Source organism: Narcine bancroftii, chromosome 13 (genome assembly GCF_036971445.1).
Source record: "Narcine bancroftii isolate sNarBan1 chromosome 13, sNarBan1.hap1, whole genome shotgun sequence".
Classification (NCBI taxonomy): domain Eukaryota; kingdom Metazoa; phylum Chordata; class Chondrichthyes; order Torpediniformes; family Narcinidae; genus Narcine; species Narcine bancroftii.
The window spans coordinates 79,030,769-79,102,857 of record NC_091481.1 but is presented as its reverse complement, the minus strand read 5'-3'; the positions used below and the strand labels follow the sequence as shown (position 1 = coordinate 79,102,857).

General features: G+C 45.4%; 1 protein-coding gene across 1 annotated transcript; it reads left to right on the top strand.

Annotated features, from left to right (window-relative positions):
- The first annotated feature begins 21,667 nt into the window (after positions 1 to 21,667).
- Positions 21,668 to 64,745, top strand: LOC138748659 (actinia tenebrosa protease inhibitors-like). The gene is made up of 10 exons (XM_069909211.1): positions 21,668 to 22,131; positions 42,909 to 43,079; positions 44,743 to 44,796; positions 47,086 to 47,211; positions 51,078 to 51,134; positions 53,845 to 54,015; positions 57,985 to 58,035; positions 58,423 to 58,593; positions 61,142 to 61,210; positions 62,605 to 64,745. Exons 1-10 carry the CDS (start codon positions 21,753 to 21,755, stop codon positions 62,757 to 62,759), a joined length of 1,404 nt encoding a protein of 467 aa, XP_069765312.1. The 5' UTR covers positions 21,668 to 21,752; the 3' UTR covers positions 62,760 to 64,745.
- The last annotated feature ends 7,344 nt before the right edge of the window (positions 64,746 to 72,089 follow it).

Below are 72,089 nucleotides of genomic sequence, written 5' to 3'. Positions count from 1 at the left end.
CGGGATATAAGCCTGCGCTGGCCTCCCAAAGCCTCACTCAGAGTTACTGCAGCTACAGTCAGCCTGGCTCTGTGGAAGTCTTCGTGGATTAAAGCCTGTTGTACAGTCTTTACCTTGTGTGTGTCTGATTCTGGCTAATAGTGCACCACACCCAGACGGTCTCCGGTTTCTTCCCACCATTTGAAACGTACCAGGAGTAGGTTAATTGGGTGTGAATTGGGCAGCACAGACTTGCGGGCCAAAATGGTCTGCTGTCTAAATCAAATTATAAATTCTCCTAATCCAGTGGTTCTCAACCTTTTCGGACTAAGGCCCACCTGGCTTCTGGCCTGTGGTAATCCACTGTTGTATGTTGTATTGTAACTAACATCAACCACACGAGAGAGTCCAAGTTAAACACTAGTTTTAATAAATTAATATATACAGCTAGATCTTGCCTCTGTGCAAGCCGAGGTCAGAATGGAGGAGCCTAGCTCCGATCGGCTTTATATACAAGGTCATCAGGTGGTGGCCCCTGGTGACCCATTGGCCGGCCTCTTCTCCCACAGAGGATACACCAGACTCGTCATCGCTTACCCACCAGCACAGCACCGATGAGCATATACAGGCACCCTACTCCGCCCAGGACCTCGTCACTGCACCACAGTCAACTACAACGGTCCCAACGAATGATCAGGTAACTTGAGAGACTTAATTTGTGACTTTATGAGCACCACTTCACCCCGCTGGAATCTTTTCAAAACTGAGGGGTGAATGTGGTAAACCACTGTCTGGTCAGGCTGTATCTGTGGCCCCTCCCACAGGCGCCTGTATAAAGATGACTGATCCACAGGCCCCTTCTCAGTGGAGGACGGTCGAGCAGTGTGGACGCACTTTGTTCTTTAGGGAATAAAAGCCTATTAGTTTCTCAACCTCAGTCTTTGAATAATCGATAGTGTATCATGGCCTAAAGCAGGGGTGTCAAACTCAAATTCACAGAGGGCCAAAATTAAAAACTTGGACTAAGTCGAGGGCTGAACTAAATATTTATTGAAAATTTTCAACAACATATGCATGTTTTCTCTTCTTTCAACATATGTAATGTTAAACTTTTTCTTATTAAAATAAATGTTTAATAATAGTTTTGGATAAACTCTTTCCAGAAGCATTAAATGAGAAATAAAATATTCAATAAATAATATTTCTCTATAGAGGATTTGTCAAATGTTGCTAGTGTGCTGTCGAATAGTAAAATCTGAGGGCTATTGAGAATGTGGGAGAATAACATGATTCCTGAAACAATCAAATGGGTGACTGATTGTGGGCATGAACTCTAGCAGGGTTATTTGCCATGCCCTTTTTCCATTGGTACAGATATCCTTGGATTGACACACTTTTCAAGTTTTATGCCTAATGAGCTTGTATCCAGGTGCAGGACCATTTTTAACCAGGAATATATTTATCACTGTGACATAAAACTATTGGAAGATCGTTTTATCCTGAGATTAAAATTCATAATATTTACTCAGGCCTGTGTGCGGGAGGGCGGGGTTTGCGGGCGATCGAGTTGGACAACGACAGTGCGGGGGCATCGGCTCTCGCTGCAGGGCGGCATCTCAGCGGATCAGCGGCCCCGTCACCGTGAGTTGCGGGTCGGCCTGCGGCAGGGAGGGGGAGTGGGCAACGGTCCTGGTGAGGTCAGGCCCCCCCCTGAGTTTCTGCCGGACCCCCCTTGACCTGCTGAGTTTCTCCCGGACCCCCCTTGACCTGCTGAGTTTCTCCCAGACCTCCCTTGACCTGCTGAGTTTCTCCCGGATCCCCCTTTGACCCGCTGAGTTTCTCCCGGACCCCCCTTGACCTGCTGAGTTTCTCCCGGACCCCCTCCCCTTGACATTCTGAGTTTCTCCCGGACCCCTCCCCCTTGACCTGCTGAGTTTATCTCGGACCCCCCTTTGACCTGCTGAGTTTTTCCCGGATCCCCCTTTGACCTGCTGAGTTTCTCCCGGATCCCCCTTTGACCTGCTGAGTTTATCCCAGACCCCCCTTGACCTGCTGAGTTTCTCCTGGACCTCCCTTGACCTGCTGAGTTTCTCCCGGACCCCCCTTGACCTGCTGAGTTTCTCCCGGACCTCCCTTGACCTGCTAAGTTTCTCCCGGACCCCCCTTGACCTGCTGAGTTTCTCCCGGACCTCCCTTGACCTGCTGAGTTTCTCCCGGACCCCCCTTGACCTGCTGAGTTTCTCCCGGACCTCCCTTGACCTGCTAAGTTTCTCCCGGACCCCCCTTGACCTGCTGAGTTTCTCCTGGATCCCCCTTTGACCTGCTGAGTTTCTCCCGGACCCCCTTGACCTGCTGAGTTTCTCCCGGACCTCCCTTGACCTGCTGAGTTTCTCCCGGACCCCCCTTGACCTGCTGAGTGTCTCCCAGACCCCCTCCCCTTGACCTTCTGAGTTTCTCCCGGACCCCTCCCCCTTGACCTGCTGAGTTTATCCCGGACCCCCCTTTGACCTGCTGAGTTTTTCCCAGATCCCCCTTTGACCTGCTGAGTTTCTCCCGAATCCCCCTTTGACCTGCTGAGTTTCTCCCGGACCCCCCTTGACCTGCTGAGTTTCTCCCGGATCCCCCTTTGACCTGCTGAATTTCTCCCAGACCCCCCTTGACCTGCTGAGTTTCTCCCGGACCCCCTCCCCTTGACCTTCTGAGTTTCTCCCGGACCCCTCCCCCTTGACCTGCTGAGTTTATCTCGGACCCCCCTTTCACCTGCTGAGTTTCTCCCGGACCTCCCTTGACCTGCTAAGTTTCTCCCGGACCCCCCTTGACCTGCTGAGTGTCTCCCAGACCCCCTCCCCTTGACCTTCTGAGTTTCTCCCGGTCCCCTCCCCCTTGACCTGCTGAGTTTATCCCGGACCCCCCTTTGACCTGCTGAGTTTTTCCCAGATCCCCCTTTGACCTGCTGAGTTTCTCCCGGATCCCCCTTTGACCTGCTGAGTTTCTCCCGGACCCCCCTTGACCTGCTGAGTTTCTCCCGGATCCCCCTTTGACCTGCTGAATTTCTTCCAGACCCCCCTTGACCTGCTGAGTTTCTCCCGGACCCCCTCCCCTTGACCTTCGGAGTTTCTCCCGGACCCCTCCCCCTTGACCTGCTGAGTTTATCTCGGACCCCCCCTTTGACCTGCTGAGTTTTTCCCGGATCCTCCTTTGACCTGCTGAGTTTCTCCCGGATCCCCCTTTGACCTGCTGAGTTTCTCCCGGACCCCCCTTGACCTGCTGAGTTTCTCCCGGATCCCCCTTTGACCTGCTGAGTTTCTCCCGGACCCCCCTTGACCTGTTGAGTTTCTCCCGGATCCCCTTTTCTTTCCGTGCCGGTGTCCCAGGACCTTTCCAGGGCAGTCTCCGCGCTCAGGACCGCGCTGGGATCCCGGTCAGTGGTGGAGGAGCAGGTGAGCGCGGCTAATCACGATCCAGCCCACGCCACTCCCGAGATTGGCGGGGGGTTCCACCCTACCTGCCTGACCAGCCTCGCTCTCCACGTGTACTCCAGGCACCCGCCGCTGGTCCGGTGGAAAGGCGCAGGGCGGCCGGCGTCCGGCGCCCCCATCGCCCGGCGGGGAGCCCCAATCTTCCCTCCGGCGTCACGACTCCATCTGCAGCTCCAAGAAACGCTGTGCCACTGGGGTTCCGGGCACTGGGAAGCGGCCTTGGCTTCCCCTGACACCAGCCAGGCTGCACTGCGGTGGGGTGGTGGGTGTGGGGACACGACAGCATGTTTATAAAACCACCCACCACTACTTTTCAAGGACCAAGATTTTTCTCTCTCTCTCTCACCCTGGGACACAGCGGTTACTGTGCATGCGCTATACTGGCGCGGCGGCCAGCGGGCCACCTCTAATACATTTTTGATATGATCTTGGGGGCCAAATATAATTACATCGGGCCAGAGTTTGACATGTGTGGCCTAAAGTATAATGACCCACTAATGGCAATGACTGAACAATATTTTAAAATTAAAGTTATCTAATTTAAAATATTTTATTTAACATTTTAAAGACCCACATGGAATCACGCCATGGACCACTGGATGAGATTCATGGATTTTAAGTCAAGGAAGGTTATGACTCCCATCTTACAAAGGCAGGCTAGAAACACATTCCCCCGCCCCCCCCCCCCCCTAACATTGCCCACTCTTTGATCCACACACTTTCACCCTTTTGCCCTGAAGCAGCCACTCTATTCCATAACCCCAAACTATACACCATTGTGTCCCCCCACCTCCACACACCCAGTATCCCATTCATATCCTCCATCACTGTACCTGTCCCACACACTCTCCTCTTTCTCCCCCACTCACACACATCGTACCCAGTTAATACTCACTGTACTCTGTCCCCCTGCTGCCTTGCAGGTTTTGCCTCTTCAGGCAAAGGCGAGGAGAAGGTAACTCTGACTTCAAATCCCCGGGCTCAGCTCGCCCAGCCGTCAGTACCTGAAAGGGCCCCAGCTATGGGCAAACAGCAGCAGGGGCTGGCAGCTGCTACAGAGTGCGGGAAACAGTTTCCCTAGCGGTCTACACGGTGGGCGAAGGATCCGTGAGGACAACGGCCAGTGAGCACGGTCTTGGAACAGACCCACTGCGGGGAAATCCCGCGTCACTCTGGCCATCGTGCCCCGCACTCCGCCAGGCCCAGTGGCGTGGGACCCAGAGGGAGGCGTTTGTCCTGGGCAAGCACTCGCCTCCAAGTCCTTGCCCCGGTGCACGGTGCCTACAGCTCCATAGGAAACAGAACCAAAGTTCTGGGAGGGCAGAAGGGCTACAAGGCACCGTGTTCATCTTCGCTTGTGAAGGGATGGGCCATGCATGAATGAACTCTGTCCCCCAGCAACACCTATTGTCAAGTCAAGTTCAAGTTTATTGCTATTTAGACGTGATGGAGTAGTGGCCGGACGGTGAACTCCAGCCCTCTCCAGAAAAGTCGGGAAAAACAAGAGAAAATACAAAGGCACAGAAATACAAGTTAAAGAAAAGTGAATATAAAGGTGGAAAGAAGATGGAGACAAAAGGAGAAAAATCAAAATCAACGGAAAGAAGAGAGGAAGAGAAGACAACGGAGGAAAAAGGTGAAGGCCTTACCTGTCCGAAGAGGCCCGCTGTGGAGAGAAGACCCCACTACCTCAGGTCGGTAGAAAGAGAACTACAACAATGGCTCACAGAGCCGAGTAAAAGTGCGCAACCGCGCATGCGCGAGGAGTCGCGCATGCGCGATACGCATACAAAAAAACACACCGACGGGAGGGGGGACCAGCTGGGGAGTCGATCTCCACAGCCGGCAACGACAGCTGCAGAACACCTGCAGCAAGAAGAGACCACAGAAGACAATAGAAACAAGAAAGAAGAGGAGGAAAGGGCACCAAAGAAACAACAGATGGTCAACCTAGAGGAAGAAGAAGAGGAAGAGGAAGAGTACAGGGAAATAGAAGAAGAAAAGATAGGCAAGGTAAAGGAGGTACTTGCTCTTGTTAGAGGATACATGGAGTCATTTAAAGAATGGCAAACACAGGAATTCAATGATTTAAGAACAAGAATAAACAACACAGAAAAGAAAATAAATAAAATGGATATGACCTTAACAGAAATGGGGAAAAAAATGGACAAGATGGAAGAACGGGCAATAGCAGCAGAAATGGAGGTAGAAGACTTAAAAAAGAAATTGGAGGAATCTAATAAAAAAACTAAAGAGACACAAGAATTACTAGCCCAAAAAATAGATATAATGGAAAATTATAACAGAAGAAATAACATAAAGATAGTGGGCCTTAAGGAAGATGTAGAAGGCAAGAATATGAGGGAGTTTATAAAAGAATGGATCCCTAAGGCCCTAGGATGTCCAGAACTACAGCAAGAAATGGAAATAGAAAGAGCACATAGAGCATTGGCCCCTAAACCACAACCACAACAAAAACCAAGATCTATTGTAGTAAAATTCCTAAGATATACTACAAGAGAAAAGGTGCTGGAGAAGACAATGGAAAAAGTAAGAGAGGGCAACAAACCACTGGAGTATAAAGGGCAAAAAATCTTCATTTATCCAGATATAAGCTTTGAACTCCTAAAGAAGAGAAAAGAGTTCAATGCAGCAAAAGCGATTTTATGGAAGAAAGGATATAAATTTACACTGAAGCATCCTGCGGTATTGAAAATATTTATTCCAGGACAACAAAACAGACTATTCTCGGATCCAGAAGAAGCACGAAAATTTGCAGAACAATTACAAAAATAGACTGAGGGATGAAGACGGGTAATGAGAGCAAAAATTATCACGATTGATATGTATGTGGGTAAAGACAAAAATAGACTGAGGGATGAAGACGGGTAAGGAGGGTAAAAATGACCACGATTGATATGTATGCGGGTAAAGAGGTATAAGAGTGAATAGAGACAACGGGCATATGTGAAAGTATCTGTAATTAGAGGAAAACATAGAAAGTATAGACAAGAATTAATAAGGGAAGGTAATGGAATAGAGAGAATAAGGAGGGAACTAAAAGAGTGACCTTTGTGACATATAAAAAACAAAATCTTTTCTGGGGGGGGCTGGGTGGGGGGAAAAGAGCGGTCACTGCAAAATCAGTTGACGCTTGCGAGTGGATTCGCAAATCCAAATGGAGAGGGGAGATGTGGTTGTCCGACAAGGGATAAAGGGCAACTCAGGAGGGGAAGGGGAGATTGGGGATAAAGAAGATAGAAATAGGAGAATAAGGAAAATGTTGGATGTTGTAGGAATGTTGTCTGGTAAAGAGTTGAAAATAAGAAAACAGAAATGGAAAAGGAGGAAAGGTAATGATGGAAAAACGGAAAGAGAAGATAAACAAAATATAAAATGGCTACGCTGAACTATATGACTCTAAATATTAATGGAATACATAACCAAATTAAAAGGAAGAAACTACTAAATTTACTGAAAAAGGAAAAAATAGATATAGCATTTGTCCAAGAAACACATTTAACTGAATTGGAGCACAAGAAATTAAAGAGAGATTGGGTAGGACATGTAACAGCAGCATCGTATAATTCAAAAGCAAGAGGAGTGGCTATATTAATTAGCAAAAATGTGCCATTTAAAATAGAAGAGGAAATAATAGATCCAGCAGGGAGATATGTTATGATAAAATGTCAGATATATACAGAGCTTTGGAATCTACTTAATATATATTCACCTAACGAAGAAGATCAAAAGTTTATGCAAGATATCTTTTTGAAGGTAGCTAATACGCAAGGGAACATACTAATAGGAGGGGATTTCAATCTGAATTTGGATCCAAATATGGATAAAACGGGGAAAAAAATTAACAGGAAGAACAAAGTAACCAAATTTATAATTAAATCAATGCAAGAAATGAAACTTGTGGACATATGGAGGAAACAAAACCCAAAAGAAAAGGAATACTCATACTACTCGACTAGACATAAAACATACTCAAGGATAGACCTATTCCTGTTATCAGCCCACATACAAGGGAGAGTTAGGAAAACGGAATATAAAGCTAGACTATTATCGGACCACTCACCCCTGTTATTGGCAATAGAGCTAGAAGACATCCCTCCAAGAATGTATAGATGGAGATTAAACCCCATGCTACTTAAAAGACAGGATTTTAGAGAATTTATTGAAAAACAATTAAAAATGTACTTTGAAGTAAATACGGAATCAGTGGAAGATAAGTTTATACTATGGGACGCAATGAAAGCATTCATTAGAGGGCAAATAATAAGTTATGCAACCAAGATGAAGAAGGACTATAATCAGGAAACAGAGCAGTTGGAAAGGGAAATAATAAACATAGAAAAAAAATTAGCAATAAAGGAAGATACAACCAAAAGAAGAGAATTGGCGGATAAAAAAATAAAATATGAAACATTACAAACATATAAGGTGGAGAAGAATATAATGAAGACAAAACAGAAATATTATGAACTAGGGGAAAAAACACACAAAATCCTAGCATGGCAGCTTAAGACAGAGCAAACTAAGAAAATGGTATTGGCAACAAGGAAAAAAGACAAACAAATTACATATAATCCAAAAGAAATTAAGGAAAACTTCAGAGAATTCTATGAACAATTATACCGAACCGAAAACGAAGGGAAAGAAGGGAAAATAGATGAATTTTTGACTAAAATTGAACTACCAAAACTACAAATAGAGGAACAAAATAAATTAACAGAACCATTTGGAACAGTAGAAATACAAGAGATAATAAAAAATTTACCAAATAATAAGACACCAGGAGAGGATGGACTCCCAATAGAATTCTACAAAACATTTAAAGACCTAATAATACCGCCCCTCCTGGATGTAATCAACCAGATTGATGAGACACAAAACTTACCAGATTCATGTAAAACAGCAATAATTACAGTGATACTAAAACAAGGGAAAGATCCACTCTCACCAGCGTCATATAGACCAATATCTTTGCTGAACACAGATTATAAGATAATAGCTAAACTATTAGCGAACAGATTAGCAGAACAGGTACCGAAAATGGTAAATTTAGACCAAACTGGATTTATCAAAAAAAGACGCACAACAGACAATATTTGTAAATTTATTAACTTAATTCATGCAGTAGAAGGAAATAAAGCACCGGCAGTAGCAGTTGCTTTAGACGCAGAGAAGGCCTTCGACAGAGTAGAATGGAATTACTTGTTCAAAGTATTGCAAAAATTCAGTTTACCGGAGAAGTATATTAATTGGATTAAAGCATTATATAAGGGACCGTTAGCGAAAGTGACAGTAAATGGACATGTATCAAAGCAATTTAACTTAAGCAGGTCAACGCGGCAGGGATGCCCACTATCACCATTATTGTTTGCGCTAGCTATAGAACCACTAGCAGAATCGATAAGAAGAGATAATAATATAAAAGGAATAAAAATAAAAGACAGGGAATATAAAATCAGTCTGTTTGCGGATGATGTGATAGTGTACTTAACAGAACCAGAACTATCAATAAAAGAACTATATAAGAAATTGAAGGAATATGGAGAAGTGTCGGGATACAAGATAAACGTAAATAAAAGTGAAGCAATGCCTATGAATAATGCGGATTTCTCAAAATTTAAGGAGGAATCCCCATTCAGATGGCAAACGCAGGCAATAAGATACCTAGGTGTGCAAATAAACAAAAATCTAGGCCAATTATATAAACTCAATTACAATCCACTAATGAAAAAATTACAGGACGATTTAGAGCATTGGAAAGAGCTACCACTAACACTGATAGGAAGGATAAACTGTATTAAAATGAACATTTTTCCAAGGATACTATACTTATTTCAGGCATTGCCAATACAACTGACAGAAAAATTCTTCAAAGAGTTAAAGAAAATAATAAGGAGATTTTTATGGAGAGGGGGGAAACCGAGGATAGCACTAGACAAATTAACAGAATGGTATAAACAAGGAGGCTTACAATTGCCAAACTTCAAAAATTATTATAGAGCCGCACAATTAAGGTACCTATCAGATTTTTATCAAACAAGGGAAAAACCAGACTGGACGAGACTAGAATTAGATAAAATAGGGGAAAAGATACCTGAACACATATTATATAAATGGGACGAAAAATTGGTACAACATAGAACTTCTCCAGTATTACACCATCTCCTCAATATATGGAAGAAGATTCATGTAGAAAGAAATAAAATAAATTACCAAATACCAAAACTAATATTGACGCAAAATAAGCTACTCCCTTTTACAATAGACAACCTTGCCTTTAGAAAATGGGAAAAAAAAGGGATTAAAAGAATAGAAAATTGTTTTTCAGGAAGTAGATTCTTATCCTTTGAACAAATGAGAGATAAGTACAATATAACGGGAGATACAGCGCTGGCATATTACCAACTGAGATCCTACTTGAAAGATAAATTAGGAAGCAACTTGAGTTTACCAGAGGGAAGTAACCTTGAATATGTGATTACAGATACAATGTTAATCAAAAGATTTATAAAAAATATGTATATTAAACTGCAAGAAAAGGAAAATGAGGAAACAAATGGTAAAACTAAACAAAAATGGGAACAAGATTTAAATATAAAGATAAAAAAGGAAACATGGGAGAAGTTATGCTCTGGAACGATGAGAAATACAATAAATACGAGGCTGCGTATGATACAATATAATTGGTTACACAGACTATACATTACACCGCAAAAGTTAAATAAATGGGACCCAACAGTATCTGATAGATGTTTTCGATGTAAAAAAGAAAGGGGAACAACAATTCATGCAATCTGGACATGTGAGAGAGTAGAAAAATTTTGGGATGATCTCAATCAGATATTAAATAAAATAACAGAAAACAATATACCAAAGAATCCAGAGATCTTTCTCCTAAGTAACATAAAAAATAAAGAATTTGGAATTGACTTGGAGGATGCACAAAAAAGATTTGTTAAGATAGCCCTAGCTGTAGCAAAAAAATGTATTATGTCAACCTGGAAATTGGAAGATAATTTGAAAATACAACAATGGTATATAGAAATGAATAAATGTATTCCATTAGAAAAAATAACATATAGTTTAAGAAATAATATTGAAATATTCGAACAAGTATGGGAGCCTTACATTAAATACAATAGCGAAAACCTACCGGGAACAAACATTACCTAAGTTGATGGAAGGAGAAGAGAAGAAAAAAATGGACTCAGTAGAATTTCTGGTGTATTTTTGTTGAATGACAACATTGTCTAACTGAATTAATGCAACCTAGATTGTATAACTAAAATGGATGAGAGGGGGGAGGGATGGGGGGGTGGCTTGGGAGGAGGGAGGGGGGAGGGAGAAAAAGTCACTGTAAATGTGTGGAAAAGAAAAAGTGTATATCATGGCTATTGTGATTTATGGTGTGAAAAATAAAAAATTAAAAAAAAAAAAAAAGTTTATTGCTATTTACTATAATCAGGAAACAGAGCAGTTGGAAAGGGAAATAATAAACATAGAAAAAAAATTAGCAATGAAGGAAGATACAACTAAAAGAAGAGAATTGGCGGATAAAAAAATAAAATATGAAACATTACAAACACATAAGGTAGAGAAGAATATAATGAAGACAAAACAGAAATATTATGAACTAGGTGAAAAAACACACAAAATCCTAGCATGGCAGCTTAAGACAGAGCAAACTAAGAAAATGGTATTGGCAACAAGGAAAAAAGACAAACAAATTACATATAATCCAAAAGAAATTAAGGAAAACTTTAGAGAATTCTATGAACAATTATACCGAACTGAAAACGAAGGGAAAGAAGGGAAAATAGATGAATTTTTGACTAAAATTGAACTACCAAAACTACAAATAGAGGAACAAAATAAATTAACAGAACCATTTGGAACAGTAGAAATACAAGAGATAATAAAAAAATTACCAAATAATAAGACACCAGGAGAGGATGGATTTCCAATAGAATTCTACAAAACATTTAAAGACTTATTAATACCACCCCTCCTGGATGTAATCAACCAGATTGATGAGACACAAAACTTACCAGATTCATGTAAAACAGCAATAATTACAGTAATACTAAAACAAGGGAAAGATCCACTCTCACCAGCGTCATATAGACCAATATCTTTGCTAAACACAGATTATAAGATAATAGCTAAACTATTAGCAAACAGATTAGCAGAACAGGTACCGAAAATGGTAAATTTAGACCAAACTGGATTTATCAAAAAAAGACGCACAACAGACAATATTTGTAAATTTATTAACTTAATTCATGCAGTAGAAGGAAATAAAGCACCTACAGTAGCAGTTGCTTTAGACGCAGAGAAGGCCTTCGACAGAGTAGAATGGAATTATTTGTTCAAAGTATTGCAAAAATTCAGTTTACCGGAGAAGTATATTAATTGGATTAAAGCATTATATAAGGGACCGTTAGCGAAAGTGACAGTAAATGGACATGTATCAAAGCAATTTAACTTAAGCAGGTCAACGCGGCAGGGATGCCCACTATCACCGTTATTGTTTGCGCTAGCTATAGAACCACTAGCAGAATTGATAAGAATAGATAATAGTATAAAAGGAATAAAAATAAAAGACAGGGAATATAAAATCAGTCTATTTGCGGATGATGTTATAGTGTACTTAACAGAACCAGAACTATCAATAAAAGAATTATATAAGAAATTGAAGGAATATGGAGAAGTGTCGGGTTACAAGATAAACGTAAATAAAAGTGAAGCAATGCCTATGAATAATGCAGATTTCTCAAAATTTAAGAAGGAATCTCCATTCAGATGGCAAATGCAGGCAATAAGATACCTAGGTGTACAAATAAACAAAAATCTAGGCCAATTATATAATCTCAATTACAATCCACTAATGAAAAAATTACAGGATGATTTAGAGCATTGGAAAGATCTACCACTAACACTGATAGGAAGGATAAACTGTATTAAAATGAACATTTTTCCAAGGATACTGTACTTATTTCAGGCATTGCCAATACAACTGACAGAAAAATTCTTCAAAGAGCTAAAGAAAATAATAAGGAGATTTTTATGGAGAGGGGGGAAACCGAGGATAGCACTAGATAAATTAACAGAATGGTATAAACAAGGAGGCTTACAATTGCCAAACTTCAAAAATTATTATAGAGCCGCACAATTAAGGTACCTATCAGATTTTTATCAAACAAGGGAAAAACCAGACTGGACGAGATTAGAATTAGATAAAATAGGGGAAAAGATACCTGAACACATATTATATAAATGGGACGAAAAATTGGTACAACATAGAACTTCTCCAGTATTACATCATCTCCACAATATTTGGAAGAAGATTCATGTAGAAAGAAATAAAACAAATTATCAATTACCAAAACTAATATTGACGCAAAATAAGCTACTCCCTTTTACAATAGACAACCTTTCCTTTAGAAAATGGGAAAAAAAAGGGATTAAAAGAATAGAAAATTGTTTTTCAGGAAGTAGATTCTTACCCTTTGAACAAATAAGAGATAAGTACAATATAACTGGAGATACAGCGCTGGGATATTACCAACTGAGATCCTACTTGAAAGATAAATTAGGAAGCAATTTGAGTTTACCAGAGGGAAGTAACCTTGAATATGTGATTACAGATACAATGTTAATCAAAAGATTTATAACAAATATGTATATTAAACTGCAAGAAAAGGAGAATGAGGAAACAAATGGTAAAACTAAACAAAAATGGGAACAAGATTTAAATATAAAGATAAAAAAGGAAACATGGGAGAAATTATGTTCTGGAACGATGAGAAATACAATAAATACGAGGCTACGTATGATACAATATAATTGGTTACACAGGCTATACATTACACCGCAAAAGTTAAATAAATGGGACCCAACAGTACCTGATAGATGTTTTCGATGTAAAAAAGAAAGGGGAACAACAATTCATGCAATCTGGACATGTGAGAAAGTAGAAAAATTTTGGGATGATCTCAATCAGATATTAAATAAAATAACAGAAAACAATATACCAAAGAATCCAGAGATCTTTCTCCTGGGTAACATAAAAAACAAAGAATTTGGAATTGATTTGGAGGATGCACAAAAAAGATTTGTTAAGATAGCCCTAGCCGTAGCAAAAAAATGTATTATGTCAACCTGGAAATTGGAAGATAATTTGAAAATACAACAATGGTATATAGAAATGAATAAATGTATTCCATTAGAAAAAATAACATATAGTTTAAGAAATAATATTGAAATATTCGAACAAGTATGGGAGCCTTACATTAAATACAATAGCGAAAACCTACCGGGAACAAACATTACCTAAGTTGATGGAAGGAGAAGGAAAGAAAAGAATGGACTCAGTAGAATTTCTGGCGTATTTTTGTTGAATGACAACATTGTCTGACTGGCTTAATGCAACCTAGATTGTATACCTAAAATGGATGAGGGGGGGGTGGGGGGGGTGGCTTGGGAGGAGGGAGGGGGGGAGAAAAAGTCACTGTATATGTGTGAAAAAGTGTATATCATGGCTAATGTGATTTATGGTGTGAAAAATAAAAAATTAATTAAAAAAAAGTTTATTGCTATTTGATTGTACAACCTGACAAAACAGCGTTCTCTGGTCATCTATGCAAAACACGCAGACACACAACCAGACATAACACACATACATACAGACAGACTGGGGAAGTATTTCAACTATACAAATAAATAACTATTGTTTCATGAATATGAGTGTCTCGGAGGGTCAGTGTGAGCAGTTTCTTTGGTCGTTCAGCGTTCTCACTGCCCATGGGAAGAAGCTGATCCTCAGCCTGGTGGTGCTGGCTCTGATCCTCCTGTATCTCTTCCCCGGATGGGAGAAGATGAAAGTGAGCGGAAGGGGTCCTCAGGCCCCCTCTTCAGACAACTATCCTGGTAGATCACGTCGATGGGGAAGGGAGGGAGACTCCAGTGATCCTCTCTGCCACTCTTATGGTCCTGTGGAGTGGCCTCCGATCCATTTCTCTGTACCATTGGTTTTCAACCTTTTTCTTTCCACTCACATGAAGTAAACCCTATGCCAAAGGTGCTCTGTGATTGGTCAGAGATTGCTTAAGGTGGGATGTGAGTGGGAAGGGAAGGTTGAGAACCATTGCTCTAGACCTGATTGTTATTGAAATATTTTGCTTGAGAGAAAAATGTAACTGGCCCATTTCCTTTGGAGAGGTCTGGAGGGTTATGGAGTGGGAGCAGGTCAGTGGGGCTAGCAGAATGGTGGTCAGCACAGACTAGAAGGGCCAAATGGCCTGTTTTCTGCACTGTAGTGTTCTATTGTTCTATGGAAAGTCTGCAGTCGCTGTGATCGTAGTAAAAACACAGAAATGATGGAAGAACTCAGTCAGACTTACAGCGTCCATGGGAGATAACGACATATAACATGTTCGGGCCTGAGCCCTTCCTATGGATGCTGCGAGCCCTGCTGAGTTACTCCAAGATATCTGTGTGGTTCCATGTTACCTACCACGGATGATAGAGCCTCTGAACTTCTCCAGTCCTTTGATGTCGATTTTCCCGTGGGAATGTTTACGCTGCCATGTTGATGGAGTGGATTGGCCATTGACCATTGACATCTCCTATGGAATAGATGACGAAAACATCCTTCTCATCACTCAGAACGAGGGTGACCATGTCTGGCCTTTTTCTTGTTTCGCTGATGAGGCCATGTGCCAGTTTCCACAAGCATGTTATCAGGAGGAGGCTTTTGGAGTTAGCTCCCCCCTCACTTGTCCATCAAACCTTTCCTGAGGTTGGTGCCTGTGGTGAGATGTAATTCCACCACTAGGCCACCAGGGGTCATCCTGATGACTTTGTCTATAAAGCAGTCCAGAGCTACAGTCTAGCCTTCCAGGTTCGTCTCGCAGAGAGACAAGACCTCTTGTAATTCCACCACTAGGTCACCAGGGGTCATCCTGATGACCTTGTCTATAAAGCAGTCCAGAGCTACAGTCTAGACTTCCAGGTTCGTCTCACAGAGAGACAAGACCTCTTGTAATTCCACCACTAGGTCACCAGGGGTCATCCCGGTGACCTTGTCCATAAAGCAGTCCAGAGCTACAGTCTAGACTTCCAGGTTCGTCTCACAGAGAGACAAGATCTCTTAGTGTACATATTAGTTTATTAAAGCTGTCTTAGACTCGCTCTGCCTGTGTGCTGTTTGTCAGTACAGTGCCCTTTCTGACTTGGCACTGATAATGAATAGGAGGCTCAGTTTGCCTCTGGTCAGACAGTGAACTGTTTAAAAGCTGGGTAGGCTCTCTCCTTGACCTATCTGTTGGTTTCAGTGTCGGGAGTATGCAGTAAAAACCGTAGGATGCTAGTTCCGAAGCAGAGCAAGCAGAAGAAACATGTTCCTCGCTGAGATGTAAAATTAACTCATGAAAAAAAGCGAGCAAGTGTAAACCAATGAAAATATAATTTGCTCAGTATACATTTGAGCCCAACCTTTAATAGTTGGAGGTCCAGGTCCAGAGCATATAGGAGGGAGGTCTGGTATGAGATTGGAAATCCTGGCGAATTTCGACACATGTCCAGTGGAAAGTGTGTTGACCGGCTCCATCACAGTCTGGTAGGGAGACACCAATACCCCTGAGCGGAAAGCTCTGTAAAAAGTTGTGGACATTTCAGGCAAAACCCTCCCCACTATTGAGCACATCTACAGGGAACGCTGCCCACCCCCCCTCCAAAACCCATAAATATTCAACATATACAATATAATAAAACCATAAAACAACATCTTCACACAAGAGAAAAACAAACCAGAAAAATGTGTCATCTACTTTTACACACTAAATCTAATTGTTTTTTTAAAATCTTATCATTTTAGGAGATGGAGGTCCGAGGCAAGCCCTCTCTGTTATGTTCCATGTACGGTTTCCAAATTTGTTCAAACAATGTGACTTTATTTTTTAAATTATGTTATTTTTTCCAATGGAATACATTTATTCATTTCCATGTACCATTGCTGTACTCTCAGTTTTCCAAGTTGACATTATACATTTTTTTTTCTATAGCTAAGGTTATCATAATGAATCTTTTTTTGTGCTTTATTCAATTTGAGGCCTAATTCTTTACATCTTATGTTACTTAAAAGAAAAATTTCTGGATTTTTTGGTATGTTGTTTTTTAAAAAATTTTATTTAATACCTGATTTAATTCTTCCCAAAATGTATTCACTTTTGTACATGCCCAAATTGCATGTATTGTTGTTCCCGTTTCATTTTTACAGCGAAAACATCTGTCCGATATTGTTGGATCCCATTCTTTTAATTTTTTTTTAAATTTTTTATTTTTCACACTATAAACCATACTGACCAAAATACATACAGACATTTTTCTCTTGAATATATAGTGCCATTTTTTTCCCCTTTTCCCCCCCTCCCTCCCTCTCCCCCCTTCCCATTTATTCAAAGTTCAATCTATAAGATACATTAAATCCGTTAAACAATGTCATCACTTAATAAATTAAACAAGAAATTTTTATCTTTTACTTTTACACACTGAGTCAGTTCATTTCGTTGTCTTCTCTTTCTGTCAATTTAGGTGGTGGAGGAGGCATGATATATACCCTGTGTAGCTTCTCCCATGTTTCATTCTTTATTTTTATATTTAAGAACTTTTCCCACTTTTGTTTGGGTTTATAGCTTATTTCATTATTTTCTTTACCTTGCAGCTTAATGTATATATTTGTAAAAAATCTTTTACTTATCATTTTGCCTGTAATTACATATTCAAAGCTGCTTTCTTCAGGTAATCTTAGTCTGTTTCCAATTTATCCTTTAAATAAGCTTTCAGTCGATGATATGCAAACATTGTACCGTGAGTTATTCCATATTTGTCCTTCAACTGTTCAAATGTTAATAAATTATTTCCCAATAAACAATTTTAATTTCTCTTGATTCCTTTTCTCTCCCATTCTTTAAAGAAAAGGTTGTCTACTATAAAAGGGATTAGTGGATTTTGCGTCAATAACAATTTTGGTATTTGGTAATTCATTTTTTTTTCCTTTCTACATGAATCTTCTCCCATATATTAAGTAAATGATGCAAAACTGGTGAGCTTTTATATCGTACCAGCTTTTCATCCCACTTATAAAATGTATGTTCCAGTACCTTCTCTCCTATTTTATCTAGTTCTATCTTAGTCCAGTCTGGTTTTTCTCTCATCTGGTAAAAATCTGAATAATACCTTAATTGTGCGGCTCTGTAATAATTACTAAAGTTTGGTAACTGCAAACTTGGTTATTCCTCTCTGTTAATTTACCTAGCTCAGTCACAACTCAGTTATCCTTGGTTTCCTTCCTTTTCCACAAGAATTTCCTTATTATCCTCCTTAGTTCAACAAAGAATTTCTCTGTTAAGGGAATTGGTAACATTTGAAATAAGTATTGTATCCTTGGGAACACATTCATTTTAATGCAGTTCACCTTCCCTGTCAACATTAGCGGTAGTTCTTTCCAATGTTCTAAGTCTTCCTGTAATTTCTTTATTAGTGGCTGATAATTTAGTTTGTACAAGTGGCTTAAGTTATTGTCTAACCTGATACCTAGGTATCAAATTGCTTGTGTTTGCCATTTAAATGGTGATTCTTTTTTTAAATTCTGTATAATCCACGTTACTCATTGGCATCACTGCATTGATCTTGTACCCCGATATTTCTTTATATTCCTTCAATTTCTTATGTAATTCTTTTATTGATATTTCTGGTTCTGTTAGGTATACTATAACATCATCTGCAAATAAACTGATTTTATACTCCTTCTCCTTTATTTTTATCCCCTTTATTTTATTTTCTATTCTTATCAGCTCTGCCAATGGTTCTATTGCTAAGGCAAACAATGAGGGGGAGCTACGACCCTTCCTCAACGACAAACTCAATCAGGGACTCATTTAAGGACTCTTACTTGTGCACTTTATTGAATGTTTTTCTCTCTGTATCGCAGTCAGTTTGTTTATATTTGTTTACATGTGTTCGTCAAGTAGTTTTTTTTTGCTTTACCAATAAGTGGTGATTCTGACGCGCTCGCGGAAAAAGAATCTCAGGGTTGTATGTGATGTCATATATGTATTCGGACAATAAATCTGACCTTTGAGAGCAATGGGGGCCCTACACCCCTCACCCCGGAGGCCACAGCACATTTAAGTAAAATCCCTCATTTTCTTTGCACCTCATGCAACACAAATATATTTTTTTAAAATATCTAACAGTAAGAGAGAAGTACGGAAGAAACCAAAACTTGACGGGGAAGGTGGCCCATAAACTTTGAGCTGTCCTAAGGGAGGCCATTGGCCAAAAAAAAGAGGTTGAGAATGGCTGCTCTGGAGAACTCAGTTGAAAATATTTAATGTTGGTGATTGGCCCATGTTCAAATGAGCAAAACACCACAAGGCCTTCAATGTGTTTAAATGTGGAGATAATTTTCTTGCATAGGTGGGCTTTACATTTGTGGTAGTACAAATAATTCTTCTTAATCAGCCGCTACAAGCTATGGCTCTATAGAGCTTATAGCACAGGAGAAGTTATAGCTGCGTGCAAGTTAGCTCAGAAAGAACGTGTTCCCCGGAAAGAACAACACGGATCCCGGTGAAGCGTAGTTCACACTGAGCTTTATTGGGTTCACACCCCTGCCTTTATTCTCAAGCTGAGGGGCGTGGTCAAAACCCTCTCCGCACTGATTGGTGTGTTTGTGATCCGCTTTCCCTGATAGGCAGTTAAGCGCTTTTTGTTGTGGCCAATCGGAGGGCAGCGTTTCAGGCCTCATGCAGTCTGCTGGATCGTCACGTCCATCCTTCATTTTGAGAGGCCCCACGGGGGAGCTGCGAAGAGCCGCCACAACATCATCAATGTTTCGGGCTTGAGCCCTTCAACAAAACATTGGTGATGTATCTTCACCTTTGTTATATAAAGGCACGGTTTGACCTCAGCATTTGTGTCTTTTTTCTCTTGACCATGGTGTCAACAGAATCCTGTGTTTTACCCCTCAATTAATGATACTGTGTATTCGCTCCAGGCATGATGCTTGCGGCACCCGGGACCTTTAATGGCGTCAGCTGCCAGGCTGTGGGCTCGCCCCACACCCGGACCTCTCACAGCCAGATCTGCCGCGGACTTGCCTGCGGCCCCGCAGTGGCGACTCGCAGCCTGTCCATTAAAAAGAAAGCCCAGAATGTAGACTTTGGGTCACTTTTTTTTCCTTTCCGGAAGAACGAGGAAGCAATTTCATCAGTAAGAGTTCATCCGCGTCGTCCATATCACCTGCTCCTCCCAATTAATAAGTTCAGGTGTGACAGAATATATAGAAATATTTTTGGGAGATAAATTGGGAAAGGTTAGAGTAGGTTACATACAAACACATTAAAACAGATCTTATTTGAAATACTGGAGAATTCATATCTAGAAACGTTGAAGAATGCCTATGGAGACTTCACAAATAGTTGTTAATTGGACTGACGTTGTGGAATGAATGGATTATTGTCTTTAAAGCAACGGCAAAGAGATGGTGGCTTTTCACGATAATGCTCAGAGAGAGGTCACTGGTGGGTTCTTGTTTCCCTAAAAACAACAGATGAACCAGAAGATGGACTCCTATTGTTTGATGGAGAAGGTCAGGTGGTTTTTGCAAGCAGAGGGAGAAAGCAGTCTCTGACTGAGGGGCAGAGTGAGTGTGTGAGGGAGGGAGAGAAAGCTGTGACAAGCAGCAGAAGCTTGCTGGAACTGAAATAGATGCTCCAGAGTGGAAAATGGCAAGAAGACTAATGTTTCACTTGGAATAAGTAAAACAGAAAGGAACTCTGTGATAACCTGAAAGAAAGAGGTTATCATCTGGAGAATCCTGATGGGGCAAGTTTCATCGGCAAGACACGGAGGTGACTGAGGGAAGTACGTCAGTTCTGGATGTCTTGGAACAACACATCTTTCTCTCTACAAAACTGACAAGAACTTTCCGACAGTAACCATTGACCTTTTGAGCACCAAAGTCTGGTGAACTTTACACACGTTAAATTCTGTGCCCATCCAGTATAAGAATTGCCTGCAACCAGTGAACTTGGAAGAATGAGAAGTGAGATTGGACTGTGAACCAAAGAACTTTTCTAAACTTACCACACATGACACACGTGTGTGCTTAGAACTAGAAGGGGGTTAAGTAAGTTAATAATAATATACAAGTTAACGTTTGTTTCTATTTTCATGTTTAAAGATAATTAAAAACAACTTTTAACCATTTCTCGGTGAATATCTATTGCTGGGGTCCTCTGGGCTCATAACATGGTATAGAATAATATGTTAGGAATTCAGGTGTTTTCTCTCTTTCTTTTGGGGGATAAAAAGAAAAAAAAATCTATAATTGTGTTGTTATATAACCATATAACAGCAACAGTACGGAAACAGCCCATGGGCCCTTCTAGTCAGCATGGAGTTTCCATAACCCTCTCTCAAATGACAGAATTGGGGAAGTAGCAATTTTAAAGAACGAGGAAGCAACACAAGTGGGGGAAGTGGTCCCTCTTGCAAGAAGCAGCATCCCCCAAAGCGTCTTTAATAATGGGTCCAAATATCTCTCCACCGCCCCCCCCCACCCCCCCCCACCCCCCCCCCCCCCCCCCCCCACCCCCCCCCCCACCCCCCCCCCCCCACCCCAATGAACGCTGCGGCTGGATTTGACACATCACAAAAGTCAGGACCTGGGTGGGCTATTGTGACGCGAGAGAAAGTTTCGAGACGCTCCAAAGTTTTCTGTTCAGCCCCTTCTCCGGCTTTATTGTGGGACTGGGCTTTGTGCGGAGGGCGAGCGGTTGCCAGCGGAGGGGAGGGCGAGCGGTTGCCAGCAGAGGGGAGGGAGCGGTTGCCAGCAGAGGGGAGGGAGCGGTTGCCAGCAGAGGGGAGGGAGCGGTTGCCAGCAGAGGGGAGGGAGCGGTTGCCAGCAGAGGGGAGGGAGCGGTTGCCAGCAGAGGGGAGGGAGCGGTTGCCAGCAGAGGGGAGGGAGCGGTTGCCAGCAGAGGGGAGGGAGCGGTTGCCAGCAGAGGGGAGGGAGCGGTTGCCAGCAGAGGGGAGGGAGCGGTTGCCAGCAGAGGGGAGGGAGCGGTTGCCAGCAGAGGGGAGGGAGCGGTTGCCAGCAGAGGGGAGGGATCTCGGGAAGATGTAGCGAGTTCCCTCTGGCGTCCAGGTGCGCGGAGAGAGCCCTGCCCGGTTTTCAGTTGCGTCCTCGTCCCCGGGAGCGGCGGGATGGGCAAGAGGGGAGTCCAGGTGCGCTCCGCCGCCTGCGCCTTCTGGCTGCTCTGGGCCGCCGCCGCGACAGCCGAGGAGGAGTGTCTGCGATCGTACAAGACGAGCCAGGGCTTCACCCTGCGCCCGGGCAGCCTGCGCCTCGGCGCCGAGCTGCTGGACGCGCGGCCGGTGAGCGGCTCGGCCGCCTGCCGGTCCCACTGCTGCGCGTCCCGGCGCTGCGACCTGGCCTTGGTGGACGAGAAGGGGCCGGGACGGGCGCTCTGCCTGCTCGTCGACTGCACCGTGGGTCGGACGCCGGTGTGCGCCCTGGACCCCAGCCCGGGAGTCGAGGCCAACTTGAAAGGGTACGGTGCGCTGGACGCGGCCACTCCGCCAGGTAAACCTGTCGCTGCTACCCATTGAGAAATCCAGGCTGGGAGGGGGGAGGGGGGAGGGGGGAGGGGGGGTGGGGGATGGGGGATAGGGGGTGGGGGCTAAGGGGGGTGGGGGGTGGGGGATAGGGGGGGTGGGGGCTAGGGGGGTGGGGGCTAGGGGGATGGGGGATAGGGGGCGGTGGGGGTGGGGGGGTGACATAGAGGAATAAAGAACGAAACGTGGAAGGGACGATACAGAGGAACCCAATAGATTCACAGTTGGTTACAATAAATAGTCTCACAATTGGTTACATAGACTGTAGCCGCTTTCAGGTGGCCAGGATACCACCCCCGCAAGGTAAAGCCGCCTCAAATACCTGAATGTGGCTGTGGGGAGGCCACCTGAGAGCAGAGAACTCTGACCCGACCCAACCCTCCTCGGGGAGGTACATTCTCCGCTTCCCAGCGCTCCCCTCCATCACCTGGGCACCTGAAAGCGGGGCGGGACAACAGGAGCCGGCGTTCACACCGCTTGTTGTTGTTGTTGTGGTGGTGGGGGGGGTGATGGGGTGAGCCACCTGAATGCCTCCTCCGCCCGAAAGCGGCTTGTGCGTTGCACCTCGACGAGGGATGAGGTGCTTGAGCTGCAGGCAAGAAATTGGGATACTCCACGCAATTTGGGGCACGTACAAAGGGCTTTTGGGAGGATTTAAACTGAATATTAAACAGAATTACAAAAAAAAGATCCAGGAATCTTTCTGTTAAACAATATAAAAGAGAAAGAATTAGGCTTAAAATGAGACGGAGCCCCCCCCCCCCAAAAAAAAAGATTTACGGTGAAAACAAAGTGCATAATGAAAATGGAGGGAAGCTTAAAGATACACAATAGAAATGAACATTAGGAAAACAATTGCCTACAAGACATACTTTATTTGAACAAATTTGGGAACCATACACAGATCTCCATCTCTTAAGGTGATCCGAGATGAGCTCTTAAATGTGGAATTACCCATTTCTCTTCTTTTATTTTTTGTCTTTTCTTTATTACTTTACATGGGGGGGGGGTAGGGAGGAAGGGGAGGAAACATGAAAATGTCACTGTATATTTTAATGATGAATATTTGTATATATTGATACATTTCTGGTGAAGTGAGAAATTAAAAAATATTTTTAAGAAAACCTGTTGCTACCAACATGGGTAGCGCTTAAACTGCGTGGCTCTTGGGGGCTCACTTTCAGATTTGGACAGCAGGACTCGGTTCTCAGCCTTTTTTTCTTTCCACCTTGAGTAAGAGGTGCTCTGTGATCAGTAAGGGATTGCTTATGGTTGGTACGTGGGTGGGAAGAAACAGCTTGAAAACGACTATCTTAATTCTCCCTCATTGACTCGTTATGTGCACGGTTTCATCCCTCTGAAGGAAATGGGCCAATGGCAATTTTTCTCAAGGAAAATATTTCAGGAACAACTGGGTCGAGAGCAGCGATTCCCACCTTAAACCATCCCTTACTAATCACAGAGCCCCGATGGCATAGTGTGCAATGCAGAGAGGAAAAGTGGGGCGGGACTACCGGCGTTCACTCCGCATTGCCTCTCCCCGCTGTGGGCCTTCCCGGTGCTAGCCACCTGAATGCCCCCTCAGCCGCATCCTCCCAGCTCTTCCGCCCGAAAGCGGCTTGTACGTTGCACCTCGAGCGTTAAAAAATGTGGATAAGTAAAACCCTGATGGAGTTTGTTGTTGAGCAGAAACCGGTTTGAGAGTGATGCAAGAGGGAGTGTTGTTGACAGGAGGAATAATGCTCTGGGCCATTCCGAGGGGAATGGTTCCTGTGTGGTAGGGCCAGGCTGTTCTGTGACAGCCATTGCATCCAACTGAGAGCAGGCGGCTGTCATGGCCTCAACCTAGTGTGAACAGGCAGAATAGTTGTGTGGGCAGAGACCACTCGCCCATCGACCATAGTCCTCTTGAATGATCAATGAACCAAAGACACTGCCTTACTTTTTGTGCACTATATTTTGAATAGTATTTGTCGTCAGATGGTTATAATGTATGATACTGCTTGTTCATGACTTGTTCACGACAATAAATTCTGAGTCTGATCATTGAGGAGCCTGATGGTGGAAGGGTGGTAGCTGTTCTTGAACCTGCTGGTGCGAGTCTTGTGACGCCGATACCTCTTTCCTGATGGCAGCAGAGGGTTCGGGCAGAGGGTAGAGTGTCCCTCTCCATGTCCCGAAGGTGTGTGGCTGTAAAGTGGTTTCCCCCTCCCCTCCCCCCCCCCCCCGCCACGTCCTTTAATCCAGGTAGAAGTTCATGGTATATTTGCAACTGGCCTCCAGGAAAATTGGATCAAATTGCTTCTGTCTCCTGGATTGTTCTGTGGTCTGTTCAATCCCACTTTCAGCAATTTTTATCAGACCCTTTCTCAACAAACAGGATTGACAAGACATTGGAATGCCGGCCTTCATAGCTGGAGGGATTGAGCTTAGGAACAGGGAGGAGCTGGCGAGGCCGTATCTGGAGAACTGCAGTTCTGGTCTCCTTACTTGAGGAAGGTTGAACTGGCTTTGGAGGCAGTGCAGAGGAGGTTCACCAGGTTGATTCCAGAGATGAGGGGATTGGTCTATGAGGAGAGATTGAGTCGTCTGGGACTGTACTCGCTGGAATTTAGAAGAATGAGAGGGGATCTTATAGAAGCGTATAAAATTATGAGAGGCATTGATAATGTATAGGTAGCTACTTCCATTGGTAGAGGAGATAGGAACGTAGCCTCAAGATTCGGGGTGGAGACGAGGAGACACTGCTTTTCCCAGAGGGTGGTGAATCTGTGGAATCGCTGCCCACTGAGGCAATGGAGACAACCTCAGTAAATGTATATATTTAAGACCAGGTTGGATAGATTTTTTTTTTACCATCGATGGGGAATTCAGGGATATGGGGAAGAGACAGGAAGGTGGAGATGAGCCTATCATCAGATCAATCCGATGTCATTAAATGGCAGAGCAGGATCGATGGGCAAAATGGCTCCTATTTCTTGTATTCTTAGGACCTTTAAAAGTTAGAGGAAGTTCGGGAGGGATAAAGCCCATTTTTAAGTTGGCATTTCGCTTCAATCTAGACTATAATATCTTGGGATTCTCATCACTCACTTTTATTTTGTGATTAATACTGCAACCCCCACCCGGATTATATCACTTCACCAACACTCCAGGGTAATCAGCCCCTACCCCTCTGCAGATCATTGGGATGTGGGAGGGAACTGGAGCACGCGGGTGTCACAGAGAGACTGTGCAAACTCCCCACAGACAGCTCTGTAGCAAGAGGAGCATTGAGGTTGCCGTGTCACCTGCAAGTCCAGCTAGTTTCCAGAAGGCGGGAGTGAAATAGTTAATCTACCTTCAGTCTGAATATAAATGTGAAATCAAACACTTCCAAATTCCAGCTTCCAAACCGGTTTGAGCAGTGATGCAAGAGGGAGTGTTGTTGACAAGAGGAATAACACACTTGGCCTTTCCGAGATGGATGGTTTCTGTGTGGTAGGGCCAGGCTGATCTATGGGCAGCCATTGCATCCAATTGAGAGCAGGCAGGTGTCATGGCCCCAACTTGGTGTGAACAGGCAGAATAATCGTGTGGGCAGAGACCCACTCTCTCCCCAGTGCCCTGTGTCTGTCCCCACACTGATCCCACTGCCCCGCTCTCTCTCCACAGGAATTTTCCATTTATTACTTTTGGATCATGGGTAACTGAAACTGTAGATTAGGGGGACCACTGTATTTTGTGCTGTGTATACCTAGGTAACATAGAACACCTCGACACAGAAACAGAGACTACCTCTCAGTGGTGTTATCAAACATCCAAATCTCATTAATCCCATTTTTATTCTCCCCACATTCCCATCAACTCCACCCGAATTCTCCCCCACTCCTACGCTAGCTGGAACAATGGGGAGCATTTAAAAGACTGTTAGACAGGCACATGGGTGAAAGAAAACTGGAGGGTCATGAGGTAGGGAGAGTCTTTTTTTGGTAGTTGTGTATATGGATGGGCTTCATAGGCCAAGGGGTCTATACTGTGCTGCAATGTTTTATGTTCTACTCACGAGGGGCAATTTTCAGTGGGCAAACCTCCCCAACCCTGCTTGCCTTTGGAATGTGAGGGGTAGCCTTGAGAACTTGGGGGAGACTCTCACATTTTCAGAAATTGTCCTTTCCCTGTGTCTAAAACAAAATTGCTCAAAATTTTGAAAATATCAGATTGATGATAACCGATCCCAATTTCCCCCTTGATCCTCAGCATGGATCCCGACTTTCACGCAGGAGTCATCTTCTACATCCACTGTTACGGCCTTCTCTGCATCGGAGAAACTGGGAGAGTGCATCGCCGAGCCCCTTCGCTCTGACCGCGTCAGTGACTGACATCTCCCAGTGGTCAACCGTTTTCAGTTCTGCCACCCACTCCCATACTGGTACTTCTGTCCGTGGCGCCATGTACTGCCACACCAAGACCACTCGTAAATTGGAGTGTATTTGGTCCATATCCTTCTAAACCTTCTTGTCCATATATTTGTCCAAAAGCCTTTTGAATATTGTAATTATACCTGCTTCTAGCCTTTTGAAGGAACGTCTCCTATTTGGAGTTTGGTTAAACACTATGTGTAATGAGAACTTAAAGATCTCATCCAAAGTATCTCACCTCTGACACTGCAATTCTCCCATAATCCTTTTGTGAAAAGTCATTCTGCTGTTTGTTTCCTGGGGCGGGATTTGAACTGTGACCTCTTGTCTGAGAGCAACACAATGTACCTCACATCTCCCTCTGAACTCCCTCCTCTTCCATTCTTTCTGTCGCTCACATCCCACTTTTAATTATTCCCTAGGACATCGGTGCTCTGTGATTAGTAAGGGGTTGCTTAAGGTGGGATATGGGTGGAAAGAAAAAGTTTGAAAGCTACTGTTTTAATCATTCCTCATGGACTCGTCATGTCCACGGTTTCAGAACTCCAAAGGAAATGGCCCAATGACAATTTTTCTCAAGAAAAACATTTCAGTAACAACTGGGTCGAGAGCAGCGATTCTCAACCTTCCCTTCCCACCCACATCCCACCTTAATTTTTGAATAGTCAGGTGCTGTGCATTTTACAACTGTCCTCCGCTGCTTCATGAGTTGAACTTTGGAACGATAAAGGAATGCTTCCCGCCAACATAATTCCTGAAGGTGGTTTGGCCCTGACACTGCCCTACGGAATCCAAGGGAACACGAAATCTAACCAAGCTAGTTTCTTCAGCAGAAAATGAGACAAACTTAGTCTTTTCCCTTGGTGGTATGTGTTGAATTATGCAGTTTTGCATAACTGACACCTCTCTCTCTCTCACACACACACACACACACACACACACACACACACACACACACACACACACACACACACACACACACACACACACACACACACACACACACACACACACACACACACACATTTGCAGTCCACGTACCACACCTTGGCATCCCTCTCACCCATCTGCTTCTGGGTAATTCCCTCTCCATCTGATGCAGGGCCTTGATCTGAATTATCAACAATTTTCCACCCCATGCATTAAAGTCAGAGTTAACCCGAACCCCCACACACGCCCGCTAATCGTCCCTTGACCTTCTCCCACTCTTGAACATCCTAATTGACTGAACATCCACGGGAAGAGGTTTCCAATGGTTCCGAAAGCCCGGAGTGAAACCCTCCTCTGGGAAGTAATGATTGGTCATTAACCTGGGCACTGTGGCCCCTGTTCAACTTTCAAATCAAGATCTGGAACACAAATATAATTGCCAAAGGTGAGAGGTGGGATGAGAAGAGTTCAGGTTTCAGGTTGAGGACTCTAAGCATTTTTGGCATCTTAGAGTCGGAGCTGCTACTTCATCATGGAAACATGTTCATTTCAGCCAGTCTAGTTACATTCACCTGTCTTGGCCTTCAAACATTTCTTGGTCACATAACTGTATCTTTTGTAGAGTGATGGGTAAATTCATCCACCTACTTAAGTCTTGTTTGATTTTTTTTAATTCTGGAGATTGCACAGTCAGTTTATTTACATTTCTTTATTTGTCGTGTACATTTTTTTGCATTATCTGAGGAAAATCTCTATTAAGTTTTTTTGCATTATCTGAGGTAAATCTCCAGTAAGTTTTTTTGCATTATCTGAGGTAAATCTCCAATGTTTTTTTGCATTATCTGAGGTAAATCTGCCTCACCCACAGGAAAAGAATCTCCAGGTTGTATGTGATATCATGTATGTGCTCTGACAATAATTCTGAATCTGAGTAGGTGACTGAGCGAAAACACACTTTCCTTGTTCTTGCACTCCAACCCTTTGGCAATGAAAGGGTGTGTCTAGATTGTTATATACCTAGGGACCACCACAAATGGGGGAAATCTCGATCAATAAATCGATCTGCTGCAGGTCTCAGTGCCCGGTCTTGACCCGAAATGTCGACAGTTCCTTCCCCACCCCAACAATGATGCTACTTGATTCTGCTGGGTCTTTCCAGCCACTGTTTGGATGTTTGCTGTAACCATGTGTGTTTGCTTTGGCTACATCCCCAGTCCCACTGAGTACACTTAAGCGTTCACTGATAGCATCAACTTTCGTTCAACTTAAAGCCATCGCAACAAAAGTTCCTTTTATTGTCGTGTAATAACACTGCATACATAATGTACTTTGACCTTTGCCCGCTGTTAGGCAAACTGAGCGTCACCCGGTGCGTCTAACAATAGGGGAAAGAGAAGCAAAAGAGACACCGGGTGTCCATGGATTCACCTCCTGCAGCCGCACAGACTCCTCTTCAATCCATCAGCAACCTGAGCTCCAGATCCAAACCTGTGACACGATCAGGAAGGCTTCAGCGCCCCTTTCGGGAGCCCTTCTTGCCCCTGGCACCCTCTCGAATCCCGATTCCAATTACCTGGTTTCCCAGGAGCCCGTCTCCAGCAGCCTGGTTTTTAAACTTAAATTTCAAGTCCGTGCCGCCCAATTAACCTACAACCCCCGATACGTTTTGAAGGGTGAGGGGAAACCGGAGCAGCCAGATGAAACCCACACAGGCACAGGGAGAGCATGCTCTTTACAGCAGCAGATTTGAACCCCGGTCGGTCGCTGACGCTGTAACAACTGTGCAGTCACCCGCAGTCGGTGTGGGTCCTTCAGCCGCTGAGCCCCTCACTGGTCCGTCTCCATGGTCGCCAGCCTGAGGGCTTGTCTCCTTCTCACTGTTGTAGCACACACCCTCACCTGCTCTCTCCCTGTTGGATCTCCACACCTGAGTCCAACTCTCCGGAAATGTTATTCACCCGAAACAACAATGTTTTCCTCTCCAGGGCTACAGTTCAAATGTTTACGATCAGACCCTTGAAGGGCCATAGGACAGGAAGCAGAAAGAAAAAGAGTGGGGGTGGGGTGTGGATGAGTAAGGTTATGGGGGCGGGCAGGTGTGGAACACGTGATCAAGGAGGGGTTTCAAAACAGAGAAGCTGGAACGTTGAACAAGCTGGGTGTGTTGCAACAGATGGGCTTGCAAGATACAATAGGCCCTTTCAAACTGCCATGCCAAATGGGATTGACCGGCAATTTGCACGGTTAGCGCCCCAGTTACGTGGCAGTCCAACCGGGCCAACCCTGTCAGAATCCAATATACCTCTGAGGTAATCAGGGAACCCAGTAAAACCTGCCTAGGTCTTGTCCGCGGCCGATTTGAAAAGGAAAGTGGCCGAGCTGCTTAATTCTGGTGACGCCAGTGCTTGGCATGCGTCGCCGGGCCAACCAGCATCTGGCAGTATTTCCGGTGAGCGGGATTCCCCCCCTTAAATCGCCGGGGTTGGCGGTTTAATGGGTTGATTTTCCCCCCCCTCACCCCTGCTATTCCAGCACCATTTCCCCAGTAACTGCACCCGGGACCCAGTTTGAAAGGGGCCAAAGATTTTATTGTTAAAAGCTTCTGTCGCTTTTGACTGTCCCTTCGTCAATGAATTTTTATCAGTTTTCCAGGAATTCAAATTCTATGGTTTTGAGTTAGGTCTGGCCATAATTTTCTTTTCCAATCTTTTTATTAAAGTTTAAGCACGTTTTTTTTTTTTTAAGTCCATAATATACAAGAAGGAAATTCTGGAAGAACACAGCAGGCCGGGCAGCATCTAGTAGGACATTTTGGGTCGTCAAGACTGGTGAAAGAAAGAAACGTTCAGAGATTTGAAAAAGAGGGAGGGGGAGATTGGCTAGAGGGAGAGAAAAAGGGGAAGGGGTGTGGGAAATCCGTGATTGACTGAAAGGAGAGGTGTGTGCCTAGGAAGAATGGAGGGGGAGGGGAGATTAGGAGGTATATGGAGAATAGGTGAGAAGGAGAGGGAGAGGATGGGGTGAGATGGGGGAAAAAAGAAAGGGGGTGTGGGGGGGCACTAATGGTAGTTGGAGAAATCAATGTTCATGCCATCAGGTTGGAGGCTACCAAGACAGAACTTAAGGTGTTCTTCCTCCAACCTGTGTGTGGCCCCATCTTGACAGAAGAGGAGGTCATGGATGGACATTATCAGACTGGGAATGGGATGTAGACTTGAAATGGGAGATCCCGCTTCCTCAGGCGGACAGAGCGTAGATGCTCAACGAGACGGCCTCCCAGTCTGCGTCATGTGATGTAATATTTGGAGATGTTTTTGGGAGATAAATTGGTAAAATTACATTTACATACATACACACACTTTAAAACAGATCTTATTTGAAATACTGAAGAATTCATTTTCAGTGACTTTACAGAAACTATGGAGAATGCAATGCACATTTCACAAGTTGAAATGATGTCATAACACAACCGGAGGCAGGAATGCCTGTGTTGGACCTTTTTGCAAGGTTTTTGACATCTCTGCAAAGTGCTCACTCTGAGGTCATTGAGAGGTTTGTTTACCTAAAGCAACAGATGGAGCAGAAGACTGAGTCCTATTGTTTGCTGGAGAAGGAGGGGGTTTTGCAAGTGAGAGAGAGAAGGACATGTGGCTGGCAATTGGAATCTCAGATGGAGAGAGAGAGAGACAAGGCTGAAACAAGCAGGAGAAGCTTGTTGGAACTGAAACAGAAAGCTCCAGAATGGCGGATGGCTGGAAGTACTATCTGTCTGATGTTTCTCATGGAATAAGAGGAACAGAAAGGAACTCTGGGTTAGCCTGAAAGAAAGAGGTTATCATCTGGAGAACCCTGATGGGGCAAGATTCATCAGCAAGACATTGAGTTGACTAATGGTGGTACCTCAGTTGTGGAAATCCTGGAACAGCAAATCTCTCTCTGCAAACCTACAAAGAACCTTCCTGAGCTGTAAACATTTACCTTTCGAGCACCAAAGCCTGGTGAACTTTATACATGTTAAATTCTGTGCACAGTATAAGAATTACCTACAACCAGTGAACTTGGAAGAATGAGAAGTGAGATTGAACTGTGAACCAAAGAACTTTTCTAACATTTACACACACATCACATATATGTGCGCTTAGAATTAGAAGGGGGTTAAGTTGGGTATTTAATAGAGATAAGTTAAAGTTTGATTCTGTTTTCATGTTTAAAGATAATTAAAAACAACTAAGTAACCATTTGTCGTGGTGAATATCTATTGCTGCTGGGTTTTGGAGTCCTTTGGGCTTGTAACAGTCGGGTCTTGCCAATGTGCAGAAGGCCACACGGGGGGCACTGGACAAAGTATTCCAACCCAGCAGGCTCACATGTGAAGTGCCGTCTCACCTGGAAGGACTGTCTGGGGCCCCGAATGGGGCTTCCAAGGATAAGTGCCAGGAGGGAGATCGGTGGGAAGTGATTGTTGGGGGAGGGGTGGCAATGGATGGACAAGGGAGTCGCATAGGGAGCGATCTCTGCAGTCAGCAGAAAGTGGTGGGGAGGGACGGGTGGTGGCATCTCGCTGGAGATAGCGGAAGTTGCGGAGAATTGTATATTGGACGGAGGCTGGTGGGGTGGTAGGTGAGGACAAGGTGAACTCTATCCCTAGTGGGGTGGCGGGTGGATGGGGTGAGAGCAGATGTGTATGAAATATGGGAGACGCTTGTGAAGGCAGAGGTGTTGGTGGAGGAAGGGAAGTCCCTTTCTTTGAAAAAGGAAGACGTGTAGAATGTGGGGTTACAGGTCATTAATCAAACAGACATACATTGTTCTCAACCTTTCCCTTCCCACTCACATTCCACTTTAAGTAATCCCTAGGCCATCGGTGGCTCTGTGCTTCAGGTGGGATGTGAGATAGTGCTCCGCCGACCTGGTGACAAGGGAGTAGGAGTAGCAGGGCGTCAGTTGGCCACTCCCTTGGTAGGTGGTGTGCTGGATGACACGTCTGCCTTCTACCCACCCACACCCACCCACACCCACCCACACCCACCCACACCCACACTCACACCCACACCCACACACACACACACAGCATCTTTCAGCTGCTCCCGTCGGGAAAGAGATTCGGGAGAATCAGAGCCAGTGCCGCCAGGCTGAGGATCTTCCATGGGGAGTGACGATGCTGAACGACCAAACGAACCGCTCACACTTACCATCCAAGACTCTCATATTTGTGAAATAATGTCCATTAATTTATTTGTATAAGTGAATATTTGTATGTACGTGTGTTATGTCTAGTTGTGTATCTGCGTGTTTTGCACTGAGAACTGGAGAACTCTTTCATCGGGTTGTACTTGTACAATCAGAAGATAATAACTTGACTTAATGTGGTTGATTTAATTACCTTTTCAATTGGCCCTCAAAGTTATTGTACTGGGGCATCTGGGATGGGCAATAAATGCTGGCTTGGTCTTGCTAACCATGCCAAGGCATCAGAACCTAAGGAGATACAGCCATCCACACATCCCCCTCCCAGTTACCCAGCACTCTGCCAGGGCCTCAACACAAATCGTTGACCTCTTTCCCACCGGAGACGCTGTTCCAGCACTTTGTTTCATCTTTGTTCCAGCATCTGCCATCTGTGAAGCCCGCTTTCAGGGGAGGGCTTTTGATAAAGATCTGACATTGGCTCAGCTGTGGGCTAGAATGTGGGTGGAAAGAAGCAAAACCATTGGTTTTATAGGCAGGGAGTGGTATAAATGAGGAAGTGTCGTAGAGATAATGTGGTAATCATTAGGGACTTTGGTACTAATTTGACTTGTCTGTGTGTGGATTAGAAAATGGAACACTATAGCACAGTACAGGCCCTTTGGCCCTCGATAATGTGCTGACCTACATTTTCATACCAGAATTTAAGAAAACAAAACCCTTCCTACCTCCTAACCTATTTTTCTTTCATCCATGTCCCCGTCTTTCATAAATACACCTATTGTTTCAGCCCCCAACCCAGGGACCCACAACTCTCTGCGAGTTTTAAAAGAAACTTGCTCCTGATGTCTCCCTTAAACCTTCCTCCCTTCACTTTGAACAGATGGCTATTCCCGCCCTGGGTAAAAGGCACTGGCTGTCCACCCTATCTATGCCTCTCATAATGTTGTGGGCTTCTGTCGTCTCCTTTCATCCTTCTACGCTCCAAAGAGCAAAGGCCCAGCTCTGCTAACCTTGCCTCATTAGACATATTTTCCAATCCAGGCAACGTCCTGGTAAATCTCCTCTGCCGCCCTCTCCGTGGCTTCTACATCCTTTCTATAATGAGGTGTGCAGAACACCATGTAATATTTTAAGTGTGATCTCACCAGAGATATGTAGACTTGCAACATGACCTCTCAACTTTTGAACTCAGTGAAACGCGGAAGTCTGCAGATGCTGTGGTTATAGTAAAAACACACCGACTCTAATCCCCTGACTAATGAAGCCCAGCATTCCATACGCTGCCTTAACTATCCTATCGACCTGCGCGGCAACCTTGCGAGATGTATGAATTTGGACACCGAGGTCCCTCTGTTCTTCTACACCAGTGGTTCGCAACCTTTTTCTTTCCATTCACATCCCACTTTAAGTAATCCATATGCCATCGATGCTCTGTGATTAGTAAGGGATTGCTTTAGGTGGGATGTGGGTGGGAAGAGAAGGTTGAGAATCACTGCTCTAGACTCAATGTTTTGCTTGAGAAAAATTGTCATCGGCCCATTTCCTTTGGAGATCTGAAACCCTGCACATAACGAGTCAATGAGGTACGATTAAAACAGTGGCTTTCAAACTTTTTCTTTCCACCCACATACAACCTTAAGCAACCCTTACTAATCACAGAGCACCTATGGTATCTGAGTGGAAAGAAAAGGTTGAGAACCACTGGTCTACACTGTTAAGCATCCAATCATTAACCCTGTACTCAGCCCTCAGGTGTGACCTTCCAAAACGCATCACTGCGCATTTATCCAGATTGAACTCCATCTGCCCAACTCTGCATCCTGTTGTAACCTACAGCAACCTTCATCTCCATCCACAACTCCTCCAATCTTTGTATCATCCGGCAACATACTGACCCATCCTCCCGCCTCTTCATCCAGGTCATTTAGAAAAAATTTGCAAAGTGTGGGGGAGGTTGGGTGGGGTCCCAGAATAGATCCGTGTGGATCCTGGATCAGTTTGTGGAGGAACCAATTCGGCTCAAATTATGGCTCAGGTCCAATGAGAGGGGGAAAATCAACAAATTTGAGAAGTGATTGTTGACGCTTTTGTTTGAAAGTTTTTAATTCCATTAGAGATGAGGGGCTTTCAATCTAAAGGGTAACTGGAAAGGTTGGAGAGGCAGGTTGGCTGGGCAGACTGGGGATGATGTTAAAGAACGTGAGTGTGGGCACATTTAAAGAAATAAGATTCAAGATTCAATTTATTTTTCTTGTAATAAAGCAATGTTATATTACATGAAATTGCCTTTCCCTGCCATGAGGCAGACAGATTCGCCTCCAGAAGAAATTGCCTAAAGTGCCTCTTACGGTCAGAGAAAGAGAAGCAAAAGAGAGTTGTTTCTCTTCCCCCCCCCCCACCCCCTCACCCCCCCTACCAGAGTCACCGAATGTGTGTAGATTAACCTCCAGCACTCTTGCAGCCTCACAGAGTCCAGTCCAAACCGTTGGGGACTTGAGTTTCAGATCCGAACCTCCGACGTGGTCAGGGACCCTTCGGCGCTCCCCTCGCATCCCGGTTCCTATACCAAGTACCCCAGCCAGTTCTGAGCCAGTTTCTGGCTATATTGTAAGCAGTTTGAGGAGATTTGGTGTGTCACCAAAGACTCTCAAACTTCTACAGATGTCCCGTAGAGAACCTGGTTGCATCACCAGGAGGACAGGAAAATACTCCCGAAAGCTGTTAACTTGACCTGTGACATCCCGGCCACCAGTCTTCACTCCATCGAGGACGTCGACAAGAGGGGGTGTCTTAAGAAAGCAGCCTGTATCCTCAAGAACCCCCACCATCCCATCACTGCTCCCATCGGGAAGGAGGTCCAGGAGCCTGAAGATGAGCACTCAGCGGCACAAGGACGGCTTCTTCCCCTCCGCCGTCAGATTCCTGAATGAACAATGAACCATGGACACTGCTTCACTTTGTATTTTTCTTTCTCTTGATTTACAGTCCAACTTCGATTATCCAAAATGGTCAGGACCACGCCTATGTTGGGATAAATGGTGTTTTTGCCGAACTGGTCATTTTTTAAAAACAGCCCAGTAGCAACAGCAAATCACCTTCTAAAAGTGTTTAAACAACAAAGGAAGGGTTTTAAGCTTTAAAATAATGTTTAATGCTCACCAAAAAAAAATGCTGGCCACCGCTGATCACTGACACCTCCTTCTCCTGCCCTGGAGCCCGAGGTCCCTGCTCCTGCCGCCGGCAGCCTGACGTCCCCGTCAGTACAGGTCCAAAAAATTTTTTGGTTAAATGAGGATTTCTGATTTGTTTTAGATATCCTCATTTATCAGAAATTTTTGGATAAATGAGGATTTTGGATGATCAGAGTTGTACTGTATTTTGAAAGGCGCTTGTTGCAAAGCAACGAATTTTGTTACATGTTCATGACAATAAATTCTGATTCCTGGGCAATCTTTGTACATGAAATTGAAAATTAATGTACAGGCAATCAGGACAGCGTTGGTGTTTAATGCAAGGAGATTTGAGTAAGAAGTTCTGTTATTTCATGGGAGCTTGTTGAGGCTACATCTGGATGTCCTTGTCCCAAAAAAGAGTGCTGTTGCGATAGAGCAAAGATACAGCAAATGTTTGAGCCTTGTCCCAGGGACGGTCGATCTGCTCTACAAGGAGGGATCGAGTAGGCCCGAGCTCCAACTGGGAGTATCGCAGAAGGCTCAACGGTGGGGATGCAGGGGGAGCGTTTCCCTTACCTGAGGAGGCAGTGGTCACGGTCGAGGGGAGGCCGCTTTAGGATGAGTTGAGGGGAAGTTGCTTCACTGAGGGCGAGGTTTGGAATTCTGAAGTGTGGTGGTTAGCACCACACTACATCAACGGTAGCCACCCGGATTCGAACCCTGTAAGGAGTTTGTACGTTCTCCCCGTGTCTGCGTGAGTTTCCTCCTCCGGGCACTCTGGTTTCCTCACACGTTTCAACAACCAAACAGGAGGTTAATTGGTCAAATGCCCTTGTTTGGGTGCCTTTGGCTGAGGGCTTTTACCGTGTGGTATCCCAATTAAATATTTAAATTAAGAGGCTGCATTGGCTTGGCCATCACTTGCCATTGGATCGATAGATTGTTCGATGAGGGGCATGGCGAGGGGAGAGCAAAATGGTGTTGGGGTAAAAGAGGCGCTGTGTTCTCGAATGGTGGAGCAGCTTATTTGGAGGTTTCTTTCTCCTGTTTATTACGACCTTTTAACTTAGACTTCAGGATTGGACGTCAGCACAGGAGCGAGGTGGAATTAAAGGTCGGGGGCTTGGAAGGTCAAGAATATTTGAGCGTGGGTGTTCTGGCCTAATCTGCACGAGCGCCTCTCTGTAGAGGCAGCCCTGTCGTGCGACCGCAAGACGGCATATTAGGCAAGTGAACCGCCCCTTTTCCTGATGGCTGCATTGTCCTGAGGGTTGTTCCTGGTGTAGTGGGTGCGATAAGGGGGAAAGTTTCGCCTGCAGCCTGTCTTGAAGGGCGCCTATTGAGTGAGGAGTCTGTAATGTTCCTGAGCTGTAGTGGAGCAGCCCCTATGGTTTTCCTCTCATCCTTTGGTTATTCACTTGCTTCTTGCCTCCACTCTTATACAGGTTAATGACATCACATACAACCCTGAGAGTCCTTTTTCCTGCAGGCGCGGCAGAATGACCACAAAGTGGTAGTGCAAAACTAAACTGTAAGCAGTGTAAACACGTAAACAAATAAAAGAACTGTTAACAGATAATGAATATAAACAAACTGTGCAATTCGGAGAAAACAACAAGAAAATCAATAAAGGTTGTCCTCAACTTACAACCGTAATTGGGGCCGAAAGATCGGTCATAATTCTGATTGGTCGTAAGTCGGATTCACATCTTTCAATCTTTTTATTATTATTATAATTTATAAACACATACAGTTCAAAGAGATATAAAAAATACATAGTAAGTAATGAATTAATACAGAGATATTAAACAATAATATTACAGAATAAAAATATATCATAAAAAAATTTTTTAGATCAGTTTAGGGTGTGAACTATCTCTAAAAAAAAAGATATAATTAATAACAATATATGAAAAAAGAGAAAAAAAACCCCAAAAAAGAAGAAAAAACAAATCTGAATTAAAAAAAACTTTAAAAAAAAAACCTACAGATATAGCTAAACCACGCCGATCACTCCGATCTCATCTTACAGCCCAATTATCATCCATAACCATAAAAAGAAAACAGAGCCAGATCAACTCACCACAAATGAAAATATTGAATAAATGGTCGCCAGGTTAACTCAAACTTAGAAGGGGATTCAGAGACAGAGTTTCTAATTTTCTCTAAATTTAAACATAGTATAGTTTGGGTAAACCATTGGAAAACAGTGGGAGGATTAACCTCTTTCCAATTCAATAGTATAGATCTTCTAGCCATTAGTGTAAGAAAAGCAATCATACAATCCGCAGGGAGAGATAAATAAGTCAAATCTATCATAGGTAATCCAAAAATTGCAGTAATGGGATGTGGTTGTAAATCAATATTCAAAACAGTAGATATAATGGAAAAAATTTCCTTCCAATAATTCTGTAAAGAGGGACAGGACCAAAACATATGTGTAAGGGAAGCTATTTCCAATTGACATTTATCACATATAGGATCGATACATCTTAACGAGGTATTAAAGCATTTTTACAAACAGAAAATTCAACAAATGAATCTTTAATGAAGAATCTCAGCATATTTCTTTTTAAATTTTGGTCGTTAGTACAGATGGACGTAACTCGTGGAGGTCTTAAGTTCAGGGCTACCTTTAAAGTGCAAAAGTAAAGCCCCTTTCACACTTGCATCCCAGTAAATTGGCTGTTCAATGTACCAGGATAGGAATGGGAGTTTGGCCTTTCACACTAGACCACTCATAACCGGGACACTGAATGTGTTTACACTTGCAAGGGTTTATCCCCGGCGTTTGGTCTGTTCTACCTTTAATCGGAAAGGCCTGCAGCGTTGCTGCTCATTTCACACTTGACGGCGTCTGCAGACGGCGGGGATTGTACTAAGGGTCGAGGCTGGCAATCCCCGGTGTAAGATGACGTCAACTGACGCTGGCGTTGAGCTGATTTTTTTTGCTTTCACGCTTGCCACTTTAAAGGCCGATTAGCGTTCAATTACTGGGATCACTGGCAAGTGTGAAAGGAGTTTAAGAGTCCTTAAATGAGTCCCTGATTGAGTTTGTCATTGAGGAGTCTGATGGTGGAGGGGTAGCAGCTGTTCCTGAACCTGGTGGTGCAAATTGTGGCACCGATGCCTCTTTCCTGATGGCAGTAGCAAGAACAGAGTGTGTGCTGGGTGGTGTGAGTCCCTGATGATTGCTGCTGCCCTCCGTCGGCAGCGTTCCCCGTAGATGTACTGTGGTGGGGGATCACTGTATAGCTATTAGCACAGTCTGTTTGGCCTGGCCTGCCCTTGTACCTGTGACCTTCCCTCAGAATCCCCATAAAGGCTGTTACGCCCAAACTCCTTAGAACCTGTCTTGGAACTGGACCAGCAACATGTGAGACATGCTGATGTTGTACGGCGATTAAAGCCTATTTCACAACTCTCAGTAATGTGGTTAATTGGTAGCGCAACATGTACGCAATAGTGGGGAGGGGTTTGCCTGTGCTGTCCTGGGCCTCGTCTGCGCCATTTTGAGGGCCTTGCGCTCAGGGGTATTGGTGTTCCCATACCAGACCGTGCAGCACACGTCTGTAGAAATATTCCAGGGTTTCTAGCATCATACCAAACCTCCACAAATTCCTGAGGAACTACAACTGGTTCACACAGCCTATTGGGGGTTGGAAATGCTGCTGCTGGGAAGTTTGTATCATGGTTTGAACTATCTTGAACAGTCGATGATTGATAACAAGCATCCTGGTGCTATGTGGTGAAACCGGTTTGTGAATTTGTGACTAATCTCTTAAAATCACAATCCGTGTTTGTTTTGCTGCTCTCACTGACTGGCTTTGACTGGTTAGAATTGCTTGCAGAAGGAAGATTTCATTCCAGATCAGAGATGTCCTCCCCCTTCAAACATTATGGCTTTCCGGGAGGAGTCATGTGATGGAGTACAGGCCGGTAGGGTAAAACCAGAAAAGAAGAAAAGAAGTTAAGAAAAGACAAAAGTTCAATAAATACAAAATATAACAAATAAAAGATAAAGTTGTAGCGAAGAGAAAGAAAATGGCACCTAAGAAGGAAAAAGTAAAAACAACGGGAAAAAAAGAAAAGACGCCAGAAAAGAAAGAAGACCTTACCTGCACGAAGGAACAGGGAGCCATGGTGAAGAGCACCCGATCTCTGAGGTTATCTCCCTCACTGTTTGCTTTAGCAATAGAACCAATCACAGAATTGATAAGAACAGAAAATAAAATAAAAGAGATAAAAATAAAGAAGGAGTATCAGTTTATTTGTAGATGACATCATCGTATACTTAACAGAACCAGAAATATCAACAACAGAACTACATAAGAAATTGAAGGAATATGGAGAAATATCGGGGTACAAGATCAACGCAAATAAAAATGAAGTGATACCAATGAATAATGCAGATTATACAGAATTTTAAAAAGATACCTAGGTATCAGGTTAGATAATAACTTAAGCCACCTGTACAAACTAAATTATCAGCCACTAATAAAGAAATTGCAGGAAGACTTAGAACATTGGAAAGAATTACCGCTAACGAAGATAAGGAGGGTAAATTGCATTAAAATGAATGTCTTCCCAAGGATACAATACTTATTTCAATCGTTACCATTTCCTTTAACAGAGAAATTCTTTAATGAACTAAAGAGAATAATAAGGAAATTCTTGTGGAAAGGGGGGAAACGGAGGATAGCGTTAGATAAATTAACAGAGAGGTACAACCAAGGTGGTTTGCAGTTACCAAACTTTAAAAATTATTATAGAGCCTCACAATTAAGGTGTTTATCAGATTTTTACCAGACAAGGGAAAAACCAGATTGGACTAAGATAGAGCTAGATAAAATAGGGGAGAAGGTACCGGAATATATACTTTATAAGTGGGATGAAAAGCTGGTACGATATAAAAGCTCACCAGTATTGCATAATTTACTCAATATATGAAAGAAGATTCACTTAGAAAGGAAAAAAAATGAATTACTAAATACCAAAATTACTATTGACGCAAAATCCGCTAATCTCTTTTACAATAGATAACCTTTCCTTTAGAGAATGGGAGAGAAAAGGGATCAAAAGAATAGAAAACTGTTTTTTGGGAAATAATTTATTAACATTTGAACAGTTGAAGGACAAATATGGAATAACTCATGGTACAATGTTTGCATATCATCAATTGAAAGCTTATTTAAAGGATAAATTGGGAAACAGACTGAGATTACCAGAAGGAAGCAGATTTGAATACGTGATTACAGACACATTGATAATTAAAAGATTTATAACGAACATGTACATCAAGCTGCAAGGTAAGGAAAATGATGAAATAAGCTATAAACCCAAACAAAAGTGGGAAAAGGATTTAAACATAAAGATAAAAAATGAAACATGGGAAAAGTTATGCTCTGGAACTATGAGAAATACAATAAACACGAGGTTACGCATGATACAATATAATTGGTTACACAGGGTATATATCACGCCCCAAAAGTTTTGAAAAATGGGACCCAACAGTATCGGATAGATGTTTTCACTGTAAGAAGGAAACGGGAACAACAGTACATGCAATTTGGGCATGTGAAAAAGTGGAAAAGTTTTGGGAAGATCTTAATCGGGTATTAAATAAAATCACAAAAAATAACATACCAAAAAATCCAGAGATCTTTCTTCCAAGTAATACAAGAAGTAAAGAATTAGGCCTCAACTGGATGAAGCGCAAAAAAGATTTATTGAGATAGCCTTAGCAGTAGCAAAAAAATGTATAATGTCAACTTGGAAATCAGAAGAGAGCCTGAGAGTACAGCAATGGTACATGGAAATGAATAAATGTATTCCACTGGAAAAAATAACATATAATTAAAAAAATAAAGTCACATTATTTGAACAAATTTGGGAACTGTACATGGAACATAACAGAGAGGGGTTGCCTTGGACCTCCACCCCTTAAAATGATAAGAAGACAAAATGACTTGATCCAGTGTGTAAAAGTGGATGACACATTTTTCTTGTTTATTCTCATTGTGTGAGGACATTGTTTAATGGGTTTATTGCATTGTATATGTTGAATGTTTATTGGTTTTGGAGGGGGGAGGGAAGGTCGGGGGAAAAAAAGGGAGAAAATACCACTGTGTAAATTAAATGAGAGACGTTTGTATATATTTTGGTTGATATGGTTCACAGTATAAAAAATAATTTTAAAAAAGATTATGGCTTTCCCTCTACAGCAGAGATGCAAGGAAGTCTGTGTTGTGTAAAGGTCTGAGCAACTGACAGAGAATATTCACACTTGGATTAGATTCAGATTCCAGATTTATTGTCCGAGTACATACACGACATCACATACAACACGGAGATTCTTTTTCCTGCAGGCCAGGGAGAATTACCACTTATTGGTCAAGCAAAAAAAAACTGTACTTGACATACAAATGTAAACAAACTGTGCAATACAGAAAGAATTTTTAAAAATTAATAAAGTGCAAAAGTAAGAATGGTTATTGAGTTGTTGAGGAGTCTGACGGTGGAGGGGGAGCAGCTGTTCCTGAACCTGGTGGGTGCGAGCCTTGTGGCACTGAGACCTCTTTCCTGATGGCAGCAGTGAGAACAGAGCGTGCGCTGGGTGGCGCGGGTCCTCGACGATCGCCTGCTGCCCTCCGACGGCAGCGTTCCCCGTAGATGTCCTCGACAGTGGGGAGGGTTTTCTTGTTCCAGTGCTGACGTTGCCTTTGGAACTGACCCTCTTTTGATAGCTGCCTTGCCTGTTGAGGGCAGCAAGGTTGACATAGTGGTTGGCGCAACACCTTCTGCGACCGGACTGTGGTGTGAATCCAGCGCTGTCCGTAAGGAATTTGTAGATTCTCCTGGTGTCTGCGTGGGTTTCACCCGGGGGCTCCGGTTTCCTCCCACTGTTCAAAACACATCCTGGGGGGTGGGGGTGTTAGGTTAATTGGGTGTAAATTGGGCGGCACGGACCTGTGGTCTAAAATGGCCTGTTATCAATGCTGTATGTCTAAATTTAATTTTGAATCTAATGATGTTCATTTTTGTTTCTACAGTGGATTGCACAAGTCCCGCGAAGGCTGGTCCATGCTGGGATTCAATTTCCAGATGGTATTACGACGTTAAAGAGAAAAAATGCCAGAGATTCCATTATGGAGGCTGCATGCCCAATCTGAACAACTATGTTAATGAGGAAGATTGCATGAGGGCTTGCACTGAGACTGCAGGTTTGTACTAATGAGAGTTAAACACAATCTGCTGGGTCAGGCAGCATCAAGAGTGGACGAATTTATACTGCACATCTCATCTCATCAGATCCCATTAGTGGTGGCCATTAAAAGATCAGAATTAACTACCTGTTAACACAGCAAACCTGTATAAACGCAACAAAGGTGGGATGGGGAGTCATTTTCATCCTATGTCTGCCACCAGCTTCTGTCTAAAAGGGTTACTGGACTTGCTGGGTCCAGGACGGTCAAACGCTGTGCCGCATCGATGACGTTGAAGGCATGCGACGTACCGGCGCGAGATTCAAACTTGAATGGCTGGCTTATGTTATACATTGCACGGGACATCGGCGCTGTAATGCTACAGATCTCACCTCCTTGGATGCCAGTTTCCTTATGTAAAAGGTTGCACTGACCCGGACTTCCTTGGTTCAGTGTGAGCGACCCGAGCTGCCTTTAAAGACGGGTTGTTCACACGCCAGTTGTGGGCTTTCTGGGTTTAAAAGGGCCTTTTAGACTCCAATCGGCTGAGAAGTGATTCGGGGCGGGTGAATGGAGAAGGAAGGGAATGGAGAGCTGGAGGAAAGGAGGCAGAGAGAGAGGGAGAGAGAGATGGGGAGGAACCTAATGGGAATGGGCAGGAAGGTTAGCGCAGCGCCGTTACAGTGACCAGGGTTCGAATCCCACGTTGTCTGCAAGGAGTTTGTTCGATATCCCAGTGACTGCGTGGGTTTCCCCCGGGGGCTCCAGTTTCCTCCCACCCTTCAAAACGTACTGGGAGTTGTAAGTCAGTTGGGTGTATTTGGCGGTACAGGCTCATGGACTGAAAGGGCCTGTTATAAATGTCAACACTTGTAACATTTTTCTAAAAATTAAACATTTTGATGGAGGCAAGAAAACCCAAAGGATCAGGCGGGGGGAGATGAGTCACAAAGGGTTGGGGGGGGTGGGGATTGGAGACAAAGGGCACCACGGCTGGGATCTGATTGTGGGGGTGGAGCAAGGAGAAAGTGAGAGAGTCCGGATGATCGGATGTGTATCTCAGAGCTCCCCCTATGTGAGACCCTGCCTAGTGGAACGGTGGCACAGCAGGTAGTGCTGCTGTCTCTCCAGGTTTGATTCTGACCTTTTGCTGTTTATGTGGAGTTTACATGTCTTCTCTGTGACTGTGTGTTTCCTCCCACCTGTCCCTTTGGTTTTCTCCCACCCATCCCCCCACCCCCGAAGGTGGGTCCATTTGGCCGCTTGTGGAATCTGAGGGAGTCACCGGGAATGCAGGAGGGATAGGTAATGGGGATCATTGGGTGCGGGGGGGGGGGGGAATGGGAGGCCTTTGTGAGCCAGTATAAAGTTTGTGGGCTGAGTGGCCTATTCCCGTGCCCTGTTGCATCGGTAAGTGGCAGTGACGTCGAGGAGTTGTCGGGATATGGGGAGAATGAGTGGCCGGATGGAAAACTGGTGGTCAGGGAGGTCAGTGGGCACGGAAGAGGGGTGAGGTGGATGAGTGAGTGCTGGCACAGAGGTGGGTACAATGTCAGTAAAGGCACGGTAAAGGATTACACCTGTTGTGGCCAGCAGGAGCTGAACTGGTTTCTACATGAATGAAATCACCAGGCTTCATTCTATATTAACTCCATCTCTCTGACCTCTTCTTTCTTTTCAGGACCGTTGAACAACCTTGTGCCAGAGGCGAGCAAGGGTGAGACGAGTCTGAAGGGTAAGGGGCCACTTTGTGTAGCTTAGTTGGGATATTCACAGTGGTGGGAACCCAGTTGAGACTTGGTTCTCCAAGGGAAAAATCTGAATTTGGACCTGAGAGTGGTTACCTCCTGTAGATTCAAGATTCCTTTAGTACAGAATCACAAAGCCGCCTTCTGCCAGCTGTAAAGCAGAGTCACCATTAGTGACGTCCATCACCCCTTACAGTACAAGGGAAAGATCAACAAAAGAGAGGTCCTGCAGAGACACTGAGTGCCCGTGGGTTTGCCGCCAGCCGCGCAGATTCCTGTTCACTCCATCGGAGACCCGAGCTCGAGATCCAAACCTCAGGGAGGCGCCCGAGGCCCTTCGGGATCCCGGCTCTGATAACCTGGTTCCCAGAGTCCAGACGCCTCCCCCTCCCCCCCCCCTCCCCCGGATGCGAGTCCCCTGACCGCTGAGACCCTTGCTTGGCCACCATCCCCTGTAGGGTCGTCTCGTTGGATCTCCTTCTCAAAAAGGGGCAGGGGGTTCTCCCCATTTCTGGTGCCCTGCACCACTCCACTGCTCTGCCTCTCTCCCTCTTCCCCTCCCCAGCTCTCTCACAGACTGCCCCACACTTTTCCCTGGTCCTTGTTTCCCAATCCTCTGTGACCCTCTTGAAGGACCAAGTAAAAACACGATGCTGGAGAAACTTGGCAGGTCAAACAGTTTACTTTATGTAGCAAAGATAAAAATACATAACCAACATTTTGGGCTTGAGCCCTTCATCGAGGTACAAGGACCATTTCAGGAGACTGGGTTATTTGAATCCTTAGCTTCTGCATCAGTTTCTGCTGGCCCACTCCTCGTTCTTCTTTCCTCTAGCTCTCCACCCCCTTCCCTCTCTGTTCACAGAAACGTCCCTCCCCCCCCGTTTGGTGGTGTGCTCTCCCTCCCTTATCTACCTATTACCTCCTGCCTGTGGGACCAAGCTCATTCCCCTGCCCCTCTCCTCACCATTTTATTCGGGCATCTGTCTGCCTTTTGCCCATATCTTGATTGAGGGCTCAAACCCGAAACGTTGGTTATGTATTTTTTTCCTTTGCTACATAAAGGACACTACTTGACCTGCTGAGTTTATCCAGCGTTCAGTTACAGTGTCTCAGACTTTTGTGTTTTACTCTTTTCTTGAAACCTTGCTCTATCTCTGCCAAACATAGATCGCTCACTACCCCTCTGTCTCATTCTCCTCCTTCCCTTCAAGAGCCCTAATCAGCCAGTCTGACTGGGGTTGGCTCCATACAGGCTTTAAATGGCCTGTTAAAGGATCTGACGGTGGTTTATTTTAAAATCTTGCATCTGTGGGGTCTAGGCCTGTGATCAGCCACAAGGGGTTGTAGATTCTGGGGAAGTGGAGGACTGCCGCAGGACACCAGAAAATGGGGAGACCACCCCTCCAACCCACCCACATCCACACCGAGGAGGCATCCCACGAGACAGTGACCACGGTTTCTACGGCCAAAGAACTCACAGGCGGCGGGCTGCTGGTGGCCTGAGGCGAGGGTCCCACTCAGGATGCGGGCTGCTGGCGGTTGCGGTCAAGGGACTCGCTCGAGTCCGGCTGAAGGGGTCCCGAAACTGGGATGCGAGAGGGTGCTGGAAGCGTCCTCCTGATCATTTCAGAAGTTTTCATCTGGAGCTCGGGTAGCTGATCATTCGGACTGAAGTCTGTGCGGCTGTGGGAGCGCTGGAGACGAATCCACAGACCCTCAGTAACTCTTTTGCTTCTCTTTCTCTGGCCATAAGGGGCGCTGGGCTATTTTTGCTGATGGCGTATCTTTGTCTGTTTTACGGTAGACCGACTGAAATTTCACGTAACACCACATTTTCTGTTTTATTGCACGACAAAACAATAATCTTGATGGTTAGCGTAGCGGTTAGCGGAAAGTTGTTACAGCTCCAGTGATCAGGACCAGGGTTTAAATCCCGCGGTGGACTTTGTACATTCTTCCCGTGTCTGCGTGGGTTTCCTGTTTCCTCCCACCGTTCGAAACGTACTGGGGATTGTAGGTCTATTTGGCGGCGTAGACTGGCCTGGTACTGTGCAGTCTGTATAATTTTTCTAAAATTTAAATTTAAAACTCAAACACTCCTTCTTTGATCAAGCCTCTTGTCCCCTGCCCCACTGATATTTTGAGATACCTCCATGAGATGTCCTGGGATGCTTTAGTCCATTAAGTATGGGGGACGTGCAAGCTTTTACTTTGCATTTAAGTGTGATTGTAAAATAAATATTGAGTTAACTTCCTCCTATTCTTCTCTGAAGACTGTTCAAGGCACTGCTCGGATGACGAATTCCGCTGTGACGATGGCTGTTGTGTCCCGTTCACCCTGATGTGTGACGGGTCTGCACTCTGCCTCAATAAATCTGACCTCCGTTACTGCAGCGCCAGTAAGTAGCGGGTGTGTGGAGAACGTTGTGAGGTTGGGTTCACTCAGCTTCCACCCCCACCTTCCCAGACTGAGACCCTCTCCTCTTGCTGGTGAATTCCCCAGCCTCGAAATGCCGAGATCTTTGTTAGGAGAATTGGGCGCGAGTTAGAAGCAGGATTACAGTGCTAGGTCCCTGAAGCATCCTCCTGCCTGATCTCTTTGTAACCTCAACAACGCATTCTTGTCCATTCCTGGTTACTTCCTCTGCCTTTGAAGAAGGGGGCCCCCCCCAGTACTCTCAACCCTCAGGGAAACAAATGTTGCCTTGTCTGTTTTAAATTAAGGATTCCTTTGGTGCTGGACGACCAAAGGAACAGCTCACACTAACCATCCGAGACTCTCATATTCTTGAAACGATAGATTTATTTGTCTGGATAAAATCCTTGTCCGGTCGGTATATGTATTGTCTGTATGTGAGTTATGTCTGGTTGTGTGTCTGCATGTTTTTGCACCGAGGACCGGAGAACACTGTTTCATCGGGTTGTACTTGTGCGATCAGATGACAATAAACTTGACTTGGAATCAACGATCTTCACTCCAGATTTGCCCCCGAAAAGAAATCTTCTCTCCAGGAATCGCCCAGCGCAGCGGCCAACTGTTTCAGTTCCTCGCCCCCACTCTCACGCCAACATCTGTCCGTGGCCTCGTGCACTGTCCCACGGAGACCACCCGTAAATTGGAGGAGCAATGCTTGATTTTCCGTCTGAGCAACTGGATGGTGTTAGCATCGACCTCGCCAGTTTCTGTCGGCCCCCCTCTCCGTTCTCTCTCCCTCCCCATTCCCTCGAACTCCTTCCCTCCAGCTTTCCACCCCCTTCCCTCTCCATTCACAGAGCCAACCCCCTGTTCGCTGCTGTGCCCTCCTTCCGCTCCCTTGGGGCCTGTGATTCTCCCCATGCCCCAACCACCCCACCATTTTGTTCAGGTGCCTGCCTACATTTTTCTCATACTTTAATGAAGGGCTCAAGCCTTTGCTATATAAAGTACACTGGTCGGCCAGCTGAGTTTCCCCAGCGTTGTGTTTCTACTGCAGTCACGGTGTCGCGTTTTGTCCCTTCCCTCCCCATCCTGCCTGTCAAACCCCTCAGGATGCTGTGTCTCAATTACTCCCCCTTTGAAGTCTGCGAGGTGCGAGCCTTGCCCATCCATCCTTCCGCTCCAGGAAATGGGAAGCTTTCTCAGAACTGCTTCCAATGAATTGACATCCTGAAATACGGACAACTGTCCTTCATGCAGCATCCAGGTGCGTTCCCCTCAGTGTCCCACACAACTCAAGTTCACGTTTATTGTCATCTGATTAAACAACCCAATGAAACTATCTTCTCCGGTCCTTGGTGCAAAACACGCAGACACACAACCAGACATAACACACGTACATATGCACGGCAAGTATTTTATCTATACAAATAAATAAACATTGTTTCATGAATGTGAGAGTCTCGGGTGGTGCATGGGAGCAGTTCCTTTGGTCATTCAGCATTCTCATTGCCCATGGGAAGAAGCTGCTCCTCAGCCTGGTGGTGCTGGCTCTGATCCTCCTGGATCTCTTCCCCGACGGGAGCAGCTGAAAGATGCTGTGTGCAGGGTGGAAAGGGATCCTCAATTATTTTGTGTGCCCTCTTGAGACAACGATGATGGTTGACCACATAAAATGTTGGGCCGGGGTTGGGAGAGGGAAGGAGACTCCAGTGATTCTCTCTGCCACTTGTGGTCCCTTAGATTGACTTCTGATCTAATGCTCTGCAGCAGTGGTTTCCAACCTTTTTCTTTCCCCTCACGTACCACCTTAAATAATCCCTATGCCATTGGTGCTCTGTGGTTAGTAAGGGATTGCTGCCGATCACCGACACCGCCCCACCCCACCACCGAGGTCCCCGCTCTTGCTGGGAGCCCAAGGTTGCCGCTGCCGCCAAGTGCTTGTGATCACCGCTGCTGGCCCCGGGAGCCTGAGATTCCTGGTCAGTTCAGGAAAAAAATTTGGATAAGTGAGGATTTCTGGTTTGTTTGGGATATCCTCATTTTTGAGGGTTTCAGAAAACCTGATTTTGGATAATTGAGGTTGTACTGTACATAGGAAAAAAAACAAACAAATAAAATCACCATTAATCCCCATTGATCTAAACGTCTCAATTAATTTAAAAAAATTCTACTAATAATCTAATCTTCCCCCTACCTCTAAACAAGACGATCCTGTCTAATAAATGAGGATATGAATGGAATGGTGACCCTCAGACATTGGACATGAGACCCTGGTGGCATCCACACCACCTACATCTTTAGTAATATCGGGCCCCACATCTTATCAAATTCAAACCTTTTCTATCTTTAATGTTGTATCCAATTTTTGTTTTCCAAACTCTGGGTTGGCACCAGAATGAATGTTGGTGGGGGGGGGGGTATTAACATGTTAGAGTGGGGCAACTGGTGGTGGGGGGGGTGGAAGGTTGGCTCTACCTGCTGGCGAGCGTTAACGTCTTCCGTAGCCGACAAACAGGGTGCTTTCATTGCAGCAAGCTTCACCAGCTGGGGGGCAGGTCTCTCGGCGGCCAATTAGCATGACCGTATTTGGTGGGGGGCAATGGCCGCGAATCCCCCCTCCCCCAACTTGGCGCTGACCCTGTCCAAATATTAAAGACGATTGAATATGTGTAGGTTCAGCTATCCTTCCATTGAATTTGATTTGAAATGTATGAGGTTCAGATTTTAGAGGGCGGTATTGACTGACCACAATTATTTATCCCCATTAATGTAAGTTGTTTATTTAGATGTAGTTCTATGTATCGTTTGTGTCCCATCATGTGGCTGTTGAAATGAATGGGCAGGGTAGGAGCACAGGCAAGAGCTCATGGGTCAACATGGGAGGCTGGGCCATGCTGAGAAGTGACGGAGGTAGCTCTGTGAATAGCGAGGGAAGGGAGTGGGGCGCTGGAGGGAAAGGGGAGAGATAGACAGGGAGGAGACTTTATGAAAACGTTGGTTAACGCCGCGCTGTTGCAGCGGCCGGGATTGGGGTTCGTCAGCTGCCTCATAGGATCTGTACGCTCTCCTGGTGTCTGCCTGGGTTTCCACCGGCCACTCCAGTTTCCCCCCACTACTCAAAATGTACCGGGGGTTGTAGGTCAATTGAGTATAATTAAGTGGCACGGGCTCGAGGGCCGGAAGGGCCTGTTGGTGTGTGTGTGTGTGTGTGTGTGTGTGTGTGTGTGTGTGTGTGTGTGTGTGTGTGTGTGTGTGTGTGTGTGTGTGTGTGTGTGTGTGTGTGTGTGTGCGTGTGTGTGTGTGCCCGTGTGTGCCCGTGTGTGCGTGTGTGCTGTGTGTGCGTGTGTGCTGTGTGTGCGTGTGTGCGTGTGTGCTGTGTGTGCGTGTGTGCTGTGTGTGCGTGTGGCCTCCATTGGTCGTGGTCGACCAGGGATGCGGCGCTTCTGGTAAGCTGGACTGCCCTCTCCAGGTCAGAAGGAAAACACTAAAATCTGCAGTCACTGTGGATGAAGTAAGAACACAATGTGCTGCAGAAACTCAGAATGTCAGACCGTGTCCTTTATAAAGATAAATATACGTATCAAAGTTTCAGGGTTCTTTTTTTGTAGACCAAGCAGGGGTTTATGTAGCAAAGATAAATAAAAATTTAAAACATTTAAATTGGAGCATGCAACAATTCTACCATCTGAGTGGAGGGGGGCCAGGAGGGATATGAGGTGTTCCTCCAATTTGCGGATGATCTTGGTTTGGCAGTGCCGTGGACATGAGACATGGGTGGGGGGTGGAAATGAGTGGTGTGGTTGCAAGATTTAACCTCTGCCTTTCTTTCTCTCTGCCTTGTTCCAGTTCGTTCCAGCTACAAACTGCTGACTGCATCTGGAGGGAAGGGAGAGCAGAACAATGGTAGGTGTCTAAGCCTCAGGCCGTCGGTTATTCAAGGATGCGGAAGTGGGGTGGGGTGGGGGGTAGTGACCACGTTCTTGGCGGGGAGTTATGCAGACTGGACTCTCTTCCTGGCTGCTGTGCATTTTCATGGAGGCGGAGTGACTCAGTCCAGTCTGCCACCCATCTGATTTGACCGTGATCTTGGGAGAAGCAGAGACCTACTGCAGACTTTGGGTGGCAGCGAATCTCTGTAAGGGTGGGGGTCCTGTCCACCACTCATTTCCCCCGTAATGCATTCCTGTCACCTCTGGGTGAACCTGGGGCTTGGCTTGTTGGGTTGGGATGCTAAGGGGCGGCTGGGCAATTTGCTCACACACGTGCTGGTGGCAAAGGCACACCCCGCCGGCACCTCGTCTGAGGAGCTGCCGAGCCATCGTGCTCACTAGAATTTTAGCATAACTTGTCTCCAGAGACTGGCTCAGTTTACTCTACAGAAGAATGAGAGGGGCTAGCCTATGAAGAAAGATTGAGGCATCTGGGTCTGAATTCATTGGAATTTAGAGGAAGGTGAGGGGATCTTACAGAAACGCGGGCAGTTTACAAGACCTTTACAGCGCTAGCGATCGGGACTGGGGTTCGAATCCCACGCTGTCTGTAAGGAGTTGGTATGTTCTCCCCGTGTCTGTGTGGGTTTTCACCGGGGGCTATGGTTTCCTCCCATAGTTCAAAACGTACCGGGGGGTGTAGGTTAATTGGGTGGGGGCCGAAATGGCCTGTTACTGTGCTATATGACTAAATTTTTTAAATATTTTAACCACATGAAACGAGGTAAATGCATTTCGGCTGAGCGCGTGTAATTTAAAGGTAATTTTAATTTTGCTAATTGTTTATCTCACTACTATTGCCGTTACATTCAGTGATAGACGGGAATTATGATTTACTAGTAACATTAGTACAAAAATCATTACGAATAATTCTGTATGGTCTGGTACAGGAGGAGGTCCAGGGGGAGGGGTGGGAGAGTGACACCATGAATTACCGTACTGGATGACACCAACCCCAGTGGACGTCACTGTTCTTCCCACACTCTAAAGACCTGCAGGTTGCTGGGATAATTTTCTGATTGTAAATTGTCCCCGGTGTAGGTGATAGGAGTTGATGTTTGCATCAGAAGGAAGGACGATCTCTTGCCTTGGTATCCTGCTGTCTCCATTTAATTTCCAATAGAAATTTGTCAATGAGATTTAATAAAAGATGACACGTGAGCAGTGTAGGTTCCTCAGCTGGGACCTGGCAGTTTTGTTGGACTCCGGGTGGGTTTGCAGGTTGCTGTGTCGGTATCAGACCCATCTAGAGTGTGGCAGCCAAGGCACCACATCAAGAGGGGCACCACTGTCCTTACCTCGCCCGCCCCATAGTAAACCCAACGTCTATTTGTTTGTGTGTGCGTGTGTGTTCTTCTGCTAGCTGACTGCAGTTTCTTGCCTGTTGTGCTGGCTGGGACACATGCCAGAGAGATGGGGGCTCCGAGGTGTATGGCTCGGCGGCAGGAGGGAAGCTTCCTCCCGGGCACTGAGAGGTTGTGGGGGTGGTGTTGCTAGAGCCCTGCCTGTGCTGCCTCCCCTGGCTGGACAGTGTTCGGAGGGGTGACCTTTCAAGTTCAGAGGGAGGTTCTCCAACGGGTCCGAGGATGGTTCCAGCAGCATTGCTGCCAAGGCGGGGTGGTCGAGTCATGTCCCGCTGACACCCCCCAGCCACGACCCTGTCCCCAGGTCTGCCCGAGTCATGTCCCGCTGAAACCCCGCGGCCAGGACCCCGTCCGCAGGTCTGCCCCGTGCCTTCTGCAGGATATCCAAGTCAGTGGTGAGTGTTTTTTAAGGCAGGGGTTCCCAACCTGGGGTACGTACCCCCAGTGGTACATTTGCACTTTTCAGGGGGTACATTGGGTCTGAGAGAATAACCACTACAGGTGTTGTAATCTGCAGTCAGATTGCACAACATCGTGGTTTTTTTATCCTTCATTTTTAGGGGTACATGGAAACCTATAAAAATGCCCAAGGGGTACAGGGGAACAAAAAGGTTGGGAACTCCTGGTTTAAGGAATGGGCAGAGTTCCACCTATCTGCATGTGGGCTTTGCTGTTAGAAGTCGGATGTCTATTCCAGGCGGTGGTTCCGTGCCACGACTTCCTCCAGGCCACTGGTATATGGATCACTGGAGCAGGAGCATATCTCCAAAACAAAACACTTTCCCGAGACTTGGTGGCAGGAGGGAGAGCATTTGTCGTGGGAATGGGTGGGATGGGGGGGGGAAATCTCTGGGAGGTTAGTGCCTTTTCAATTTGCATAGATTCAGGGCTCTGGCACCCACAGACACCCACCCACAGACAGAGACCCACTCACACACACACAGACAGACACACACACACCCCCACACAGAAACACACACCCCCACACAGAAACACACCCACCCACACAGAGACAGACACACACACACACCCACCCACCCACCCACACAGAGTCAGGCATACACACGGCATGGAGGCCAGCAGAATGAGAGGACAAGGAGCACATCACAGAGCGAGGAGGCAGCGACGAAAGGTGAGGAATGGCTGCGGGGTGAACTAAGTAAGTTTCTACGGTGGGCGGGGGAATGCAATTTCAGTGCTTGCCAGAGGCACTATTTTCCCTTGATTCTCCACTGCTCAGACCATGCTGGTGTTTTACAGATAGCTGCACGGCACCGAGTGAAGTTGGACCTTGCCGCGCTGCCTTCTCTCGCTGGTACTTTGACCCTGTGACCCAATCCTGCCATAAATTCATCTACGGGGGCTGCAAAGGTAACCGGAACAACTACGAGGATGAGCAGCAGTGCCTGACCAGCTGCACAGGACAGAAGGGTGAGTGTAGTCTTTTTATCCTACTTTATTTAATATTAAGAGGAGAATAGTACACATACGTGTATACACACGCACGTGCACACGTATACAAACACACCCACATACATGTACACAAACACCCCCACATATACGCACGAGCAAACACATACTTGCAAACACACGCACGTATACATATACAAACACACACACACAATGAATGTATATGGAAATATGTACCAAAAAATTATATCCTTTAAATGCACATTAAGCCGAGAAATGACCCCTCTGTTCCATTAGGGAAAGGAAAAGAACCAGTGGACAGAGGGGGAGAGGAGGACAAAGGGGTCAGAGCCGGCATCAACATTTAATGTGATCAAAAAAATAAAAATAAATATTAAATTACTAATAAGGGATAAAAATTAAACATAAAATAACAAATAGAATAAACTCTCCGGGCATTTAAACAATTCGGATAAGGATGGGAAATATTGACGAGCATCTTATACTCATTTCTAAGATTATGTAATTTTCTCCAGGGGTTTTTACAACTTTTCATTTTCATGTTCCAACGATCAGTCTCTAAGAGAGAATCGGATTTCCACATTACCGCTAGACATTTCCTGGCTATTGCCAAAGTGATTTTAATAGATTTGGATTTACTTTTGGGGAAGTTAACATTCATGATGGCCAAATTCTTCAGAAGGAACATTTGCGGATCAAGAGGGAAGTCGACCCCCATAACTTCCCTTCATATTTCCCCCAAATTTATCCAACAAGGTCTTGATTTCATGTGTAACCAGGTAGAACCAATATTTATGCCACACCTAAAACACAGATTTGAGATTTCCGATTTACTATGATGTAATGTTTGAGGTGTGAGATCTAGTTGATGTTCCACGTGATCATCTAAAACTGGCTTGTGTCTCCGGAAGGATCTTCTCGGCTCAAGGCTTGAGCCAGTTTTTGATGATGTGGGAGAGGGTCTTTCCTGCTGTTGCGAACAGGGAAATTCCACAATAGTTTCCACATTAAGATCGACCTGATCTTCACAATGTGACAACTGCAAGAAAGATGTCGTGAACACCTTCAACCTTTGAATATGGCCTTCATCGACCTCACCAAAGTCTTTGACTCAGTCATTATCAAGGAAACTCTTGTGGGATGTTCTATCCACCTATGTATGTCCTGAAAAGTGCATTCGACTCCTTCACGACTGCATGTTTGCCACAGTCTTGGTCAGCGACAGTAGCAGTGAGCCTTTTCAAGTCAAATATGGTGATCTCCACAGCAGGTTCTATCCCAGAACCGAAGAGCAAAAGAGGTACTGCACGTGATGGAGTTGAGGGTCCGGCCCACGTAATCACTAGGTGATTGAAGAGGCCAGTGGTTGTGTGCTCTAATGGGTGGGCAGAGTCCAACCTTGATTAGCAGATCATGCGACTTTCAACGAAGTCCCAGGCAGAGAGGCTACGTGACCCTCCGCGATCCACACTCCCACCAGGTTCCAGACAGCGAGGTCATGTGACCCTCCACAATCCCACCAGGTTCCAGACAGAGATCACATAACCCTTTACACTCCCGCCAGGTTCCGGTCGCTCAGGTCACGTGACCCTCCACAATCCCACCAGGTTCCAGGCGGAGAGCTCGCGTGACCCTCCACAATCCACGTGAAGAGAACCAGTGACTGAACAGAACTTCTCACCCAGCAGGTCGTGCAGTGTCTAGGGATAGGATTGGTTCTCTATATAGATGCTATCTAACCTCTTTCAAAATTCAAGATTATTTTATTATGTATAATAAAACTGAAAATATATTTCCTTTAGATTGCCAGCAGCAGAAATTGCACAGCGCCCCTTACAGTCAGACAAAGAGAAGCAAAAGAGAGTCGTTCCCCCCCCCCACCAAACCAGGAGTCACCGAGTGTCTGTAGATTTGCCTCTAGTGCTCCCGAAGCCAGGCAAACTTCAGTCCAAACTATTGGCAATCTGACCTCCTGATCCAAACTTCTTACACAATCAGGAAACCTTCAGCACCCTTGACGCTCTCTCGCATCTCATTTCCAATACCTGGTACTCCTTCAGAAGGTCTCCAGCAGTCCGGAACCTGGTGTGAGTTCTTTGACCACAGTCGCCTGCAGCCTGCATGGGTTCTTCGCCTCATGGCACCAATATCCCGCTGCCCTGGCGTTAATCAGCCTCCGAGCCCCTTGCAGGCCCGCCGCCATCCCCTCAGCTTCTCCCTCTCAAATGTGGGGAGGATGGGGGTGGTCCCCCCCCTGCTTTCTGGTTCCCTGCTTCCCCAGACCCTGCAGCCCCTCGTGGCCGCTTGCCCAACGCAGGTGCCGCCACCTTGGGCCCACACCCCGAGGTGGTGGGATTTTAAAAGCGACCACCGTCGGCTCCTTTAACAGGCTGCTTAAAGCCTACACAGAGCCGACAGTGGTTGGACTGGCTGGTTGGACCCCGTGGGAGTGCTATGTCACCTCTGCGGGTCCTCACCAGCGGCAGCTCCACAATTTCTTTATTTTTAATATTTTATTTAAAATTTTAAAATCACATAACATAACATTAATTACAGTATCTTGATATAAACAGAATATCATTAATACATATTAAAAACAACTAATTTTCTTACCCACCTACAAAAGAAAGAAAAGGAGATTATTAACAAATGCAATCATATTTAAACTTTTTATCTGCACCCATCGAAGCGAACCGAGAGATCAAATTTTAACACTAATAATTTTCAAATATGGGCTCCAAACTTTAATAATGTTTATCTCTCAAAGTATGTGAATACAAGCTTTCATTTCATTACGCCAGCTTTTCATAAAAAACCAAATCAGATTTCCGTGTAATAGCTAAACATTTTTTTTTATAAATAGCCAAAGCCAAACGTAAAAGTTCAATTTGATGCATAGTCAATCTCAATCCTAAAGCAATTGACTTAATATCTCCTAATAAAAATAATAATGGATCAAAAGGTCAATTCACTTTTAATACCTGTTCTAAAAACAATTTAATTTGTAGCCAAAAACTTTTAAGCTTAGGGTAAATCCAAATCGAATGAAAAAAAGTACCTATTTCTTTACCACACCGAAAACACTAGTTTCTTGAGTGCCCGCCCAATGTTGCTTTTCATCCAGATTTCCCTGTGTTGGGAGTTTATTTCTTTTTTGAATCCTTTCACTTCCATCACACCTCTTTTCTCAAGTCCTCGTACCTACGACCAATCTCGGACCTTCCTGGCACTCTGCCCTTGTCAGATTCTCCAGCCTGCTCTGCCTCCTGCATTAACATTGCACGTCCCTTTATGCTCTTCCCCTGCCCGTGCCATCCTCCAGCTTGACCCCTCGTGACCTGCATTGACCTTGTCTAGATTCCCAAGTTCTGCAATTCCCTTCCAAACTTTCCTTTTGGGCGGCACGGTTAGCGCAACACTGTGGCCTGGGTTCGAGTCCCACGCTCTCTGTAAGGAGTTTGTATGTTCTTCCCGTGTCTTTTCTCCGGGGGCTTCGATTTTCTCCCACCCTTCAAAACGTACTGGGGTTGTGGGTCAATTGGATATGATTGGGCAGCACGAGATCATGCTCTGGAAGGGCCTGTGTCTAAATTTTTTTAAATGTCCTCTTTTCAGAAGCTTGTGAAAAGCCCCCATAAGTCTATCTCAGTGTTGTTCTGTGGTAAACTCTGCTAAATTCGTCCTGAAGCTAAATATGGTAAAACCACTGTATCCGGCACCTATAGGAATTGGTAGATGGCGGATAAAGTGAATTTTCTGGTTGCTTGAGACTGCATGTTGCGTGAATGGAGAACTAACGGTGTGGTGCACCAATTTTCTGTATTTTTTTATCTATTTATTTTCTGTAATTTTTTTTCTGGTTACTTTTTTGAGGTTACTGAATGCTGAATCCCAGATAACATGAATATTTAACTCTGCCAGAAATGTTTTGTTGAAGACCTGGTGCATAATGAGGGTTTTTTTTTGTAGAGGTTCTCACCAAGCCAAGGGCTCTGAAGCTCTCTGATGCAGATGATGAAGGTAGGACACTTGTGCGGTTGATATGAGGCACGGTTGATGTGGCGGTTAGCGCAACCCTTCACTCTGCTAAATTCGTCCTGAAGCTAAATATGGTAAAACCACCAGTGATCAGGACCGGGGGTCGAATCTTGCTCTGTAAGGAGTTTCTACGTGTCTCCCCGTGTCTGCATGGGTTTTCCGGTTTCCTCCCTCCATTCGAAACGTACCGGGGGTGTAGGCTAATTGGGTGTAAATTGGACAGCATGGACTCATGGGCCGAAATGGCCTGTTACCGTGCTGTATATCTAAATTTTTTTTTAAATATCACTTGTGTGAGAGGTTGTCAGAGGGGGCCTGGGTTCAGGGTCGAGCGAGTGTTTTACTGAATGCTGAATCTTGTCGCTGCAGCCTCCTGCTTTGCTCCGGCAGTGACTGGCCCCTGCCGTGCTGCCTTCCCTCGCTGGTACTACAACCCTGCAAGCCAGACCTGCCAGCGTTTCACCTACGGCGGCTGCAAAGGGAACAAGAACAGCTATGTCTCGGAGTCCACTTGCCTGGCCAGGTGCTCGGGAAAGACAGGTCAGTACCCAATAACAATCAACGTGAGATCAGACAATGAGAGTTATTGTCATATGCACAAGTAGAGATGCATCGAAATTTGACTTGCTCCAAACACACAGACATGTATTCTATACCAGTGGTCTTCAAACCTTACGACTCACATATCACATCAGGGTCACGTGAACCCATGGATTGTAGACAGTGGATGGTTTTTACAAGCACATTCTACAGATTGGAATTTATGGTTGTAAAACTAAAAATGCTGGGCAGATGAATCAATGGCCAGGGTGACCCGTCCAGTACGGAAACTGCAACTGAAGAAGGCAATGGGAAACCACTTCAGAATTTTTTTCCCTTGTATAATCATGAACTCAACATCGACTACAGTCTCAGCTCAAAGACGGAGCCTTCTCCGAAGGAGAACTGGGGAAGTTACAATGACAATTCGGGAGATCATGAGGGATGGAGAGACCTGATCGCCCTCGCTGACTGGCGAGGCACCTGGATGAATGCCAGGGGTGGCCAAACCTTTTAATTTTTAATTTAGACCTACAGCACAGTAACAGGTCATTTTGCAGGTCAATTGTACGGCACGGATGTCTAAATTAAAAATCTGCCATCAATGCTCTGTGATTGGTAAGGGATTGCTTAAGGTGGGATGTGAATGGAAAGGGAAGGTTGAGAACCCCTGCTCTAGACCTAATTGTTACTGAAATATTTTGCTTGAGAAAAATGGTCATTGCCCCATTTCCTTTGGAGTTCTGAAACCGTGCACATAACGAGTCCATGAGGGACAATTAAAACAATGGGGGTATTTTTATGGAAAATTTTATTTAAATTTTCACACACACATTAAAAATTATACATATTGTCTTGTTCAAAATAAGAAAGATTAATACATAGTGATTTAAATGATTCAAATTGGATGGGATGATGCATTTCTTCAAGGACATCGGTTACTCCTTCCTGTGGCCATCCAATGCCCTCTTCCTGTTACTGAACACGGAGCGGTTAATGTGGACGTGCAAATAGTTGACAAACAAATACAGCTGCCAAATGCTTTATTGTTGCTTTGCAAAGTATGAGAACTCCGTTACAGCAAGAGGCACTGCCACCTGCAGCTGATCTCACCACAAGAGAGTCTGCCACATGGCTCACTGGTTGCATATTTATTCAGACCAATTTCCAGTTTTCCCAGAATATTTGATCGAACTTCTCCATACAAGTACATAAAATGTTTCTTTGGATTCGTTATACTGGGATGTGCCCCTTACCCAATGGTTAATTGTTTTTTTACTGTCTTTGCCAAATATGAGGTAGTTGTTGTTCTTCTTCTCAATGGGGCGGCAGTTGGCGTAGTGGTTAGTGCAACGCCTTTACAGCTCCAGCGATCGGGACTGGGGTTCGAATCCCGCACTGTCTGTGAGGAGTTTGTACATTCTCCCCGTGTCTACGTGGGTTTTCTCTGGGGGCTCCAGTTTCCTCCCACTGTTCAAAATGTAGATCAATTGGGTATAAATTGGGCGGCACAAACTCGTGGGTCGAAACTCGTGGTGTATGTCTAAATTTTTTTAATTTAATCAGTTTTAGTCTTGCTGAATTATCACATGTGGAACGGAATGTTCTTTGCTTTACTACGTTTTTTTTTCTCAGAGTGTGTTTTGGAAGACTGAGATCTGATGCACAGAGAGTCACTACTGAGTCAGAAAGAAATCCGTTGTTTTGTAGCAGCCTCACACTGTAAATGTTTTATATAAACCACCTTACGAAAATAAATAAAAATAGTCCATGAAAAGTTGAAGTGAGGCAGTGTCTGGTTCATTGTCCATTCAGGAATCTGATGGCGGAGGGGAAGAAGCCGTCCTTGTGCCGCTGAGTGCTCATCTTCAGGCTCCTGGACCTTTTTTACCAATGGGAGTTGAATGAAGTGGGTGGGCCCGGTTGATGGGCCTTGAGGATCGAGGCTGCTTTCTTAAGACACCAACTCTTGTAGATGTCCTCGATGGAGTGAGGACTGGTGGCCGTGATGTCACAGGCCGAGTTGACAACCCTCTGGAGTTTTTTTTTCTTCTGTCCTGAGTGTTGGCACCTCCATGCCAGAGAGTGATGCAACCAGCTGGAATTCACTTGTAGAGGTTTTCGAGAGCCTTTGGTGACATAACGAATCTCCTCAAACTACTCTCAATTCCACCGGCAGACTCAGCCTATCGAAAGTAGAGTATGTAATCCCTGGAATTTTCAGCTCTGCAGGCACAATGATTTAAATTTAGACATACAGCACGGTATCAGATCCTTTAGGCCCACAAGCCCGTGCCGTCCAATTACATCCAATTAACCTACAGCCCCTGTACGTTTTGAAGAGAGGGGGGAAACTGGAGCACCCAGTGGAAATCCACATAGAGACGCGGGGAGAATGCCCAAACCCGAGGTCAGATTCGAACCCATTGTCACTGGCATTGTAACAGCTTCGTGCTGACTGCTAGGCTAACTGTGTCGCCTAGAGGGGGTTGAATTTTTACGGAACAGTTTAATCACCGGCTCGCTATTTTGTCTTTGACTCTTGTAGGTAACTGGGAAGACGGTGATGGAGAAACCCATAAACAGCATCAGGCCGCGTTTCACCATCGTGTATACGGTAAGCTCCACACAAGCAGCCAACTGTCCTGCATGCATGGGGCCAAAATAGAGGGGAAACCTGGGGCAAGTTAGGGTAGCAGCAACTGGAATGGCCACAGGCAGCAAATTTTAGTCCGATCCGAAGGTGGTCTGGTGAAAGAAGCTGAAGAATTGCAGGAGAGGTCATTCAGCCCATCAGACCCTCGTTGGCCAATGGTTCCCAGCTTGTCGATGCAATCTCCGAAAGAGGTTGAGGGTTGGGTGTGCCCGTTGTCATTTCCAGCAGGGAGTGACGGGCTCCCACTACCCTCCGGGTGAAAGGAAATGGCCTCGACTCCCCTGAGCCTGTGTTAACCTGTCCATTGGACATTGGGGAAGGTGCTGGGGGAGGGTCACAACACTGACTGCAGAAGCGCTAGTGGGCAGAGGGGGATTTGGGGAAACCTCCTCCCCTAGAAAGTGTGGGACAGGTGGAGCGCGCTCCCATTGAGGAACCCAAAGGACTTAAATGTTAACATTTTGTTTAAATTTAAACATTACTGACATAATTTTAGAAGTCTCCTCCAGCTATTTAAACCCATGCCGCCCAATTAACCTACAACCCCCCGATACGTTTTGAAGGGTGGGGGTAAAACTGGAGCACCTGGGGAAAACCCACACAGACGTGGGGAGAGCGTGCAAACTCCTAACCAGACACCGCCAGGTCCGAAACTAGATTTTCTGGCACTGAAATAATTCCGACGCTAACCGTGCTAAGGAATAACCTCGGGGTGGAAGGGATAGAGGATGTGGCTGAAGAGCAGTATGAGGAGCATGGACAGTTTGGGCTGAATGTCCTGGATTGCCCTAATGCTGCGTGTGAGCCAAAGCAAATGGGTCCTTCCTCATCCCAGTTCAGGGCTCTTATTAACTCAAAACAATTCCAACTAAATCTCTCGACTTCCACCGAGCCAGAGTTGGATGGTGACCGGAGGGCCTCAGGAGCTGAAGTCTGAAGGGTCCCTGAAGGTGGTTCCAAGCGGGGCTGCAGTGGGGTAGCAGCGAAATTATTAAAGCACCAAGCAAGAGGGTGCTGAGTTCGAATCTCCCCACAGCTGGGGAAGCCATCCTGGAATGAAGCCGATCTCAGCCACCGCGACTTGTGAACCCATCTGGTTGTGGTAGAAGTCTGCCCCTTCAGGGGGAGAATTTTACTGCCCGCAAGTCTCCACGTGACTCCACTACCCTTTCACGTGGCTCAACCATACCTGCTTCCCCCAGCTGGAATTTGAGAAATCTTGCGTCGGGTGGAGGAGGGTGCCTTTAGCAAGGTGGGCTTCTGCAGGTAGTCGACGGCTCTCTGTCTCCGTCCTCCCCCCCCCCCGCTGATGGTCAGCGGTGTGAACTCATATTTCTCTTCCCTTCTTCCCACAGTCGTCGTCATGGTGGGGCTACTGGTGGTCTGCATCCTGATACTTCTCGGCGGTGTCATCTACTTCATCATCAAGCTGACAAGGACTGACCACGTGGTCTCCTTCCATCGCAACCGCTCTGAGGAGGACAAGGAGACCCTTATCCACACAGCCTAGGGCGTGCGGCGGAGGAGAAGCCTGCCATTTTTGACTGGCAAAAGGAAACACATTTTAGCAATCAGCCTCATAACTCACAGAGTGGTCTGTACTGTTTAGCTGTTGTTACCTCTTCCATAAACTTTTTTCTGTCGTAATGTTTTTTTTTTGCTTAGATTCTGATGAAGGTTTGTCTTCACTGTAGTAATTGCCTTTGTCGTCAGCTGGCAGGGGGTCAGAGGTTGGATCTGCCCCATCTCTGGCTTCATGCGGCCTTGGCCGAGATGAGACTCGTCTCGATCAACTGAAGAATTTCTATCCACGGTTGAATGGTTTTTATTTCTGTCTATAACTAGGCCAAACCCTGCGCTTACCTCCAGTTTTCCAGGGTTGTGGTTTTACCTCTATTTGTTCACTGGAATCTTTATTGCTGTAACGTAATGATTGTAGGAATGCATTGGACAGACGACAGGAACCTCGCGTCCTTTGGGAATCTGCTCATGGGTTACACTTCCTGTAGAAACAAGATAGAGTGTAACTGTTGGTTGCCCACGTAAATTCGGCTAAAGAAATTCTGCCAGGTTGGTTTTTGGTATTGGTTTATTTCCCGCGTTACTGCTGAATCTTGGTCAGGTATGTACCATTCAGGCTGAAGGTCCTACTGACTGACCAGTACACTGGCTTTACATATGGTCTACAACTATAACTGAGACAAACCTGGCTGACCTGTAAACATTTTCCATTCTTTTCAATGGATTTATAACCACAAATCTTGTCAAACCATGAGTTAACTCTCAAAGCTTCACCCAGTTTGGATATATCCCCTTGAGATTGTGTTGGGGTGAAGACCTGTCTGAACCTGAGATCATGTTGACATTGGGTGAGAGGACAAGCAGACTCCACTTCAGTCGAGCAAAGGAAGATGTGATGGAGGTGGTTGAATGTGTCATCAGCTGCGGTTACTCAGCACCCTAAATGCTGGATGCCTGGTCACTTCGCAAGAAGCCTTAAACACTAGACACCTGCCCCCCACCTTGCTCCAGCGTAGGGCCCACAAAGACCAGTAGGGGTTTGCAGTTGATTCTGACTGCTTCTCAGGAAGTTGATTCTCAAAACTGTTCGATGTTTCGAAGTGAGAATTGTATGAGAGATGCATAAATGAAAGTTTGGATGTATCCCAACTGTGACACCATCAGCACCATTCACTTGTCAACACCGACAAGGTTAGCCGCCAATTACTGTTTTCCCGCTGCGTATTTTTAAGTCTTGCCCCCTTCCCACTGATGTAGTTTGTTTGCCTGCTCAGTCTCTCAAGGACCATGGCACCAATCCAGTCTGTGCTCCTGAACAACGCGATGTCCTCTGCCCTCTGCCCTCTCCCCTCTGTCTCTGGGTTGTGTGGCAAGTTTGATGCTTTGCAAAAGTTTGAAAGTCGTTAGTCTGTAGAGAAATGTGTAATCCAAATTTTAATCATGGGAGGGGGGGTGTGAAAATCAACTAGCCATCTCCTGAATTTCTGGTTGCTGCCAGCCCTTCAGTCTGGCCACCATGACTGGAGAATCCCTACCTTTCGGCCTCCTGGAGAACGCGCGGTTGTTCTACATTGGATAATGACTTACAATAATTTAGGATGCATTTGCAATCTCCATTTTCTACACCTTTGAGACTTTGAAGGAGATCTTTCCATGTATAAGTATCTTGCAAATCAATTACAAATGCAAGAGACATTAGTTTCCAGCCTTGGGAGATTGTAGCAATGGGTGTGGGGCACTGTTGAATTAAGTTGTTGTATTTTGTGTGTGTGTGTGTGTGTGTGTGTGTGTGTGTGTGTGTGTGTGTGTGTGTGTGTGTGTGTGTGTGTGTGTGTGTGTGTGTGTGTGTGTGTGTGTGTGTGTGTGTGTGTGTTTTAAAAACAACTTCGCATGTAGAAATTAAATATCTCAGGTGATTGGGACTTTACACAATTTTGGATCCTTTACTAAATTTTAATAAAACCTTTTTAAAACATTTTGCTTCGGTTTTCTTTACAAAAAAACATTTTGCCCGTGCCTCCCCAGTGTCTACTGCTGGATGTCGTAGGCCCCACAAAGTTCACGGTGGATAATACGCAGACTGTAACAATAGTGTGGTCACCCACTTCAATTCCCCATCCTGTTCCCCTCGCCGACATGTCTGTCCATGGTCTTGTGCGCTGCCAGACAGACCACCTACAAATTGGAGGTACAGCACCTCCAACTGAGCACCCTCTAACCGGATGGCACTAACATCGACTTCACTGATTTCTGTTAGAAACCAGCCCACCACCCCCGTCCCCAACAATCTTCTTCCCCCAACTCCTTTCCTCTAGTTCAGTGATTTTCAAACTGCCCCCCGAAATCCACTTTAAGCAATCCCTATGCCTTGTTCTCTGTGATTAGTAAGGGATAGCTTAAGGTGGTATGTGAGTGGGAAGAAAATGGTTTTAATTGTCCCTCATTGACTCATTATGTGCACGGGTTCAGTTGGATCTAGAGCAGTGATTGTCAACCTTCCCTTCCCACTCACATCCCACCTTAAGTAATGCCTTACTAATCACAGAGCACCTATGGCATAGGGATTACTTTAGGTGGAATGTGGGTTTGGGGGGTAGTTTTAAAAGCACTGGTCTCATTCTCTCTCTCTCTCTCTCTCTCTCTCTCTCTCCTTTTCACTCTCTCTTTTCACAGAGCACCTTTCCTCCTGTATCAAAATTAACACCTTTTGCCTGTTTGTCCGGATTCTTCCCCCTTTCTCTCCCTCATCTTCAATTCAAATGCATGCCTGTTTTTTGCTTAGCAGGGCTCCGGTAAACAAAGAATTTCCTGTATGTTGCATTCTACATGACAATAATAGAACCTTTATCTCCTGTGGGCGCTGCGAGACCAGTTGAATTTCCTCCAGTGCTTCATGATTTCTCCACAGAGTAGGGACACGGAGTGCAATTTCGTACAAGTCCTGATCGCACTGGGTCGGTGACGTCTGTGGGTTTTCCAGGTTCAATGACACTCTCCACCTTCTCCCAGACCATATCTGAAAGCTGCCAAGCAGAAGGAGTTGGATTTGTTGGCCGTACCTTTTGGCTAAGCCGGCTGCTGTAGAGCGATGGGTCGGAGGCTAATCCGCAGAACCATAAGAGGGGGCCAGAGAGGGTCACTGGAGTCTCCCTTCCCCACCCCCTCCTCCTCGACGTGGTCTACCAGGATCATTGTCCGAAGGGGCCACGCAAAATCCCTTCCAGCCCCACACACAGCATCTTTCAGCTGCTCCCGTCAGGGAAGAGATGCAGGAGGATCAGAGCCCGCACCACCAGGCCGAGGACCAGCTTCTTTCCACAGGCAGTGAGAATGCTGAATGACTGATGAACTGCTCATAATAACGCTGTAAGACTGACTATTTGTGAGACAATGTTTATATCGGTTCTACATCAGTGTGTGTGTCTGCATGTTTTTGACTGAACGGAGATGGTCACCGGCAGATCCACCAGAGGGGGCTGAAGAACAACTTCACAACAATTGGAAATTAGATTGAAAGTCAAATTCAAGTTTTATATCATCCGCTTGTACAAGACCAACTCTGGTCCTCGGTGCAAAGTATGCATACACACCACCAGACAGAACACACACAGACAAACAAACGATACAGATGCAGGACAAGTATTCAGATCGACAAATAAATACAGGTTTGTGAATATGAGCGTCTCGAAGGGTGCGCCTCACCGCCCGCGGGAAGAAGCTATTCCTCAGCCTAGTGGTGCTGGCTCTGATCCTCTTTGATCTCTCTCCTGACGGAAGTAGCTGAAAGATGCTGCATGGAGGGGTCCTCAGTGATTTCGCTTACCCTCTTCAAACAATGATCCCAGTATCAAATCGATGGGTGGGGTGGAGGGAGACTCCATTAATCCTCTCTTCCACCCTTATGGTCCTGTACATTGACCTTGGATCCATTTCTCTGCAGCAATTGTGATGCAGATGGCCAGGACACTCTTTTTTTTTTTTTTTTTTTTTTTTTTTTTTTTTTTAATTTTTTTATTTTTCACACCATAAATCACATTAGCCATGATATACACAATTTCTTTTTCACACATATACAGTGACTTTTTCTCCCCCCCCCCTTTCCTCCCAAACCACCCCCCCACCCCCCCTCTCATCCATTTTAGGTATACAATCTAGGTTGCATTAATCCAGTCAGACAATGTTGTCATTCAACAAAATTACACCAGAAATTCTACTGAGTCCATTCTTTTCTTTCCTTCTCCTTCCATCAACTTAGGTAATGTTTGTCCCCGGTAGGTTTTCGCTATTGTATTTAATGTAAGGCTCCTATACTTGTTCGAATATTTCAATATTATTTCTTAACCAATATGTTATTTTTTCTAATGGAATACATTTATTCATTTAAATTTGGTAGTTTCTTCCTTTTAATTTGGTTATGTATTCCATTAATATTTAAAGACATATAGTTCAGCGTAGCCCTTTTATATTTTGTTTATCTTCTCTTTCCGTTTTTCCATCATTACCTTTCCTCCTTTTCCATTTCTGTTTTCTTATTTTCAACTCTTTATAAGACAACATTCCTACAACATCCAACATTTTCCTTATTCTCCTATTTCTATCTTATTTATTCCCAATCTCCCATTCACCTCCTGAGTTGTCCTTTATCCCTTGTCGGACAACCACATCTCCCCTCTCCATTTGGATTTGCGAATCCACTCGCAAGCGTCAACTGATTTTGCAGTGACCGCTATTTCCCCCCACCCCGCCTCCCCCAGAAAAGATTTCACTTTTCATATGTCACAAAGGTCATTCTTTTAATTCCCTCCTTATTCTCTCTATTCCATTACCTTCCCTTATTAATTCTTGTCTATACTATCTATATTTTCCTCTAAGTACAGATACATTCACGTATGCTGGCCAGGACACTCTTGATGGAGCTCCTGTAGAAGGTTGGCATGATGGTGGCCGGAGGCCTTGCATGCCTCAGTCTTCTCAGGAAGTGCAGGTGCTGTTGCGCCTTCCTGACAAGTGAGGAGATGTTGAGTGTCCATGATAGGTCACTAGTTAAGTGAACTCCAAGGAATTTGGTGCCCTCCACTCTCCCCAATACAGAGTTGTTGATGTGTCGTGGAGGGAGGTGTTTCCTGGTCCTCCTGAAGTCTACAATCGTCTCCTTTGTCTCGTCCACGTTGAGCAAGGCTGGATCCAGATCTTCTGCAATAACATTAGGGATAATTAATCGTTAGCTTCAATCAGTAGAATTCATCAATAAAATCTGTGGACATGGGTTGTGGAGAAACTCAGCAGGTCCCGCAGCATCTACAGGGAGTAAAGTGTAACCAACCTTTCGGGCCTGGTGAAAGGAAGAGGGGAAATGATGGAGATACTGGGTCAGGCAGCATCTGTGGGGAGGCAAACAGTTAATGATTGATTCAGGTTTATATAAAAAACCCTCGTGTTTCAGGTCAAAGACCCTTCATCAGCATTTCTTTTGTTTCCTAAGTTCACCACCTGCAGTTGTTATATTCATTGGCTGAATCACTCCACATTCTCTGCCAGTAACGCCAACTGTGTGTTCTCCAATCATGGAAGGATTTCCACCTCTCCCTTTTGCCTCGTTCACCCTTTGCTTTCTGTATCCCTTCCCAGGATTTAACCATAGCCTCGTCCTTTTTTTAAATTTAGACATACAGCACAGTAACAGGCCCTTCTGGCCCATGACCCTGTGCCGTCCAATTACAGCAAATTATCCTACGACCCCGGCACATTTTGAACAATGGGAGGAAGCTAGGGCACCCGGCGGAAACCCACGCAAACAAGGGTGAACGTACGGGCGGTGCAGGCTTAGAACCCGTGTCGCTGGCGGTGTTACAGTGTTGCGCCGATCGCTCATGGGTTCCTATCCAATTCCGCCCTTCTCGACTCGAGGACCATGAGGCAGTTCTGCCCACTGACTGTCCTACCCCCATCCAGATCCGTGTGGGCTGCTGTGTGTGTGTGAGAGGGACACTTGAGCTCTGGGGAAGAGTCTTTGATGAAGAATAGATGGCGGTCAGTGTGGACATCAGGGGCCAAAGGGCCCCTCTGGGTCGTGAGATCCTCTGACCTGAAGCAGGCACCAACTGACTTGCTAAGTGGAGGTAGACACAAAATCTGCAGATGCTGGGGTCCAGTGCAGCAAAGAAAAATGCTGGGGAAACTCAGCAGGTCACACAGCATCCAAAGGAATTGGAAGGCAGTCAATGTCCTGGGCCAGAATCCTTCTTCAGAAAATCAGGCGGAGACCCGAAGGGCAGTGGAAAGGGTAGGAGAGTGAGCACAGGTTGGCTGGTGACAGGAACATGTCCGGCACTTGCTGATTTTAGACATGCAGCACAGAAACAGGCACTTTCGGCCCACGAGCCCGTGCTCCCAATGACCTACATATAACCCGGTATATTTTTTTTTGAAGGATGGGAGGAAGCTGGAGCACCCCAGAGGAGACCCATTGCAGACGAGGGGAGAACATACAATCTCCGTACAGACAGCGCGGGATTTGAATCCCTCTATCAGCGTTATGCTAACGATGCCTTGTTTGGGATTTGTGCCCTCTCCCACTTTATTCTCAAATGAGAGGCTTTCACCTACGGGGATGCCCAGAGGCCTAACTAGTCAGTGTGGCTTCTTGTCATACACGGTTGGAATACCAGTTAAGGACTGAACCAGGGTTCGAATCCTGTGCTCTCGGTAAGGAGTTCGTACGTTCTCCCTGATTTCGCGCACCCTCTTCAAACAATGATCCCAGTATCAAATCGATGGGTGGGGTGGAGGGAGACTCCATTGATCCTCTCTGCCGCCCTTATGGTCCTGTACATTGACCTTGGATCCATTTCTCTGCAGCAATTGTGATGCAGCTGGCCAGGACACTGTGTGCAAAGGACATTAGTGATGGATGAGGTTAAAAATACAATGCTGGAGGAACTCAGCAGGATGTAGCAAAGGTAAAGATCCATAACCAACCTTCATCATGGTACAAGCAAAATGTCGGCAGGCATCTGAACAAAATGGTGGGGGAGAGGGCGGGGCAGTCCCACAGGCAGGAGGTAATAGGTGGATAAGGGAGGGAGGGCACATCAGGGGGAGGGGGGATGGCTCTGTGAATGGAGAGGGAAGGGGGCAGAGAGCTAGAGTAGAGGAGACGGGGGGATGGGGGAGAATGGGGAGTGGGCTAGCAGAAACTGGAGAAGTCTGCATTAATGCCATCCCAGATGGAATATAAATTTTTTAAAAATTACATTTAATCTTAGATACACAGCACTGTAACAGACCCTTTTGCCCACGAGGCTTACAAACCCCACCCCCCAAACCCCCGGCACATTTTGAATGGTGGGGGGAAACCGGAGCACCCGGAGGAATTCCACGCAGACACGGGGAGAATGTACAAACTCCTTACAGACAGCCTCGGATTTGAATCCTGGTCGCCGGCGCAGTAACAGCGTTGCATTAACACTACACTAACCATGCCACCCTTCAATTTGCACAAGATCTAAGGGCAGAAGTAGGCCCCTGGTCCATCGCGTCTGCTCTGGTACGTTTAGGTGTTGCTCCTCCAATTTACGGGTGGTCTCGGGAAGTGAGGCAACTGGAGAGAGAAGGTACTAGCGACAGAGTTGGTTAGTGCAATACCTTTACAGTGCCAGCGATCAGGAGTGGGATTAGAATCCTGCGGTATCTTTAAGGATTTTGCGCGGTCTCCCTGGGTTTTCCCCGGGGGGCTCCGGTTTCCTCCCACCCTTCGAAACATACTGGAGGTGTAGGTTAAAGGGGTGTAAATTTGGTGGTCTGGACTTGTGGGCCGAAATGGCCTGGAACTGTGCTGCATTGCCTAAATTTAAAAATTTGCTTCATGGAACAAGCTTGAGGGGCTGGTTTTTAGGTTCATGTTAGAGGGGACAAGGGCTGGAGTGAGTGGATCATCTCATTGAATCACCCTATCCTAGCAACTATCCTGCCAACCCCATTCCTTCATCTCTTCTCCCCATGTTCCCAACTCCACCAGATTCAACCCCTTCACCTACACTCTGGGACCAAGTAACTGCTGCCCACCCTACAACCCCTGGGATTACCGCGCTCCCTGCCATCCAAAGTATCCCCAGTTTCCATCACCCCACCAAGCTCCATAATTCCCACCTTTTCCCCTGGATTGTTCCCTGAGCCTTTTGCTGTCTACCCCCAAAATGAGAGAGAGTGTAGTGGACAAGAAGTGTCTGACTGGACATCCAAGGCAGCGAAGGCCACAGACCAATGTCAATGGGATCCTTGATGGTCAGCATGAACATATGGGCCAAAGGATCTCTTCTGTATGTCGCACTTTGAGGGCTGTATGTTGGGTGAAAGAGGTGATCGGAAATCATCCTGTTGTTTAAGTCCCTCTCTCTTTCTCCCCCCCCCCCTTCCCTCCACTTCCTCTCTCACTCCCTCAGTGGGAGTGAGAGTTCAGTGGGTTGACAGAGCTCAGCGGACCAGACAGTCAATGACTCCGTGTCACTCTGGAAACCCCAGAACCACTTTGACAACCGTTGGCAGATTCTGAGGATGGGGGCGGTGAGTGAGGAGGACTGGCTGAGCCTTGTCTGTTTGTGGGGGGGAGGGGTCCTCTCATTCTCCCTTTCCTTCTCTCTTTCGTTCTCTCTCGTTCTCTCAATCTCAATCTTTCTCGCCTTCATCCTCTCTCTTTTCCTCCCTCTCTCTCTTTCTTTCCTCTCTCTCTCTTCTCTCTCTCTCTTTCTCTGTCATATTTTGTATTCAAAATATTCTGAGCCAAACATAAAGTTCCCACGGCTGAGCTAAGCAATCTCTCCATCAGCGCATTCAAACGGTGCCTAAAAAAGGAGACACCTCTGACTCAGCTTTGACCTGGAGCAGCAACGCCATTTCCAATTGGAAATAATTTAGGGGTCCGCACTCTCCCTGGCATTTCCTGCCCAGACAAGGCTGCATATTTTTCCCCGAACACTGGGAGACTGAAGGAAGGTTTTAATTGTGTGTAAACAGAAGGTAATGCGAGGAATTCTGCCGACTGTGCAGAGAATGTTCGCCTGTAACTCCAGTGAGGCTGTGAACTGTTCGCTCAGTGTTGAGGGGAGTCGGTGCCTCTGACATGCCAGACACTGCGCAGAGAGGGGGGATATTTCTGCTTGTTTGACATCAATCAGGCAGAGCAACAGGGAAGCAGGGCCTTTGGCCCACTTACACCAATCCCACATAAATTCCCATATTCCTCCCAATTTGACTCCTCACCTACAGCACTGGGTACAATTTCCAGCCGCCGCTCCCTGTCTCTGTAACATCCCTACACCCC

Excerpts from the sequence above, each read along its gene's own strand:
- LOC138748659 (XM_069909211.1), top strand. The coding sequence starts at position 21,753 with ATGGGCAAGAGGGGAGTCCAGGTGCGCTCCGCCGCCTGCGCCTTCTGG. Across the intron at positions 22,132-42,908 it reads GGACGCGGCCACTCCGCCAG|TGGATTGCACAAGTCCCGCG; the intron begins GTAAACCTGTCG and ends TTGTTTCTACAG. Across the intron at positions 61,211-62,604 it reads GTTTCACCATCGTGTATACG|TCGTCGTCATGGTGGGGCTA; the intron begins GTAAGCTCCACA and ends TTCTTCCCACAG.